At 45.2% G+C, this 60,948-nt stretch overlaps 2 protein-coding genes across 2 annotated transcripts in view; both read left to right on the top strand.

Annotated features, from left to right (window-relative positions):
* The first annotated feature begins 6,822 nt into the window (after positions 1-6,822).
* On the top strand, positions 6,823-35,665 carry pkd1b (polycystic kidney disease 1b). The gene is made up of 38 exons (XM_036955719.2): positions 6,823-6,941; positions 7,294-7,474; positions 8,865-9,079; positions 9,254-9,372; positions 9,603-9,750; positions 15,662-15,933; positions 16,057-16,836; positions 17,018-17,149; positions 17,281-17,456; positions 17,713-17,849; positions 19,530-23,236; positions 23,383-23,541; positions 24,746-24,883; positions 25,035-25,320; positions 25,420-25,654; positions 25,763-25,913; positions 26,009-26,146; positions 26,271-26,415; positions 26,526-27,426; positions 27,597-27,849; positions 28,003-28,198; positions 28,416-28,583; positions 28,751-28,900; positions 28,993-29,203; positions 29,398-29,521; positions 29,738-29,890; positions 30,015-30,339; positions 30,422-30,527; positions 30,766-30,977; positions 31,203-31,405; positions 31,623-31,820; positions 32,050-32,186; positions 32,302-32,502; positions 32,974-33,148; positions 33,298-33,585; positions 33,809-33,943; positions 34,059-34,373; positions 34,455-35,665. Exons 1-38 carry the CDS (start codon positions 6,872-6,874, stop codon positions 35,292-35,294), a joined length of 12,480 nt encoding a protein of 4,159 aa, XP_036811614.2. The 5' UTR covers positions 6,823-6,871; the 3' UTR covers positions 35,295-35,665.
* Positions 35,666-45,221: 9,556 nt separating this feature from the next.
* spata20 (spermatogenesis associated 20) overlaps positions 45,222-60,948 on the top strand; it is a 76,634-nt gene continuing 60,907 nt past the window's right edge. Inside the window, exons 1-8 of the mRNA XM_021575651.3 lie at positions 45,222-46,149; positions 46,921-47,064; positions 48,006-48,225; positions 48,327-48,470; positions 48,638-48,839; positions 48,988-49,118; positions 49,284-49,388; positions 60,621-60,695. Of these exons, the coding sequence (XP_021431326.2) occupies positions 45,947-46,149; positions 46,921-47,064; positions 48,006-48,225; positions 48,327-48,470; positions 48,638-48,839; positions 48,988-49,118; positions 49,284-49,388; positions 60,621-60,695 (1,224 nt within the window). The 5' untranslated portion in view covers positions 45,222-45,946. The remainder of the gene's footprint in view (positions 46,150-46,920; positions 47,065-48,005; positions 48,226-48,326; positions 48,471-48,637; positions 48,840-48,987; positions 49,119-49,283; positions 49,389-60,620; positions 60,696-60,948) is intronic.

The following is a 60,948-nucleotide window of genomic DNA, read 5'->3' as shown; positions in this document are numbered from 1 at the left end:
CCCAAGTCAAAGACGGTTCTCTCTGCTATCGCACAGGGAAGCGGTACCGGAGCGCCAAGTCTAGGTCCAAAGGGCTCCCTAAATCCCAGACGGCCAAACCCTCCCCTGTTACGGTCCCGCTCCCTCTCCCTGGCGCTTGAAGGAGCCAGGCTCCCCAGCATTGCGCACTCCTGACACCATCATTACGCACACCTGCCTTCCCCCCGACACGCGCTTCAGCGATTATTGGACTAACCTGGACTCAATCACCTCTGTCATTACCTCCCCTATATCTGTCTGGTTCCCCACTCTGTTCCCTGCCTCAGCATTGATTGTCATATGTCCTTGTATATCCATGTGCTGACGCTGTTCATGTCTTGTTTCATGCCTGTTCCTGATTAAATGTTTGACTCTCCATACCTGCTTCTCATCTCCAGCATCGGTCCTTACATCCCCTTGTTGAATTTGCGATTTACAACTTGTTGTGTAATGTTTATGTCCACCGCTACGTTTAATTTATAATTTCTCTTCATATGTCGAGGATTGACAAAGGATTTGCCAGTAGATTGTCAACTTGATTCATGGTCATGACTGCTTTTCTAGCTTGCTAGCTAAGATTTTGAAAGTATGATATTGACATGAATGGTAGATATAATGTGATTTGATGTCATTTCATCTGTGGCCAATGACCTTGAGTCTTCTTGGATGAGCACTTCTCGTGTAAGTCTATGGCAGAACACTGAGCCAATCACGGCACAACTAGAGAACATTACCAACCCCTATGCTCTGTATTTTCTGCTGGCTGCCCCACCACCACCACCACAGAAAGCACTGAGCTAGGCTGAAACACCTGCATTTTGGAGCTGCCTTACTCAAGAAACCAAAAAATATACCATGTTTGTATGCGGCCCTATTAACTTATATGTGACACGTATTAATGCCAAAACAACATGCAAAGCGTGCAAAAAATAAATAGATTTAAAAAAAATATTTAATAAAAATGTTAAGCTAAACAAGGTTGGGCTCTGCCACTGTAAACAGTCATCCTTGGCTGTCAGAGCTGGAGAGGTGACTGTAAACATTCCCCACTTTACCTCTTCCAGGTATTTCTGCAGCTCACATGGGGCACTTCATGCCCTGTGAGGTTGACCCTTCTGGCTGGACAGTGACCTCAGACACAGTCTTCGATGCGAGGACGCTATATTTATGTAGCACTGTGGTCAAGATGCTTGCTGAATTAATCACGCTGGCATCTTCCTGACATCCTGCTGCTCCACAGCTCTACTCTGATTTGCTGAAGTACAAATGACTCTACTTCCCTCATCAGTGGCTCCATCTCTGTTGAGTGAAGTGCCATAGACACACTTGGATCCATCAGGCAACCTGCTGCAGGGGTTGGATGGAAGTTTGGTTCCAGAGGATACAGTATGCATGCTAAGTGCTCTCGCAGTGAATTCAGGAGGACCTGTGCCAACTGTTTTGGAACAGTAGTTGACAGCAAGTGTGCCTCAAGGTTGAGACGGCATGGCAACACATCAGACAGCGACTGTTTGCTTGAGGTTCGTCATGCTGTCAGTTTAGGGCGGCAGGTAGCCTAGCGGTTAAGAGCATTGGGTAACCGAAAGGTCACTGGTTTAAATCCCCAAGCCAACTAGGTTAAAAAATCTGTTGATGTGCCTGTGAGCAAGGTACTTAACTCCAATTGCTCTTGTAAGTCACTCTGGCTAAAAGTGTCTGCTAAATGACAAAAATGTAATTCTAAGTTAGTTGGTGTGGATTGTGAATGGCTTCAGCAACTTCACAAGCTGTTCTAGCATGGCCCAATTACGCTCTGTGTTCGCCCATGGATTTCTTCCCTGGTAGCTAGTAATAGTGATGCACAAGCTAAGCCTATTTGAAAAATTGCCATTACTGTCAGTATTAAACTGCCAGATTCAGAAGCTTAAAAACTCAATTAAAAAAATAGCTTAACCCCGTTCGATTTTAGCCCAAAGTGATTTTTATTTTATTTGAGGTCGTTTTGTAGTTTTTCGTTTTTTTTAGTCTTTCTAAATTATTTTTCAAATTTTTGTTTTTATTTTAGTTTCAGTTTTGGTTTACTATTATAATCTCGATCACCACTTTATGTCCCTCAGTGTAGCCGTGTCAATTTAGATAGATTCAGATGATGACAGGATGAGGCTTTATCTTGATTATGCCAAACAGCCGCTGATGCACTTTGTTGACATGAGCAAGAGTGTCTATGGTGATACATTTGCAGTGTACAATATACATGGTCTCATTCACTCGGCAGATGATGTTGCATTTCACAGCTGCTCACTCAATGACCTTAATTGCTTTGAGTTTGAAAACCATTTTCAGTGGCTTAAATGTGCCATCAAAAGCCCACTGAGGCGGCTGTCCGTATCAAGCCAAGTGAAACACATTGTCAAGAACATCCAACCACACATCAAGTACAACATGTGAGATGGTTGCTTCCTCCTCCAGGACAAATACTGTCGATTTGTCCAAAGAAATAAGAAGCGATGGAAACCTTGTTCGTGTGATGTCATTCACCATCCTCAAACTGACAACGTCTTTCTTTCATGTGCCTCCAAAAGACTTCAAAATCACAGGTATTCATAAATATCCACAAATGCAGAAGATACATTATTTCTCCGGAGAACCTCATCAGCAAAGGCAAGTAAGATCAGATCTATTGGAATAGTTTGGTTTGCAATCATGGTTTATATGATGTTGTCTAATAATGTCTATTCCCCCAGGTTCTAATCTCAGAGGATGTGGGCCAGAGCAGTGTGGGTGGAAAATAAGAAGCCAAATGTGTTACTCCAGAGCACTGTGTGAAGGCCCCCAAATCAATATTACAAAGCAATAAAGGATTGGCCCTCACCTTCTCTGAAATTGAAGTCACTTCAGCTTCTCGGGATAAAACTGACATCAGGTAAATAGCAGATACATTATACCTGAAAATGCAATAAGAAACTGCTGGTTGTTAAAGATGACTTTTCGAACCCTCACCCTGCCATTCAGAATCAAAACGGTATTGTGAAGATATCAATATCCGAAGCCAGTGAAGTGGAGGAGAACTCCAAGAGAAAGCGAAGGAGAATTACATTCAAATCATGTAAAACTGGTATGTTTAAACACACATTGACAGTCTGTGTACATTCAATTTACTTGTCATGGTTTTATTCTGTATATTGTTGTGTGTTTAGAATCGCATGAGGAATGTGATCTCCCACCTCCAGCCACTACTGCCTCCAAGTCATTTAAACCCTAGCCACCGAACAACCACCTTGCCTTTTGATCGACTGGGAGGACCATTTACTGTATTACTTTAGCTGATCCTTTCAAATTGACGAGTGAGGCTAGTGGGAAGGTAGCCTCAACCCAGACGGAATCACTCCATGTTTCACCATTGTTAGTGTAGTGAAACAAATGTGAAACTGAACTGAGATCAGTCTGGATTTCGAAGCTAGGTGGTAGGGGCTTGAGAGGTTTTAGAATTTGAGTTTGAAGTTTGGTAATGTGTTGAGGTAAAGTTCTTCTTCCACTTCAATAAAACGCAAACAAATGACGTGTGTAGAAAAAGGCTGGATGTTATTTGACACTTTTATGTTTATTTTCAGGCAAAGGTCTACACAAGCCATCACCAAAATATACCCAGAAGCACCAGAAAACCTGTGCCACTGCTAGCAAGAAGCAAAAGGCTAAAATGCAGCATCCTTCACAATGTAACTCAACTCTTTATTCTTGACCGTTGTATCGAGACAGGTATTCTAATTGTCAAAACAATTGGCATGATGTTGTCCAATCTTTTATTGCAGAGAATCATCTCGGTTTCTCACATGGCTTAACCCTGGAGCACGAGGGTTCGAAGTCTCCTTCTGCCTTCTTAACGGAGGGATTGCCCTCACCAAATCGCTGTCAAGGATCAGACCCTTTTCCTGTGAGACGCAAGTATGAAACTCTCCATTTAGAATTTTGGCTTTAACGTTAGTTAGAAATGAGATTGTGTTTAGATTGCCTTTTAGGTTGGCTTACAAATGTGTTTAGAAGAAAAAAAATGCTGGATGTTATTTGTCTTATTTCTTTAGGCCTACCCAACTCCCACTAAATTCTGCTCCCAAGAGCCAGAACCCGTGCCAGTGCCACTAAGAAGCAAAAGGCAAAAAAAAAACGCAAGCCTCCAAGTATTGGTGGTGAGGGGAAATTCGACTTCAACCTGAATGAGACAGAGGAAGATTCATTAAAGATGAAAGAACAGCTAATGGGGAATGATTTTCATTGGTGTGAGTTGAATTACATATTGCCATGTAGTACGGGATGGAAATATCCTGTGCAAGTGTAATGTATTAGTGTCCTTTTGTAAAATGACAGATATCTCAGATCTCAAAGCTGAGGGGGAAAACATCCCATACCGGGTGAAGAGAACAATGCACCGGTAAACTATTACTACATTTGATTCACCTTTAAATGAGGTCATGGTGTGTTGCATGCAAAGTCAATATTTTGTGTTCTATACAGAACCCTGAGAAATGGCCTCATGTCAACGATGAATATGAATGGAAACCAAGGGAAGGGGGCTTTTGAGGACTCCAACCTTTGCAGCGTGATTATGTCTGCAGTGGTCCAAATCATGACATTTACAGTGACATTTGAATACCTTCTCTAGCTAATATCTTCTTTTCCTCCTTTACAGCAGGTGTGAGTCTTGGCGAATCAAAGGCTACAGGGGCAGAAATACTACAGGCGATGTCAACATGCCTTAAGAAATTAAAAGCATCAAAGCCTGTTCTGACCGTGCCTTTGTTTTGTTTAGTGTATATCTAATTTGTGTTTCCCGAAGCCTGTGCCAGAAACATTTTTTTTGCATTTATTTTTTCTTAAATCGGCTTGTACATCTATTTTGTGTTGCAATACATTTTCATTTCAACCATTCTTGACTTTGTTTGCTTCACAGTTTGACATGGACAAAAGTTTATACAATGCTGTTCCAAGTTACTGCTCCTAATTGTGTTACACAGAATGACAATAGCCAACAGTAGTATTAGACCCTAAGTCTGGAAGATACATTTTGCACCATGAGTAGAATTGTATTATACATATCAGGGTGCTTTTCAGGTGTGCAACAACAGAAAGTCCTGGTTGATGCAGTTTGTTTTCATATTCTTACCTCAGGCTCGTAAAGAAGCCTACATCACAAAATGGCAACTACTTCCAAACATCTAATCAACACACTTCATGATTGGCGATAATCCCTGTTGAATTCATGGTGTGTTTTGGTCAAATCAGGTCACAATGTGTTCTGAACTTCACTCCAACTTTTAAACGTAGTGGAGTATTAGTTGAGTATAGTTTCCAAACTCGATAGTATCGAAATAAAACAATAACTGTTGGCTGTCTTTTTGAGTGGGTGAATCAAAGGTTTAAATCTTATTGATCAAAGTCTCAACCAAATATTACCAACATTTCCACGTTGAAAAGACGTGTGCACAGTGGGCCGTGCTCACTCAAGATAAGTATAATGGGACAATTGGGAGGTTGAAGTCAATTGAACTTGTTTATTGTGTCTCTGCACTAACAGTGCACGTGCACATCAAAATAAAGACTCTTATGCAGTTGTTCACTTGATTTAGAGAAAAAAGTTGCAATTTAGAAGGTGCTCCAAACTGTAGCATTTGATATTGCTCTTAGCTGTCTGTTAACTAAAATGAGCTACATTTGATCTCATTCTATCCTCCCACCAAAGCTGTGTTTGGGTGTGAGAAAGAGAGATCATGTTGCCATGGAAATGTCTCCTGTCCAGAAGGTTAATGATGAGTCTCGGCCACGGCTCGATCTGTTGGGTTGCCAGGCAACGCCAATGGTGTCCCTCGTTGAAAAGCCTTTATTTTTGCAGGGCTGCATGTGCGTCACAACGTTTCAGCAAAGCTTTGTAAAGGACTAGATGATTGGACTAGACTTTTTTTGTGAGTGAAAGTGCCCTCTAAGAGTCTGCTGAAAAAAATGACTGTATTGTCAAATTTAACTTTTTAAGAATGCTCACAAAAACCTTTTAGAGAGGGCACTTTCGCTCACAAAAAAAGCCCTTTGTCTTGGCTGACTTCTTCACCCAAACTCTTTAAAGTTCAAAAGATAAGCCAGGGCTACCATAGTTCACACAACACTGACAAACCCAAATCCTTTGTGCTCTGATTTAAGACTGGGAGTAGGGAGCCCAGGGACTGGGGAGGCCCTTGTAGCGGTAACCTGCCTGAGTAGTTTTAACTGTCTCCGTCTCTATTGAGTGAGGAGGGGGTTTACAGCATGTAAATAGCTTCACAGGCCTCCTCTGTCCACTGCTCCTCTGCCTGTTGCTGAGAGACGAGCTAGAAGTCACCAGGCTCTCTGAGAGGATAACACAGGCCTTTAAAACAACATGTCCTCCCCCTCCTCTTTCTTCTCCGTCAACCCCCCTAGAGATAGGGAAAAGGGCAAAGGGAATGAAACAATTGTGTTAAATGTGGGGAGAGCTCCTGTTTCTGAGACAGAGAGAGAGAGAGAGAGAGAGAGTGAGTGAGTGAGTGAGATACGAAGTGAGAGACAAAGTGAGAGAATGAGGGACAAACCCCACTACACAACATTAAACTAGTGGAAAGGAGGGCGGAAGTGGAGTATGACAAAAGGGTCAGAGAGAAAAACAAGACATGATGAGAGGAGGAGGGCCATGTAGCCGATAGTAGAGGGAGCTACAGAGGTAGAGGAACATATAGAGAGGCATACTATATGTGGGGGCCAGGCCGTGAAATGGAACCCTTTGGAGCTGTGATCAGCTCCAGCATTCTGCTAGCCTAGCTTCCATTCCTCTCCATTCACCTGGGAGTATGACTCACTACAGAAGGTGACAGAGATGACAGCTATTGAAAAACTAGCCCTGATCTGGAGCCTGTGGGCGGCAGTGATCTTCGCAGCTGGAGTTGGTGAGGAACTTAATTTGATATCACCCTCAATTACAGGGGGGTGAGCCATAGACATCTTTATGTATTTCTATGGGGTAAACTTCACTTGCTTTTTAACTTCTCTTCTAATCAGATGTTTGATGTTGAACATTGATCTGGTTTGATACGGATTAGAATGTATGTATTTTTCCCCCCAATACTAAACATAAAGGGATATAGGATATCATATAAAACAATCATCTGTTCGTGTGCTTGACTAACAAATACCTCTTCCAAATTGTACAGAATTTATTAATGGGCAATTGTATGATTAATCATGTTCATATTAATTTAATTGGTAATCAAGTGGCAATGGTCAATGTTGTTCCCCCAGATGAGCACCTTTGCCCCAAAGGAGCCCAGGTCCATCTTGCCAGTCTGCAATGCTATTGGCTGTCAGAGTCAGCGACATCATGGCTGGAGGCGAAGGGTATCTGTCGTCAGGTGAAGGGTGGGGATCTAGCCACAGTCCGAAGCACTGAAACTCAGACATTCATCCACAACTCCTTCAAATCGTGAGTAAACAGTTTATGATCTTTCTAACAGATTTATACATTATTTTCTGTCACCTGACTATACTAATTCACTTAATTCCCCACCACCCTCTTTTAAATGTTTGGGTATACGGTACCAGTCAAAAGTTTGAACAGACCTACTCATTCAAGGGCTTTTTGTTATTTTTTACTATTGTCTACGTTGTAGAATAATAGTGAAGACATCAAAACTATGAAATAATACATTGAATCATGTAGTAACCAAAAAAGTCTTAAACAAATCCAAAAATATTTTATATCTTATATTCTTCAAAGTAGCAACCCTTTGCCTTGATGACAGCTTTGCACACACTTGGCATTCTCTCAACCAGCTTCATGAGGAATGCTTTTCCAACAGTCTTGAAGGAGTTCCCACATATGCTGAGCACATGTTGGCAGATTTTCCTTCACTCTGCGGTCCAACTCATCCCAAACTATCTCAATTGGGTTGAGGTCAGGTGATTGTGGAGGCCAGGTCATCTGATGCAGCACTCTGTTACTCTCCTTGGTCAAATAGCCCTTACACAGCCTGTTGAAAAACAAATGATAGTACCACTAAGCGCAAACCACGTGGGATGCCGTATCCCTGCAGAATGCTTTGGTAGACATGCTGGTTAAGTGTGCCTTGAATTCTAAGTAAATCACTGACAGTGTCACCATCAAAACACCCCCACACGGTCACACCCCCTCCTCCATTCTTCACAGTGGGAACCACACATGTGGAGATCATCTCACACAATGGTTGAAATGAAAAATCTTAAATTTACTCATCAGACTAAACTACAGATTTCCACCAGTCTGATGTCCATTGCTCGTGTTTCTTGGCCCAAGCAAGTATCTTCTTCTTATTAGTGTCCTTCAGTAGTGGTTTATTTGCATCAATTCGACCATGAAGGCCTGATTCACGTAGTCTCCTCTGAACAGTTGATGTTGAGATGTGTCTGTTACATGAACTCTGTGAAGCATTTATTTGGGCTGCAATCTGAGGTGCAGTTAATTCTAATGAACTTATCCTCTGCAGCAGAGGTAACTCTGGGTCTTCCTTTCCTGTGGCGGTCCTCATGAGAAACAGTTTCATCATGGCGCTTGATGGTTTTTGCGACTCCACTTGAAACTTTCAAAGTTCTTGAATTTTCCGGATTGACTGATCTTCATGTCTTAAAGTAATGGTGGCCTGTCGTTTATCTTTGCTTACTTGAGCTGTTCTTGCCATAATATGGACTTGGTCTTTTACGATAGGGCTATCTTCTGTATACCACCCCTACCATGTCATTACACAACTGATTGGCTCAAACTCATTAAGAAGAAAAACTTTTGAAAGAGTAGATGTGTCCGAACATTTGACTGGTACTGTATGCATCTTTTTGTATAGAAAATCCACTGAGTGGGTCTGGCTGAGGGATGGCAGGGGAGAAGGGCCGGATAGAAGCGAGGGTTTGGGAACAGGAAAACTCCCTGGGCGGGACAGGGACAGGGGCAGGGAGAGCCTGGGGGGCTGTACCCAGATGGACCTGGGTTCACCAGGACAGAGGAGGAACACAGTGTGTGATGGACAGTACCTCTTCCTCTGTGATAAGGTGGTTACAGGTGAGACTGCATGGAGAGTGTACTGCATTAATATGTCATCGCAAACTATAATTCAGAATGAAATGTGTTTGTTGTCTTCATAGGGAGACCTACGGGGTGTAACATTGTCACAAATTAACACATTATATTGCGGTGTGCTAATGGGTGTGTGTATGTTACCTCTGTCTCCTGTAGTTTCCCTGCCTTCGTTAGACAGCTACCTCACAGGTGTTCCTCTCATGTCGGGTGTGTACGCCAGGTCACAGCTACAAGTCCTCCCTACAGTCCCAGACCCTGACCAAAAGAGAGTGGAGGTGAGTGACATAATATTTCACACTGATGGAACCGATTATGATACTTGTTGTTGTTGTTGATTGACCTACGGGACTGCATTCATATTAGGAGGTCGTCAGATTTCAGGCAAAACTCTTGATATGGATGTCATTCTGATGGCATCACCTTGTGTCGGCTTTGACCACAGCCATGTTAAAATCCAATTTACCCCCCCCCCTTCTGTCTGATTACTTTATTATCCTCCCCTCAGATGCTGCTGTTTCCTGGGCTGTGGTTCAGCCATGCTGGCCAGGTGGCATCAGTGGAGCTGGTCAGCCAGCCCAGAGAAGTGTCCACCTGGGTCAGATTTCAGATCCTCCGGCCCTACTGCAGCCCCCACCATCACCTGGTGCCCCCAGGTAAAAAAAATAAATAAAAACAACAACACCTTACAGAGCAGGAAGTTTTTGAGGAAATTAAATATTTTCAGTCTGGAAAAACACCAGAGCTTGAGAGTATACCAGTAGAGGTATATCAGACCTTTGTTGATGTACTCATAGATACATTATTTGCATGTTTTAATTACTCCCATAAAAATGGTAGACTTTCAGGTACTCAATAAGATGACTTGATTTCATTACTGCTGAAACAGGATCCAGGTGGTAAATATAAAGATCCAGTCCATTTAAAAACGGGAGGCCTCTTACACTTCAGTGTTGTGTTGGGAAAATCCTGGTGAAATGCATAGCACATAGAACAAACAAGGTTTTACCAGATATTGTTCATCCTGATCATGCAAGTTTTTTACATGGACGATATATTGGAGACAGTATACGACAATTACTTGAAACAATTGAACATTGTGAAACAGGATCCCAGGCCTGGTCTTCATAGCAGATTTTGAAAAGGCTTTTGATAAAGTAGGACTAGAATATATACATATACTGTGCCTTTGGAAATGATTCAGACCCTGTTACTTTATCCACATTTTGTTACGTTACAGCCTTAACCTACATTTTTTTTTTTAAATCCTCAGAAAATCTACACACAATACCCCATAATGACAAAGCCAAAATAGGTTTCTAGAATCTTTTACAAATGTATTAAAAATAAAAAAAGATAAATACCTTATTTACATAAGTATTCAGACCCTTTGCTATGAGACTCAAAATTGAGCTCAGGTGCATCCTGTTTCCAATGAACATCCTTGAGTTGTTTCTACAAGTTGATTGGAGTCCACCTGTGGTAAATTCAGTTGATTGGACATGATTTGGAAAGGCACACACCTGCCTATATAAGGCCCCACAGTTGACAGTGCATGTCAGAGCAAACACCAAGCCATGAGATCGAAGAAATTGTCTGTACAGTCGTGGCCAAAACTTTTGAGAATGACACAAATATTAATTTTCACAAAGTCTGCTGCCTCAGTTTGTATGATGGCAATTTGCATATACTCCAGAATGTTATGACGAGTGATCAGATGAATTGCAACTAATTGCCATGCAAATTAACTGAATCCCCCCCAAAAAACATTTCTACTGCATTTCAGCCCTGCCACAAAAGGACCAGCTAACATCATGTCAGTGATTATCTCGTTAACACAGGTGTGAGTGTTGACGAGGACAAGGCTGGCGATCACTCTGTCATGCTGATTGAGTTTGAATAACAGACTGGAAGCTTCAAAAGGAGGGTGGTGCTTGGAATCATTGTTCTTCCTCTGTCAACCATGGTTACCTGAAAGGAAACACATGCCGTCATCATTGTTTTGTACAAAAAAGGGCTTCACAGGCAAGGATATTGCTGCCAGTAAGATTGCACCTAAATCAACCATTTATCGGATCATCAAGAACTTCAAGGAGAGCGGTTCAATTGTTGTGAAGAAGGCTTCAGGGCGCCCAAGAAAGTCCAGCAAGCGCAAGGACCATCTCCTAAAGTTGATTCAGCTGCGGGATCTCGGCACCACCAGTACAGAGCTTGCTCAGGAATGGCAGCAGGCAGGTGTGAGTGCATCTGCACGCACAGTGAGGCCAATACTTTTGGAGGATGGCCTGGTGTCAAGAAGGGCAGCCAAGAAGCCACTTCTCTCCAGGAAAAACATCAGGGACAGACTGATATTCTGCAAAAGGTACAAGGATTTGACTGCTGAGGACTGGGGTAAAGTCATTTTCTCTCATGAATCCCCTTTCCGATTGTTTGGGGCATCCAGAAAAAAGCTTGTCCGGAGAAGACAATGTGAGCGCTACCATCAGTCCTGTGTCATGCCAACAGTAAAGCATCCTGAGACCATGTGTGGGGTTGCTTCTCAGCCAAGGGAGTGGGCTCACTCACAATTTTTCCCAAGAACACAGCCATGAATAAAGAATGGTACCAACATATCCTCCGAGAGCAACTTCTCCCAACCATCCAGGAACAGTTTGGTGACGAACAATGCCTTTTCAAGCATGATGAGCACCTTGCCATAAGGCAAAAGTGATAACGAAGTGGCTCGGGGAACAAAACATCGATATTTTGGGTCCATGGCCAGGAAACTCCCCAGACCTTAATCCCATTGAGAACTTGTGGTCAATCCTCAAGAGGCGGGTGCACAAACAAAAACCCACAAATTCTGACAAACTCCAAGCATTGATTATGCAAGAATGGGCTGCCATCAGTCAGGATGTGCCCCAGTTAATTGACAGCATGCCAGGGCGGATTGCAGAGGTCTTGAAAAAGAAGGGTCAACACTGCATATATTGACTCTTTGCATCACCTTGATGTAATTGTCAATAAAAGCCTTTGACAATTATGAAATGCTTGTAATTATACTTCAGTATTCCATAGTAACATCTGACAAAAATAGAGAATGGCCTTGGCCAGGGAGGTGACCAAGAACCCTATGGTCACTCTGACAGAGCTCAAGAGTTCCTCTGTGGAGATGGGAGAACCTTCCAGAAGGACATCCATCTCTACAGCACTGCACCAATCAGGCCTTTATGTCAGAGTGGCCAGATGGAAGCCAACCCTCATTAAAAAGCACATGACAGCCCGTTTGGAGTTTGCCAAAAGGCACCGAAAGACTCTCAGACCATGAGAAACAAGATTATCTGGTCGGATGAAACCAAGATTGAACTCTTTGGCCTGAATGCCAAGCGTCATATCTGGAGGAAACCTTGCACCATCCGTACGGTGAAGCATGGTGGTGGCAGCATTATGCTGTGGGGATGTTTTTCAGCGGCAGGGACTGGGAGTCTAGTCAGGATTGAGGCAAAGATGAAGAGAGCAAAGTACAGAGAGAACCTGCTCCAGAGCGCTCAGGACCTCAGACTGTGGTGAAGGTTCACCTTCCACCAGGACAACGAAACTAAGCACACAGCCAAGACAAGGCAGGAGTGGCTTCGGGACAGGTCTCTGAATGTCCTTGAGTGGCCCAGCCAGAGCCCGGACTTGAACCTGATCAAACATCTCTGGAGAGACCTGAAAATAGCTGTGCAGCAATGCTCCCCATCCAACCTGACAGAGCTTGAGAGGATCTGCAGAGATGAATGAGAGCAACTCCCCAAATATAGGTGAGCCAAACTTGTAGCGTCATACCCAAGAAGACTGAAGGCTGTAATCACTGCCAAAGGTGATTCAACAAAGTACTGAGTAAAGGATCTGAATACTTATGTAAATGTGATAGTTCCGATTTTTTTTCTATTTTTATAAATTAGCAAACATTTCGTGACGCCATATTGTTGCGCAAAAAATCTTACACAGGGACACTCAAAGTCAATCTTAAATTAATAATTGTTTATTGTCAGCGCGCTTGTCATGATCGTCATAAGAAGCGGACCAAAGCGCAGCATGATTTAATGAAGACGGAAAAAACACGAAATACACTAAAACAAACTAACCAGACAAACGTGACCGCTATAGCAACAGAGTGCTAACATGCAACATCACATAGACAATAACCCACCAACCACAATACAAAACAGGCTACCTAAATATGGTTCCCAATCAGAGACAACGACAAACACCTGCCACTGATTGAGAACCCTATCAGGCCAAAACACATAGAAATAGACAAACTAGACATACAACATAGAATGCACACTTATATCACACCCTGACCAAACAAAACATAGAAACAAACAATGCAAATAATGGTCAGAGTGTGACAGTACTGGAGAGGTACCAAACCAACTCAAAGCACCATAGTACACATGTCAATCAGAAGCTCCCTTTGGACAGACCCAGCAGTTGTCTTATACTGCACACAGACAAGTTATATTTGCATGATTTTGCATAATTAATTAATCATTGCTGTTTTGCTTCATTCTTTTGACCGACGAATACTGTTTCATAACATGTGACAGGCCAACACCTCACGAGGCTTCTTCTCTCTAAGCTGAGACCTTGAAACTGAGATATCTTTCATTTCTTTCTCAAAACAAGGTCTGGGCGTACTGCCAAATTGCAGATCCTGATTAAGTGAAGATTTGTACAGTCAGCCACTTGCAAGAACACAGAAATAAAAACAAGGGATAAAAGCTTAAGTGTCAATGTATGCCGATGACTCAAGTTTTTTTCTTAAGAGCACAATCTGGATCCCTGCACAGTCTCATTGAGGATCTTGATCCCTTTTCTAGCCTCTCTGGACTCAAATGTAATTATGACAAGTGTACCATATTACGTATTGGATGGTTAAAAAAAACAGTGTTTTCACAACCTTGTAGTTTACCAATAAAATGGGCAGATGGTGAAGTAGACGTACTTGGTATTCACATCTCAAAAAATAAAAATGAATTGACCACAATCAATTTCAATTGAAAGTTAGCAAAAACAGATTATTTAACCATGGAGAGGTACATACTTGTTGTTTATGGAAAAATCACATTGATTAACACTGGTTTTATCACAGTTTACTTACTTACTAATGGCGCTGCCTACTCCAGACAACTCGTTTTTTTAAATCATAAGAGCAAAAAATATTTCATTTTATTTGGAAAGCTAAGCCCGACAACATTAAATGTGCCTATTTATATATGAGTTTAAAGCTTTAAATATGACAGCTTTAAACCTCTCACTGTACAATAAGTGATACACCAAAATGGTCCTGTAGATCATTAAGAAAGGCTCATCCCTTGTTCAACATTTTTATTTTTGCCTTTATGCAGATCACAACTTCTCATTTTCAACTAATTGAAAATGACATGTTGTTTAAAGTATCTCCCTTTCTTAAACAAGCCATACAAAGCCGGTTCCAATTTCAGTTTTATCCTCCAGAAAAGATAGAGCACGTATTACAACAAATATTATGTTTAAACTCAAATTTACTCATTAATTTAAAAAAAAACATTCTTTGTGGATTTTTTTAATAAAATTTTGATTTTATTTATTAATGATATTATGAATAGAAACGGTGGAGTTATGTCACATATGAAGCTATTGAAACTACATGGGAATGTCTGCTCAGTCCAAACTTATAACCAACTGATTGCAGCATTGCCACAAAAATGGAGGAGACAAGTGGAAGAGGGAGAAGGTAGGGAACTTGTTTGTCTGACATATATTAAAAATACAAATAGGCTGAAAAGAATTGGCATAAATAGAAATGTAAAGTTTTATTTGAGAACAAAAATATTTACAGCTGTGCCATACACATTCTGGTATATGTAAAATGTACATGTAAAATGTATGTATGTATGTATTGCAGAAAAGCTGTAAAAACTAAAAGGATTTGTGTCCTCCGAAGAGGGGATGGGCTAATAAGAAAAAAGGAAAAAAGAAACACCACCTCAGGTTATTAATAAAGATGTTGTTGTATTGGAAGACTTGCCCTGTGTGCGTTTGTGCTGATTCATTCCTGTTTGTTTTTGTGTTTCCCTGATGTATGATGATCGATCTTTCAGTATACATAACTGGTACTCACTCTCATTTCTCTCTCTCTCTTGTTCACTCTCATTTCTCTCTCTCTCTCTCTCTCTCTCTCTTGTTCACTCTAATTTCTCTCTCTCTCTCTCTCTCATTTCTCTCTCTCTCTTGTTCACTCTCATTTCTCTCTCTCTCTCTTGTTCTCTCTCTCTCTCTCTCATTGTCTTTCTTTCTCTCTCTCTCTTGTTCTCTCTCTATCTCTCATTGTCTTTCTTTCTCTCTCTCTCTTGTTCTCTCTCTCTCTCACTCTCTTGTTCTCTCTCTCATTGTCTTTCTTTCTCTCTCTCTCTTGTTCTCTTTCTTTCTCTCTCATTTCTCTCTCTCGTTGTCTTTCTTTCTCTCTCTCTCTCTCTTGTTATCTTTCTTTCTCTCTCTCTCTCTTGTTCTCTCTCTCTCTTCCATATCTTTCCCTTATCCATCTCTTTTTCTATGCAGGTTGTAGTTCTCTCCTGAACCCGTTCAGTTGTTGCTCTATCACCCCTCTGTGTAACACTACGGGAGGCTGTGCCCTGGGACAGTACTGGTGCCACCTGTTGGAGGCCTGTGTCCCTGTCACCAGCCCCTGCAGTCCCTACAACCAGTCCCCCTCTACAGGGGAGCGCAGCTACCCCCTGCCCCCCAGATACCTTGACATACCCCCCTTCTACCACCTGGTGGCAGACCTGCCCATGAGAGTGGCTCCTTGCTCAGAGCCTGCTCATATTAGTGTATGTGTGACGTTCTTATTTACAGAGGGTTTCTTATGTACAGTTCTTCTTTACATGCTTTATGCTTTGGATAAGTCGAATCAATGAAATTCAAATAATTATGCTTCATTCTCTCTCTGTCAGATCCTGCCAGAGAGGGAGATCAGTGTTTACCCCGATGACATTCTGTCCATCCAACACACCGGGAGACCTGGAACCTTCCTGAGTTGCCGTGACAACGCCTCCTCATCCTCCTCCCCCTGGAGACAAAGCTACCTCTCCCTGCAAGGGGCGGAGTGGGGGGGCTGGTGGGAGGGGGGGCTCTCGTCCCCGCCGGATGGAGGGCAGTGGGTGGACGGGGTGGTGTGCGACCTACGGGTGCTGTACGTCGACACACTGCATGGGCATGGCTATATTTCAAGTTCGGGCCAGAGTGAACTTAGTGGCTTCACTCACATTGGGAACATCAGTACGCCCATAAGTATGACCCCTGAAACCTCAGCTCCTGCCCCAGCAAAAAGTCAAATTTCTGGCCTTTGTATGATCCATCCTCTGCCTGATGGAGACAACCAGATCCATATATTGGTTGACACTCCTATACTCATTGTGGTTAAAATATTCTCTGGAAAAGGGGCCACCAGCTCCTGGTTGGCTCCGGTGCTCCAGACAGGGGTCCCCTTCCTCCCGTCCTGCCCAGGAGAGTTACCTGACTCCTGGCCTGGTTGTGAGAGAGACTCCCCTGACAGCTGGTTCTCCCACATGTCCCTGGTGCTACCCTCAGTGGGCATCCACACTCTAAACGTCAGTGCTGTGAATGGAGTGAGTGAACAGAGTACCTGTGTACAGGTGTGTGTTTATGAGCCGGTGGCTGGGCTCAGTGTAGAGCCACATGGACATCTGAGGATGCTGGTGGACTTGTCACAGGTGAGTTAGCACGACTAGTTGTATTGTTGTATTGTATTTTATAGTATTTATTTGAAAATCTGTGTTTTCTTTGTGCATCTTTGAAAATAATCTGATTTTCTTTCATTTATTTGTTCTGCTGATCACGTCCCTGCTACTGTACTGAAATTATACATTGTCACCGTTCCCTGTTTTTTCTAAGGCATTTACAGCCACGGCGGAGACTGGTTCCTCAGTAAAGTATACCTGGGTGATTGACAAGCTGGATAAGTTTTCCTATGAGGGAGACACCTATAGTGTGATGTTCAAGAAGCCAGCTGAGTACAAACTGAAGGTACTAAGCTCATACATTTCATATAATTCATATTAAGATAAAACAACCTTGTTTTTTTAAATATATAATACCGATATAACAGAGTAAAGTGCCCATAGAGCCTCACTAATAACTTGTCTCTGTTCCTCCAGGTGACTGCAGCCAACCCTGTGAGCTCCCAGACCCTAGAGGTCACTCTGACTGCTGACACCATGACACCTCTGGCCGACCCAGAATTCCTCTCTGTCAAGGAGGTTATCGCTGTGGCCGCACTGCATCTCTACACTTTCAGGGTCAAAGTTGATGTCTCCCTAGGCGTCACTTTCAGGTTAGGGTCATTTTCTGTTTCGCAGAAGTATTCGCTTGGAGTGATATTACATCAATGAGGGTAGCATATCTGTTTACTCCATATTTTCTCTCATTGCTGGAAGTGGTGTTGGAGGTCCAGTACGGGGCACTCGTCCCTCTGGTGTAAGGAGATCCCATTGCCCCAGGGCAGTGAAGGGGACATTGCCCTACATAGGGTGCCATCTTTCAGATGAGACTTTTAAAAACCCTAAGCTATTGAATATTATTTCCTGTAGGTGGTCTTTTGGGGATGGCAGTGTCCAGGAAAACCACACCTTTCCTGCCCAGTCTGAGTCCCAGGACAGGCCAGTGGAGCGAGGAGTGAGACAGGTGTATGTGCAAGACTCTGTGAGCCATGTCTACCTACAGCCAGGTAAACATAACTCTACCAATGTGTAAATTATTGGAATTCATTCTAATAGTATAGATGCTTGCATATCACTCCTCTTTCCATTCAATACAATAGGGTATGTCTCCATTAATCTACAGTGCCTCCTGAAATATTCAGAGCCCTTGACTTTTTCCACCTTTTGTTAGGTTACAGCCTTATTTTAAAATGGATTAAATGTAATTTTCCCCTCATCAATCTACACACAATAGCCCATAATGACAAAGCAAAAAAATTTTTTTAGTCTTTTATAATTTATATAAGAAAACAGAAATATCACATTTACATAAGTAGTTAGACCCCTTACTCAGTTCTTTGTTGAAGCACCTTTGGCAGTGATTACAGCCTTGAGTCTTCTTGGGTATGATGCTACAAGCTTGACACACCTGTATTTGGGGAGTTTCTCTCATTCTTCTCTGCAGATCCTCTCAAGCTCTGTCAGCTTGGATGGGGAGTGTTGCTGCACAGCTATTTGGGCCACTCAAGGACATTCCGAGACTTGTCACGAAGCCACTCCTGCGTTGTCTTGGCTGTGTGCTTAGGGTCATTGTCCTGTTGGAAGGTGAACCTTCGTCCCAGTCTGAGGTCCTGAGTGCTCTGGAGCAGCTTTTCATCAAGAATCTCTCTACTTTGCTCCGTTCATCGTTGCCTCGATCCTGACTAGTCTCCCAGTCCCTGCCATTGAAAAATATCCCCACAGCATGATGCTGCCACCACCATGCTTCACCGTACGGATGGTGCCAGATTTCCTCCAGACGTGACGTTTTGCACTCAGGCCAAAGAGTTCAGTCTTGGTTTCATTAGACCAGAGAATCTTGTTTCTCATTGTTTGAGAGTCTTTAGGTGCCTTTTGGTAAACTCCAAGCAGAGTTTGTGCTTTTTACTGAGGAGCGGCTTCGGTCTGGCCACTTTACCATAAAGGCCTAACTGGTGCTGCAGAGATTTTTGTCCTTCTGGAAGGTTCTGCCATCTCCACAGAGGAAATCTTGAGCTCTGTCAGAGTGACCATGGGGTTCTTGGTCATCTTCCTGACCAAGGCCCTTTTCCCCCTGATTGATCAGTTTGGCTTGGCGGCTAGCTCAAGGAAGAGTCTTGGTGGTTCCAAACTTCTTCCATTTAAGAATGATGGAGGCCACTGTGTTCTTGGGGACCTTCAATGCTGCAGTAATGTTTTGGTACCCTTCCCCAGATCTGTGCCTCAACAAAGTCCTGTCTCGGAGCTCTACGGACAATTCCTCCGATCTCATTGCTTGGTTTTTGCTCTGACATGCACTGTCAACTGTGGGACCTTATATAGACAGGTGTGTGCCTTTCCAAATCATGTCCAATCAATTGAATTTACCACAGGTGGACTCCAATCAAGTTGTAGAAACATCTCAAGGATGATCAATGGAAACAGGATGCACCTGAGCTCAATTTTGAGTCTCATAGCAAAGGGTCTGAATACTTATGTAAATCCTTTTTTAAAAATGTTTATGTAACATTTGCAAACATTTCTACAAACCTGTTTTTGCTTTGTCATCATGGGGTATTGTGTGTAGATTTTCTGAGAAAATTGTTTAATCAAATCAATTTTCGAATAAGGCTGTGACGCATCAAAACGTGGAAAAAAGAAAGCGGCCTAAATACTGTATATCACTCTCACTCTGTCTCTCACTCATACAGATGACTACACACTGACTGTACAGGTCTACAACCAATACGACAACATCAAGGGGGCCACATCACTGAAGGTACGGCCTCCATTGACTCGTATACTCATCTCCCCATCTCCTCCGGTTCCCCTGGTCAACCAGACCTTTCTTCTTGAAGCCTCTTCATACCCATCTCACTACGGAATCCTGTACACTTGGAACTTTGGGGACGGTTCAAAGGAAATCCAAGGATTCCACGGCAAAGTTAGCCATGTTGCTCGGACCACTGGGGTTTATAACATGACTGTGTGCGCTAACAACACCTTGACTGCACTGACAGCCTGGGTGGCCGTGGCAGTGGTGGAGAAGGTATCTGGACTCCAGTTGAGCTGTAGTGGACCCAGTGAACTGAAGTCTGTAACTGAAATCAAGGGCAAAGTGGCTTCAGGTTCCAGTCTTCACTGGGACTGGGACTTTGGTGATGGGTCTGGACATAAAAACATCACAGACAACTCTGTATCCCATGTCTATGAGTCCCCAGGGAGTTACACAGTCAAAGTGACCGTGTCTAACGCAGTCAGCCAGGCTAGCCAGTCCATCCGTCTGGAAGTCTACAGGTTGGCCATCAGTGGAATTCTGCCATCGGAGTGTTCCGAGACAGAGAAAGAGATACCGCTCCAAGCACTGGTGGACGGGAATGTTTCCATGCTGACTTTCCATTGGAATTTCGGGGATGGATCACCTTTGTCAGTACAGAAGGGGAAGTCTGTTGTTACTCACACTTATTCAAACTCTGGGGTTTATAACGTTAACGTAACTGTTCTCAGTATAGTAGGATATGTATTTTATGATGCCAACGTTTGCATTGAGGCCCCCATTACCGGGATAACCATCCACCCATCACATGATGCTGTGGCAGTAGGAAAAGAGGTGTGTTTTAATGCAGTTGCTGCCCCCAAAAGACAGCCCACTGGATATCAGTTTCTGTGGCTCAATCATTCATCCAACAGCTCTCCTATAAGAGGACTGGCTCATCATTGCTTTGTGTATAATGAGGAAGGGATCCATGATGTTTCAGTGATGGCAAGTAACAAAGTCAGCCAGAGCATAGCCAAAGCCACGGTTGCTGTGCAGAAGCCTGTGAGTAAACCATCCATAGCACATAGCAGTCAAAGCAACACACTGACTGTCAATGAGAAGATGACACTTTGGGTCAAGAGTTGCCCTGGGACCAATGTTTCTGTGCAGTGGGACTTTGGTGACGGCTCACCACTGGCAAAGAGTCTAAATGTTTCCCATGTCTTTACTTCTGCTGGCAGGTTTACAGTCAAGGCCACAGCTTCTAATGCAGTTAGCCTGGATTCTGTTAACCTGGAAGTGAACGTACTGCTTCCCGTGTCAGACCTGAAGCTGAAAATCAGCCAGCCATTTGCAGTAGTAGGAGAAAAGACTGTCATAACAGCAGTTGGCAATGTTTCAGGTCATGTCAATTTCTACTGGTCAGTGGATGGCCCTGATACCACCACTGAGCTTGGGATGTCTCACTTTCAGTATGTGTTTCTTAAAGCAGGTGTGTATCAGGTCAAAGTCACAGCCCAGAACCTGGTGAGCCAACAGGAGGCAGCCATTTTGATTATAGTTTTAGAGAGAATACAAGGGCTTCAATTCTCAAGTCTGACATCCATGAGCTACATACCAACCAGAGAGAGTGTCTTGCTCACTGCGTCAGTAACACATGGCTCCAATGTCACTTACCATTGGCTAGCCAACCAGAGAGGTGTGACCCAAACTGGCAGTGTTGGTGAGCACTTTGTGTGGTTCACTGAAACTCCAGGTAATATATCTGTTGAGTTGACAGCTTCCAACGGACTTGGTAAGACGACCAGCCGTATTTCTCTAAAGGCAGTAGAGCGAGTTTCAGGGGCTAGAATGTCAACAGCTAGAGACACCATACCATTAGAGAAGTATACCAACATCTCTGTAACTGTGGAGACTGGATCTGACCTTCAGTATCTCTGGAATGTGAACTCAGACCTTTCAGCCTTACAGACTGATGTTCCTTTTCTTCTTTACATGTTTGAGACTCTGGGTTCTTGTTCTGTCAGTGTGTCGGTGCAGAATGTTCTCAGTTCAAGCAACGCCACCAAACATTTCACAGTTCAGGAGGAGGTTAGAGAGGCAGACTTTCAGGTAGGTGGCAAGACACATCCATTCTTTATAACGTCCAATACTCAAGTTGCACTCTATGGATATGTCAATAAAGGGAATGATCGGCACTGGGAGTGGAAAGTTGTTGGGTGTACTGGAGGTGCTCTGGTTTTGGACAACAATCAGTCAGTTATCTATACCTTTACAGATGTAGGGGTCTATAATGTCTCTCTGAACGTTTCTAATGGTATTAGCTGGCAGGCAGTCTCACACAGAGTCACCATCCAGGATGCTATTCAGGGCTTGACTCTAAACCTTAGCAGGTCTACGGTCTGCGCTGAAGATCATATTGCTTTTACACCATTAGTTTCCAAAGGAACCAATGTCAGCTTCTCTTTAGCCTTTGATGAAGTTGAGCCATCATATGACCTTGTTGAGGTAAGCTTCACCACCTCCACCCTCCCAGTTGGGTCTCACTCTGTCACAGCCCGAGCCTGGAACAAGGTGAGCAACTCCCAGGTGTCATTGACCGTCCAGGTGGTTGAGAGGATCGGGGGCCTACGACTGGTCAACTGCTGTTCCACTGCTCTAGAAGCTCTAAAGGAGGTCCCTTTCCAAGCAATTGTCATGAGTGGTTCTCCAACCGATTACACCTGGACGATCCAATTAGAAGGGTTCCAGCCCTTACAGGTCATTGGACAGGAAGTGATGTATACCTCACCCGGAAGTGGTTCGTTGTCTGTGGGTGTGATGGCCAGCAATGTCTTCTGCTCTGAAACCCTGAATGAGACAGCTATTGTTCAGTTGCCTGTGAGGGAGGTCACGATTGTTTGTGATTCTACAGAAAACTTTAGAGGCTATAGTGTCAGATTCTCAGTCACAGTAGATGGTGGCAGCAATTTGAGGTTTCAATGGGGCTTTGGAGATTCAAGTGAAGGAGTTGTCGTCACAAAATCCAATAGAGTGGACCACACATATCTCACTGCTGGAAAATATATTGTTCAAGTCACAGCCTTCAATAACGTCAGCCAGGTCTCCACACAACTGCTCACTGAGGTGAGAGCACTCCAGTGCTCACTCCCTCAGGTCACTTTAGTCCAGGGCCAATCCACAATCGTCAAGTCTAGATCCAGCTACTTTGAAGCAAGCGTAGACATCAAAGGCTGCACTGCATACAAGACCATGTACCTATGGGAAGTGTTTAGGGGGAGTGGCTGTGGAGCTGACAAGACTGACGGCACTCTGGTAACACAAAGCAGTGGGCACCCAGCAATCCAGAACAGCAGTGGACATCCAGTAACCCTGATTAACCTGGTGGGTGTGACTACACCACTGTTGTCCCTCCCTAAGCAGGCCCTGGAGGTGGGCCAGTACTGCCTGGGGTTCACTGTCTCTCTCCAGGGAACCCCTCTACGCCTGTACAGGACGTCCAGGCTCTCTGTGGTTCACAGTTCCCTGGTAACCATCATCAGGGGGGGATCGCATAGACTGGTGTCGAGCCACAGTGACCTGATCCTGGATGGGTCAGAGTCCCATGATCCTGACGAAGAGGAAGGGGAGCTGAACTACCACTGGGAATTCATCACTGAGGTCATTTAAATCAGAATTAGGAACCCTTCATTGCCTTTCTACTATTTAGGTCGAGATTGTTCACTTACATTTATGTTAACTTATATTGCTGTCTCACCTGGATGTTTTCTCATAATTGTACCAATGGTGTCCATTTCTGCCTGTAGAACTCTACTGGGTGGTCGTCCCAGGACCAGGATCAGCTTGTAGGGTATGACAGCAGCAGGTTGACTGTCCCCAGCAGGAAGCTACAGCCAGACAAGCTCTACCTCTTCACCCTCACTGTCCAAAAGGAAGGGAGGAGACCTATCTCTACTACACAGTCAGTGAGTCCCACATTATCTCTACACACCACAATATCTTGATGCAAAAAAGGGGGTTCAGCGAACCATGCTCTGTAAATGGGTTGCTGTGAATTTGACAGTAACTTACAGGCAGCTAGTGGTAGGTAAGTTACTGTTTTTCATATTGCAGTACAACTACTTTAATCTAAATACAGTATCAAAGCAAGTACTGTGTAATGACGCACAGTAAAATACCGTATAATTGACGTACTCTACTGTAAAAAGCAAATGCTACTGTCATCGTAATGAATGAATGAACGGATGGATGAATTAATTAAATTAATTGAAGGGAGATGATGTTTGTATTTTACAGGATTTTACTGTAATTACATGAGATAGGTGCAAGCAGGTTGGCTGCTAGGTAATGTTTTACACATTACAGCATATCAATTAATATTTGGTGTTTTATATAACTTGCACTTGTAGAGGCCTTAATGGTATTTTTCTATCTCAATATCAAATCATTTCTGGGTAACAATGAAGTACCCAACTGGGATTGTTTTCAAATAAAATGGTGAAAAGACACAAAAATAGAAAAATGGCTTCTTAGCAAAGAGCAATTTCTCAAGCAAGAATTTTGCTAGGACTGTCTAGGAGTGGTCTGACTGGGGAGGGGAAAACTAGCTTTTATTGGCAGAGAGGTTTGAAACGCTCTTTCTTATTGGCCTATTAACTAATTTACCAACTGGTGATATCATCCCACAAAAACAGGCTGAAATTTCAGCCGGTCCTTTCAAACAGCTCTTAAACTACAAGGGCTTTTTCACAGCATTATTCCAACCTCAGTGTGGAAATATACATAAAACAGAAGAAAAACTAAATGTTTGACTGCACTGGGCCTTTAAGTAAGGTTTCCAAACTGGAAGTGACTGCAGGGCAAAACAGACAAATGCTCAACCATTAAAAGTTTAAGACTAGCTGCCTCTCCAATCTGTCCCCTATACATTTATAATTGATGGGGCACTACTACCACATACCAGTTAAACTGGTACAGCATTCTCACTAATGGGTACAACAAATATAGCCTCTTACAAGGCGGGCCTCAAAATATGTTAATGAGCCAGAAATAACAATACCATGCACTCGCTAGTGGTCAAAATTACCATATAAAGTTTTCAGTTTCAGTGTGGTTGTGTTATGTTTATTTGAGAGGATACACATGTCAAATACTCCTCCATTCCTCTAGGTGGCGGTATCTAAAGTTGCAGTGCTTCCTGTAAGTGTGGAGTGTGTTTCCTGCAGTAGTCTCTCTTCTTTCCGTGTCAGCCAGAGTCGCCCCATTGTGCTCTCTGGTCGTTGTGACAAGTGTGGCAGCCATGTTCAGGTAAGTTCCCCTCTACGTAGCTAATTGGCTGACCTAAACAACATTTACCGTTTGTGACAAATTAAATAAAGTCAGGCACCATCAGCTGTCATGGCTGCTTTCTGTAGGACTTATGGCGGAAAGTTGATGTATGGTCTTTCTCTTTTCACAGTACAAATGGAGCGAAAAGGATCAGAACGGCGTGACCCTTGACCTGAACCAGGTGACCACTACGGGCAGTCTCTCTCCTGAACTGGTGGTCCGACCGGGGGTGCTGCAGGAGGGGTGTAACTATACCTTCACCTTAAATGTTACCCACCCTGCTGGGGGAAGATGGGGTTTTGCTAGCCTGACCCTCCTGCCCAACCCTCCACCCCATGGAGGGGTGTGTACTCTTACTCCAGGCCCTGGGGAGAACATACGCCTGCTGGAGACTGTGGTAACATACAACTGCTCAGGTAATGGAAACAAAGACTCAAAGATACAATCACATCTTCTTTTGGTGTCTTTGCCATGTTTTACCATGGTGTACCAGATGTTCTGTTTCTACTCTATAGGTTGGCTGGATGAGGATAGTGAGTCCCCCCAGATTATCTATATTCTCCAGGTGGCATTGTCATGCCCAGGCTGGGGCCAAGCCTGTCCCCTTCTCACTCTCTACAGGGGTACGCAGCGTACATTTGGCAGCCTGGTTCCTCTGGGGGAGGCGGGGCCAGAGAAGGACCGGTCAATCATCTCTGTGATCCTACAGGTAGAGGACCACCTGGGTTCAAAGGTCACAGCACTTAACAGGTGAACTGGAGATGAGTTTAAAACTGAGAATGCAGGGAAGAGGTTCCGACCTCAAGAGACCCATGGAGGTTGTAAAAAGACAATTTATGGATGCTTTTGTTTTTTCAGAACTATAACAGTGCTGAGACCTGTGGATGGAGATGGGATCACAGAGTGGCTGAGGAACAAGAGCCAAACCGAACTATCGGGTTTACTTCAACAGGGTAACCCACAGCAGCTCATTCCCTATTCCATCGCCCTCACCAGCCAGCTCAATCAGGTATGAACATTACCTTTGTCTTTACCTGGCTGTGTCTCTCTTCTCCTTAACGTCATCTTTCCATTACCTGTCTATCTCTCTCCTCTCGGTCACAGGTGGATCTGACTTTGAGTGAGCAGGATCTCAGGGACAGGAGGGAGATCAGGGGGAATGTGACACAGGCGCTGGCCTCTCTGTCTGTGTGCTCTCTACAGGATGCAGCCCAGATCAGCTTAGCCCTGGCCCAGTCCACTGTAGGTAACCTGGCCAAAGTCTACTCAGACAGAGTTTGTGCCAATAAAAGCCTGGCAAAAAGACCCACAAATGATACAGATTTGTCCTCGACGCCTGAATGACCCTGTGTGTTGTCTCTTGCAGGCAGTCCCAAGTGAGGTGGCGTGTGAGGGCTGTCAGGAGAATGTTCTAGATTCTGTGGGGAGAATGATCAGGGTTATGGAAGAGCAGACGGGACTAGGAGATGACACAGCCATAGAGACGGGCAGAAATATCCTCCATGTGATAGGTACGGTACCAACTTCTGAGTGGGATCGACGGATACATGCTCACAGAGCAACGACAGGAATTAGCCCAAGATGTTTGACCAAAAACGGTTATTTCTCTCTCTGTCTCCAGGCAATTCGTTGGCTGCTGTGTCCGAGTCCAAGCTCGTCTCCTCTGGTCCTCACACTCACTCTAATGTATCTGAAACTGCAGTGTCAGCCCTGGACCATGCCAGGGCTCTCATGCGTATTCTGATGCGCTCGCGGCCACGCGACGAGGAACCCCTCTCTCTCTCTGCTCCACAGATCAGTGCCGTTGGTTACCATGGAAACCCCTCGGAACTCCTCTGCACCACTGACCCCTTGGTCAACACCCGCCAATCAAACCAGTCCAACAAATCACAATTAAACCCTGACAAGCCAGAGTCATACCCAGCACATCCACCCTGCCAGTTCCTCATTCCCTCCTCTCTCAGTGCCCAGCTCCAGCGTCAGGTCCAGGGATCTGAGGTGGTACAGATTCTCCTGGGTTTGGAAGGGGGGTCTGAGTTCTTCTCAGCAGCCAACCCACCTATTTCTACTTCTCTGGCTGCCATGGAGTTCACCACGCCCCAGGGACAGCCCATACCCATTGCTAACCTGGACACTGACAGATCTATCAGGGTCACTTTGCCCTTAATATATACTGTAGGAAGGATCGGCGCTGGGCATCGGGCTAGTGGAAGTGGGTCTGGATCTGGTGGAATTGACAGAGACGAGGGACGAGCCCCAATGGTTAACTTTACACTCCGAGCCAAAGGGTGGCTGGATTTTACAGTAAGGGCAATGAAGAATATGGATCCCAATGCTGGACTGTACATCTCCTTAAACTTCAGCCTGCTTCCAGGAGCTTCTCTGGTGGGCTCAGGACATGTGAGAATCACAGTGGCCACCCAGCCAGGTCATCCTGCCTCCCATGATTCCCTAGTCAGAGAGCTGACCCTCTCTCTCTCCAGCCAGTCATCCGTGGAGGACACCATCTTCCTCTCTCCTCTGTGAGTGTTCTGTATCTAGACAGTTATGTTTTCCAAAACCTTTTACAAGTTGTTCACGTTTACACCGACAGAATGTTGTGAGGCCTGATTTTCTTCCACACATGGCCTATGATGACATGCCAGTCATTTACTAATGCAGCTTGTTGCCTATTATTTATCTTCGTCCCTAGACTTAACAGCACAGTACAATCTCTCTTTGTGAACCTGACATCCAGTCTGAGTGGAGCTCCAGTCCAGGCCTCAGTGTGTGTGTTCAGCTCTCTTTGCCAGTACTACAGCCCGAGGAAGAGGCGCTGGAGCACTGAGGGCCTCCGGCCACTGGAGGGCAGCACCCTCCACTCAGCACACTGCCTCACCCAGCACCTCACCATGTTCGGGGCCAGTCTGTTTGTCCATCCAGACGCTGTGGTGCTACTGCCACCGGTATGTTTGGGACACTCCTCAGGTTAACACAAGAATTGGTATAGCTCATTAGTACATACAGGGAAAATACATGTTAGCAGCCTTAGATAGATGCTACCTCCTACTTATTCTACTCATTTGTATTACATGTCCCCCTCCATCTCACCACCCCAGTCCAGTGGTCCAATGCGTAATGTGGTAGTGGGGATGGTGTGTGCTGTCCTGGTTCTGATCCACTTCCTCCTGGGTCTGATCGCCCACAAACTGGACCACCTGGAGAGCCTGAGACTATGCCATGTACCACTGTGTGGCCAACCTGGACGCTACAGCTACAGAGTCCTGGTCAAAACAGGCTGGCGACGAGGAGCAGGTAAAGGGACTCGCAGATCTTAGACGACTGGGTAGGTGTAAGCAATAGATCCACTTCTTTTCTGTCGTATTGCTGACAGTTCTCACCGAGCCAGTCCTAACAGTCCTAACGTCTGGGAGGGAACGAGGGTAGGAGAGAGAGAGAACATCTGGCTGAGAAAGCATCGCGTCAAAGTGAAACGCAAACCAGGTTCACGTTCATTTGTACTTCCCATCAGGCACGACGGCCCACGTGGGCATCGGTCTGTACGGGGTGACTAAAAGCGGTTCACGCCACCTGCAGCGGGAGGGGGCGTTCCAACGAAGTGGTCTGGACCTGTTCCACCTGGAGACGGACAGCAACCTGGGAGAGGTGTGGAAGATACGCCTCTGGCATGACAACACAGGTAACCATGACAACACAGGTAACCACTGTAGTCTCGCATTGCAAGACTTCGTAGTCTTGTATTCACTCGCCTACTGGAACACAAGGAAAGCAGGAGATCAAGGCTCCAGGTAGTAAGATTCCAAACAGGTTGACACAACAATACCTGTTTGTGTGTATGTCTCCCAGGTCTGGACCCATCGTGGTACGTGCAGCATGTGGTGGTGTGGGACCCTCAAACAGACCACCTGTTCTACTTCCTGGTAGAAGACTGGCTGTCTGTGGAGAACGACAGGAACGAGGGAGGAGGGACAGTGGAGAAGGAGATGTTGGCCTCCTGTAAGTGCTACAACTCTCTGTATCTGTCTTTACACTCAGGGAGAGCATGACCACCTCCAAGACAGATTTCTCTCTCTCCATCTATCTCTCAGGTCCTGAGGAGCTGTCTCAGTTCCAACGTGTTCTCTCCTCCCAGCTGGCGTTTGGAATGCTGGAGCGCCACCTGTGGCTCTCTCTGTGGGAACGCCCCGCCCACAGCCGCTTCATGCGGGGGCAGAGGGTGACGGTGTGTGCCCTCCTGCTACACCTCTACCTTGCACTAGGGGCATTGTGGTACGGGGCTGTGGGCACAGAGGGGCATAGGTGAGATGGCAGTCTAACCAGAACATTCCAGGTGACAATAGTGTACACAATAGAAGGTTCTTGTGAAAGTGCTCAGGTGGGACTCAATCAATCTCGCACTGTGGACAACTCACTGCGCTGAACAACAACATTGATGTTTTGCCTGAGACTAATTAAGTGAAAGAATCAGCCATTTTAAGGGTGTTGTGTTTTAGTGTACCGGTTTCGGCCCGGTTGCTTGTAACCTGGGAAACGGTTGCAGTGGGGATGACTATTGCCATCCTGGTGTTTCCTCTCCAGTGTCTCCTCTGCTTCCTGTTGCGAAAGACTCACAGCCAGGTACCTCTCCTACATCTCTCTCTCCTTCTCCATCCATTTCTCCTGTTGCCCCGTCAACAAAAAAAAATCCTATGACTGCCTATTAAACCACACATTGTTATCATTTCTGTCAATAAAAAACTTGTGCTTCCAAATGTGGAAAGTCCTTGACGGAGAATATGCTTGGTTCAGCTACAAATGTTGGCTTGGGTTTCCCTTTCCCTGTGTGTGTTTCAGGTAGTGGTGGATATGTCAGTGCCTCCATCCCCTGTGTGTCAGTCAGTGGAGATGGGCGTCCATCTCGGCCAATCAGATCTCTCCTGCTCCTCCTTCCTGTCTTTGCCTGGAGGACCTGATCCGTCAGGCCTGGGTGGAGACACACCCTCTTCTGTAAGAGTGCAAACGCTCACACGTGTCAATGCATGCACGTACACAGATTCACAAGAGAGCCAGAAAGAGCTGTGTAAGTTGTAAACTGAAAAGGCTGAAAAGCTATCTTTTTCTTCTCTCGTAGCTGATGGGAAGCAAGGCATTCAACGCTGAGTTCTGGAATGCCACTAACCTGGGAGTGGAGAAGGAAGGAGATGGAATGACCCTGTGGCCCTCCTGGGAAATAACCTCTGACCCCTTGGGATCATACCTGGGTCATGCCCGTCTGCTGAAGAGGAAGAAAGCCCTGACCAAGCTATGCCTAGCCTCACCCTCCTCACCCCGATTTCTCATCTCCAACCCCCCACCCTCCTCTACTGCACCTGTGGGTCCATCCCAATCCCTGTCTGGCCTGCATCCAGACCACAGCCATGGACACAACCTGCAACCCAATGTCCTTACTCTGTCTGGTGTGTGTGTGTGGGTCCCATATGTGTTACTATGACTCCTGTGTGAATACGTCTAAAATTATTGTCTCTCATGGTGTTTCAGATGAGGACCTGTTGAGGTCTATAGCAGCAGACACAGGAGTGTCCGACAGTCCCTCAACATCAGACAGTGGCCGCTACTCCCCCAGGACCACCTCTCTGTCCCACAGGTAAGACCTGCCTGACCAGTACACTCCAGACCCAAACCCCAGAAAATACCGTATCTGGTCCTGTCTACAGTATATGCTCTGAATATACAGTCCTCCTCCTCTCCTCTTTCAGTGGAAATCAGAGTTGATCTGACTGGACTAGATTGCAGGGAACAACCAGTCCTAGTAATTTGTATAGCACTGTTGCCTGTTGGCAAGGAATACTTCTGAGTTTTACTTATCTCTCTGTGGGTTTTAGCCAGAGCCGGGGCAGCTCCTGCAGTGGCTGGTCTGAGCTGAGTGTGGACAAACCACTCTATGGGACAGAGATCCACAACCCCCCCTGCTCTCCCATCTCTCTGCATGGGACAGGGCTGTTTAGGCCTTCCTCATCTCTCTCTGTCTACTCCATCGCCAGTACCTTCCTCCCTAGCCCCTCCCCTGACTCCACAGACTCTACCACACGCATAGGTGAGTCACTACACAGACTTATCCAAACTTTGTTACGATTCCCTCTTCTTTATGACAAATGTATTACTATGTGGATGCGAGAGTTCACCCTTTAAAACCTTCTATGAATGATGTCTATTTTGCACGAAAATCCTCTGAACTATCTGAATATTCATATCAAACAACTTGATCATATTTTCAGACATCATAGAGCATAGTTTCCTCCATGTTTTTCACCCCACCCAGGTGTGGCCCGTGGCAAGCCCAGCTGGCTGCTACCTCCCTGGGCACTGCAAGTCATTTACCCCCTGGTTGTGTTGTTGCTGGGGGCCTGCCTGGCTGTAGTAGGCCTCTATGGGAGTCACTTCTCTAGCTCAGTGGTCCTGATGTGGCTCATCTCAGCCCTGTCTGCCTTCCTCACCTCCGCTCTGCTGCTGGAGCCTCTCAAGGTAGGCAGATAGAGACATACACACGGGGAGGCTTTTCACCGTACCAGAGAGAGAGAGAGATACGCAACCATATGGCTTCTCTATTTCCTGTAGACCCATGTGATTGTAAAACGTAAGTTGCTGGCTTTGAATCTATTGAAATCTGTTCAGTCTAAGCGGGACTAGACAGGTATGCACCTTATAACCTTATTAACTAATGGTACTGTCCTCTCCTCAGGTGTGTGTGCAGGCCTTGTTCTATGCTGTGGTGTTAAGGCCTGTAGACCCCGAGGTGAATGATCGGCTGGGGCAGGAGACCGTCATTAAGAGGGAGGGGGCCAAGCAGGGGGGCAAGGTGCACCCCCCTTGTGGGTTCGGCCTACTGCAAGCCAAGGAGGAGGCCAGGAAAGTGAGAGCGCTACGATCCCTCATGAAGGTGAAACAGGAAACAAAAAAAACAGCTCCCATACATCCTTATGGTAACCTCTGGAATGAACATATGTGGTGCACTGTTTATGTTCCTAACAACCTAGTACCATTTGGTATTGTACTGGAATTAAAATAACATGCATCTTAATTATTTATCTTCCCTTCTCCTCTCTTGTTCATTCCCTCTGTATACTCACTCTCTCTTTCATTTTCTCTCCTCTCTCCCCCCTCCCCAGCACTGTGTGTGCCACATGTTGTTCCTGTTGGTGGTGTTGATGGTGAACTACCAGGACAGTGTTCAGGAGACCCAGGGAAGACTGCTACACTCTGCCGTCAAACACTCACTGACCACCAACCTCAACACCATCACTGGGTAAGGGCTGCGTGTGTGGTGTGTGTGTGTGCATGTACCCTGTACTGATTTGTGTATTGGTGTGTGTGTGTGTGCGGGGGCTGTGTCCACATGTATCTCTCTGTGTTGGTTTCAGGTGGGAGGGGGCGTGGCAGTGGATGGACAACATCCTGGTGCCACACCTCCATCAGAACCCCACCCTCCACCTGGTGGGGTTACCACGGATACGCTGTATACACACTCCAGACCATAATAATAGAGTCTTTCTGGGGAACAGTAGTTTTACCACACGCCAGCTTCTCTCTGTTCTACACAGCACACACTGGACCACAGCACAGTGAGTTACACACATACGCACACAGACACACGCCAGCTTCTCTCTGTTCTACACAGCACACACTGGACCACAGCACAGTGAGTTACACACATACGCACACAGACACACGCCAGCTTCTCTCTGTTCTACACAGCACACACTGGACCACAGCACAGAGAGTTACACACATACGCACACAGACACACGCCAGCTTCTCTCTGTTCTACACAGCACACACTGGACCACAGCACAGTGAGTTACGCACATACGCACACAGACACACGCCAGCTTCTCTCTGTTCTACACAGCACACACTGGACCACAGCACAGAGAGTTACACACATACGCACACAGACACACGCCAGCTTCTCTCTGTTCTACACAGCACACACTGGACCACAGCACAGAGAGTTACACACATACGCACACAGACACACACCAGTTCCACACAAATGATCCTACATGACTCTTTGTACTCTTTTCTTCTCTCAGGTTAAAGGCTGTGTCCATTGACTTCACCCAGTACCACAGAGAGACGAGTCTGTTTGTGTGTGTGTCTGTTCTAATAGAGAAGACCCAGATACACACACTCATCTCCTCCCTCTCCATCCATCCTCTACTCATCCCCCCATCCTCCTCAGGACCAGACCTGGAGATTGCACTCATGGTAACATTTGATAAACAATTTGTTTGTATAAAACAACACTATTAATCCCATTCATTAGGGATTGAAAAAATGTAAGATCGTCAATAGGCTCCGTTCTGAGACACTCAGTTGGCCACTCGGTTTTGAAACCTTTCTCTCTCCCCCCCAAGGTGCTTCTGCTCCTCTCTGCCCTCCTCTTTCTGGGGGTGGAGCTATGGGTCATGGCTACTGACCGTGCCCAGTACGTGCGTCAGGGCTGGCGCTGGCTACAGTTCCTCCTCGCCTCTTTGTCCCTGGCGATGGCCGCGCTGCGATTCTGCTTCATGTCCCAGGCTGCTTCTTGTCTGTCTCAGCACCGCTCCAGACCAGACTCCTTCACTGAGTTCCACAGCGCCGTCCTGCTGGCCAGGAGGTCCACACAGATATCGGCCATACTGCTCACTTTGCTGGTACTCAAGGTACTGGACAACTTAAAGATAGTTCCTAAAGAATGACATTATTTGAATAGTTCCTAAAGAATGACATTATTTGAATAGTTCCTAAAGAATGACATTATTTGAATAGTTCCTAACTCCATGGGTTAGGAATCAACATCTTGTGCCAGACCATAATAATGGAGTCTTTCTGGGGAACAGCAGTTTTACCACACGCAATGCAAAAATGCAACAATGTGTGTTTCAGATGGTGGGGACTCTCAGGTACGTGCGGAGGTGGGTGGTGTTTGGTCGAGTGCTTCAGCGGGCATGGAGAGAGATGGCTGCTGTGGCTCTACTATTGATCTTACTGCTGCTGCTCTTCGCTCACACTGGACACATGGTAGGAAATGGAAGGTTATGTAATGTAACCAAGGTTCTCTGCAGGAATATGCGAGACACAGCTCACTCTATGGGAATATGCATTTCCTATTCATGCATATATGTTTGTGTCTCAGCTCTTCTCCAGGTCTGTGGATGGGTTCCTGTCTGTGTACCAGGCCGGTGTGTCTGTGCTGTCTGTGCTGCGTGGTCGCCTGGTCCTGCAGAGGCTCAGCAGGGCTCACCCTGTCCTTGGACCCCTCTACGCCCTCTCTCTGCTGGCGCTGGGAGGTTGGCTGCTGGCCCGCCTCTCTGGAGCTGTTCTGCTCCGCACATACAGGGTTGTGCAGGCTGAGATGTACAGGCCAGCCATGGAGTCCCAGGACTACGAGATGGTGGAGTTCTTCATCAAAAGACTAAAGCTCTGGATGGGACTCATTAAGGCCAAGGAGGTATGGAGGAAACTCATTACTTAATTTGATTAAACACAAATTGAAACTTCTGAAATCTCCATCCCTCCCTTCTCTCCACAGTTCAGACACAGGGTGAAGTTTGAGGGCATGGTGGTGCCTCCCTCCAGATCATCCCAAGGATCCTGTCTCTCCACCCTCTCCTCCCCCCATCCCCTGTCCTCCGCCCTCTCCCTGGGTTCCGAAGACTCGGGTATGTCCGACGCTCCGGGTTTAGACGTTCAGCTCAACCTGGACCGCCTGCTGTCTTGCGTCAACGGTCTGCTTTCACGTTTCGACCGCGTCAACCAGCTGACTGCAGACGTTCAGGGTCTGGAGACCCAGCTAGAGGAGGTGCAGAGCAGGAGGAGGAAGAGGAGGCCGCAGAGATTTGGAAGAGGAGAAGAGACAAGTGAAGAAAGAGGAGTAGGTGGAGGGGCGATGGGCAGGAGGACAGCTCTGCTACCCCCTCATTCTCACATCTCCCTCACTTCCTTATCTCCTTCTTCAAACCCAATTACCCTTCTCTCCTGCCCTCCCTCCACCAATCCTTCCCTCCCTCGTGTTCACAGCTCCTACTCTGAGTCTGTCGTTCTCCAGCTTCACCCACACCCACCCAGGGACACTCACCTCTCCGAGGCAACCAAACCCACACAAAGGAGCCCTGGCCTGGGCTTGGGCACCGGGCCTTCCTGGTGTCCTGGAGCCAGGCAGTTTCCTAGACGTCGAGCCTGGCACTCAGGGAGTTCTCACTCTGCTGATGCAGCTCAGAGGCCCCCCCAGGCCCCTGGTGGAGGTGGTAGTGGGGTCAACACGAAGGCCAGGCCCTGTAGTGAGGAGGGGGACAGGAGACGCGCCAGTGAGGGAGTGCCTGTGAAGAGACGGGCCTGGATCTCAGAGGGGCCTGAGACAGACATAGACTGAAACTGAGAGAGGGACTGAGACAGAGATTAAAGTGCCTATTACTGTGGGTATACAGTATCTAGTGTATTAACCTCTAAGTTTCCAGCTATGAATTGCGCTGTATTACTTCAAGAGACAAGTTTTCCCACTGTTGTCTACCTCTTTACTAGAGCTTCTGCATTAGGTATTCTACATGCTGAGGTTGTATACCTTGTACTTCTTGTGTATCTACTGTATAATAAACATTTAAATAGAGCATTATTTTGTAATCTCCAAGAACTGTGGAATATATTTTTCCTGCTGATCAATACCAGAAGTAAGATCGGGTTTGGTGTTTTAATATCCTCTATCTGTAACAAGTAGTGACACACCGCATTAAATAATCACCAAGTTATTTGTTTACGTTGTGAATTTCCTCAAATGTCAAAACAAATCACATTTCGTTTGTCACATGCTTTGTAAACAACAGGTGTAGACTAACCGTGAAATGCTTACTTACACGGAACCTTTTTTCAACAAAAACATATGACACAAGGAATAAATACAGTAAATAACGAATAACAATGACGAGTACAAATAATATGGCTATATAAAGGGAGTACCAGTACCGAGTCCATATACAGGGGTATGAAGTAATTGAGCTAGCTACAGTATGTACATATAGGAAGGGTTAAAGTAACTACAAAACAGGATAGATAAGACAGTAACAGCAGCGGGTTGCCATTTAATTAGCTATTGAGCAGTTTTGTTTAGCAGTCTTATGGCTTGGGAGTAGAAGCTTTTCATGGTCCCGTTGGTACCAGACTTGGTGAACTGGGTGTGGCATATCAAGAAGCTGATTAAAACGGCATGATCATTACACAGGGGCACCTTGTGCTGGGGACAATAAAAGGCCACTCTATAATGTGCCGTTTTGTCATGCAACACAATGCCTGTCACGTTCGTCATACGGATCGGACCAAGGTGCAGCGGGGTATGCGTACATTCTCTTTTTAATGAATGAACAAAAACAACAAACAATTGAACCGTGAAGCTATACAAACTAGTGCTGACAGGCAACTAAACATAGACAAGATCCCACAACTAACAATGGGGAAAATGGTTACCTAAATATGATCCCCAATCAGAGACAACGATAAACAGCTGTCTCTGATTGGGAACCATATCAGCCCAACATAGACATACAAAAACCCTAGACATACAACAACTAGAGGAGGTCCACACAGATATCAGCCATACTGCTCACTCTGCTGGTACTCAAGGTACTGGACAACTTAAAGATAGTTCCTAAAGAATTACATTATTTGAATAGTTCCTAAAGAATTACATTATTTGAATAGTTCCTAACTCCATGGGTTAGGAATCCACATTTTGTGCCAGACCATAATAATAGAGTATTTTTGGGGAACAGCAGTTTTACCACACGCAATGCAAAAATGCAACAATGCAAAAATGTGTGTTTCAGATGGTGGGTACTCTCAGGTACGTGCGGAGGTGGGTGGTGTTTGGTCGAGTGCTTCAGCGGGCATGGAGAGAGATGGCTGCTGTGGCTCTACTACTGATCTTACTGCTGCTGCATCTCTGCCCAGTCATGTGAAATCCATATATTAGGGACTAATTAATTTATTTCAATAAATTCTCTTATATGAACTGTAACTCACCAAAACATTTGAAATAGTTTAATGTGTATTACTTTCTAGCACGTCAAGCTAGCTTACAGAGTAATAAGTACAGCCCCATCGATGTGGATGGGTGAGTGCTTGTCCCTCCATCTCCTATAATTCACAATCAGCTCATTTGTCTTGCTGACGTTGAGGGAGAGGTTGTTGTCCTTGCACCACACTGCCAGGTCTCTGACCTCCTATAGGCTGCTTCATGGTCGTCGGTGATCAGTCCTAACACCGTTGTGTCGTCAGCAAACTTGATGAGGGTGTTGGTGAACAGGGAGTACAGGAGGGGACTAAGCACACACCCTTGAGGGGCCCCAGTGTTGATGGTCAGCATGGCAATGTGTTGTTGCCTACCTCCACCGCCTGGGGGCGGCCTGTCAGGAAGTCCAGGATCCAGTTTTAGAGGGAGGTGTTCAGTCCCAGGGTCCTGAGCTTGGTGATGAGCTTGGAGGGGACTATAGTGTTGCATGCTGAGCTGTAGTCAATGAACAGCATTCCTCATCCCTTTTGTCCAGGTGGGTGAGGGCAGTGTGGAGTGATCTGGAACAGCTGGTGCTCTCATGCATGGCTCAGTGTTGCTTGCCTCGAAGCAAGCATAGAAGGTATTTAGCTCGTCTGGTAGGCTTGCATAATGTGGGCTATCACTCTGTGTTCAATGGGGGCACTCCAAGTGCATCATCCCGTATGTTATTCCTACTATTCTCCTATATTTCAATCACATAACAGTTTAGAAGACAGTGAAAGATTTGAATACTCTCACACTGTTGTATAGTGTAGCCCCCTCAAACTCAACTCTGGACTTCGAAGCCAGTTCCACTGCGCTTTTTAATTGTTCCCTTCGAAATCAGCGACTGACTTAGACCTGTGACACCAGGTGGGTGCAATTAATTATCAGGTAGAACAGAAAAACAGCAGGCTGTGGACTTTGTAGGGTAAGAGTTGAAACCCCTGGTATAGCCTATGCTCCCATGTAGTTTATTGCAACAGTGTGACCAGAAGGTCTTGGAACTTTTACCAGAAACCTTCTGGAACTGACCTGCTTGCCTAACCAGACATTGTTCTCCCCACAGCGTGCCGGTGATCAAGGCACCCTGTGGGGAGGACAACGAGAAATCTTACCTGCGAATTCAAGTGGGCGGCTGTGCTGACGATGAACTGGGGCTGTGGAGCTGAGGACAGGGAGCTGTGGGAATCTGGATATCACTGGACAGTTTATTATTTTATTTTTCTGAGGATATGGTTCTGGTCGGGCCCTAGAAATCGAGAACCTATGCCCACCCTCTCTACATATTGTCTTGTCTGTCTTTTCCCCTCCCTATTTTGTCCCATAGCGGTAGAATCCTTTAGAGGAGTTGGCAGAGTAGAGCAAGAGTAGAGCAAGGCCAAGGGTGGGTCTGTAAGGCTTGCGTAACTGTCCACTCAAGAGGAAGCATCTCACTGTAACCAGTGCCTGTAATCTGGTTCAGGTTATTAATCAACCTATCAGGGTGTTTACAAACACTACAGGAACTAGATCATCCACATGTTTTGATCAAATTTTTACTAACACTGTAGAACTTTGTTCTAAATATGTATATACCCAATGGATGTAGTTGTTATATCCAGGAAAGCCAAGGTTCCAGAAGCGGGGCCTAAAATAGTGGATAAGAGATCATACAAAATATTTTGATGTGACTTATGTGAATGACATTAAAAATGTGTTTGTCTGATGTGATTAATAAGGAACATCCAGACACTGCACTTAATGTATTTCTTGATAAACATGCAGCTGTTCATAAAACTGACTGTTAGAACTGTTAAGGCTCCATGGATTGATGAGGAATTGAAAAACTGTCTGGTTGAAAGAGATGCGGAAAAAGGAGTGGCTAATAAGTCTGGCTGCACATCTGACTGACTGACACTGCAAATTGAGAAATTGTGTGACTAAACTGAACAAAAAGAAGAAACTGTATTATGAAGCCACGGTCAATGGTATAAAGAATGATGGAAGAAAACTTGAGTTCTTTAAATCTAATTATGGGCAGAAAGACAAATTCAACTCCATCTTTCTGGAAATGCCATCGTATTCATGCATCAAAAAATGACTAATGAAATAAAAGCGTTGTAAGTTTGAGTTTTGGAAAGTTAGTGTGGAGAGCTGGATTTTTGTTTTGTTATTGATCAATAATGACAAACCTCCTGGCATTGACAATTTAGATTTCATCTGAGCCTAGAGGAAAGTATTTGTCCTCAGGCCTGGAGGGAAGCCAAAGTCCTTCCGCTACCTAAGAATTATAAAGTGGTCTTTACGGGTTCTAAATGCGGACCTATCAGCTTGCTGCCAGCTCTTAGCAAAAAGTTGAACAAAACTGTCTGACCAAATACAATGCTATTTCTCTCTAAAAAAAAAATGACTACAGACTTTTAGCATGCTTATAGAGAAGGGCACTCAACATGTACTGCACTGACACAAAGACTGATGATTAGTTGAAAGAAATTGATAAGATTGTGGGAGCTGTACTGTTAGATTTCAGTGCAGTCTATGATATTATTGACCATTCAACCTCTGCCATATTGTGGATTCAGAGCTACAGCATCTAATACAACACAGATGGTTTTCTTTAATGGAAGCTTCTCTCATGTTAAACATGTAAAGTGTGGTGTACCGGAGGGCAGTTCACTTGGCCATCTACTCTTTTCTATTTTTACCAAATACCTACCATTGGCATTAAACAAAGCTTGTGTGTCCATGTATGCTGATGATTCAACCCTATACGTGTCAGCAACCATAGCTAGTGAAATCACAGTAACCCTAAATTTAGAGTTGCGGTCTGTTTTGGAATGGATGGTCAGTAATAAACTGGTCCTGAACACCTCTAAATCTAAGAGCATTGTATTTTGTACTAATCATTCCCTAATTTATAGACCTCAGCTGAATCTGGTAATGAATGGTGTGGTTGTTGAGCAAGATATATTGATTCAATGGTTGTAAAGATGGGGAAAGATCTGTCTGTGACAAAGAGATGCTCTGCTTTTTTTTGGTACACCACACTCCACAAAGCAAGTCCTGCAGGCTCTAGTTTTATCTTATCTTGATTATTGTCCAGTCATATGTTCAAGTGATGCAAAGAAGGACCTAGTTAAGCTGCAGCTGGCCCAGAACAGAGCAGCATGTTTTGCTCTTCATTGTAATCAGAGGGCTAATATCGATACTATACATGCCAGTCTCTCTTGGCTAAGAGTTGAGGAAAGACTGACTGCATCACTTTTTTTTAATTAAGAAGCATGAATGTCTTGGAATTTACTAATTGTTTGCATTAGTCAACAGCACTGATACACACTTATGTACTGACATGCATGTGATAGACACATGTACATACAGACAATGTATTTCAATCGTAAAGTATTTTGTCTAATGTCCTTTTTTTGCTGCGTCAGACCCGAGTAAGACTAGTTGTCACCACTGGCGTCTGCTAACCGGGATCCTAATAAAAATCAAATAAAAAAAACTCACACAGCAAAAAGCTGTTTAAGTCATGGTCTCTTCTCACTTAATTCCTCTCTCTCTCCTCCCTCTATTTCTCCCTCTTTTCAGAATGGGGTGAACTTGCCTATGCCGTTGTCACGGTCTTCCTCCTCTTCATCTGAAGAGGAGAGGCGAGAAGGATCAGGGGACCAATATGCGGCGTGGTATGTGTTCATAGTGAATTTTTAATAAAGAGAACACTGAACACTATACAAAAGAGTAACAAAAAACAATAAACCAAATATGACCGTGAAGCTACAAATGAGACCTGTGCTGACACAAGCCACTAACATAGACAATCACCCACAAAACAAACAGTGCAACCCAGGCTACCTAAGTATGATTCTCAATCAGAGACAACTAATGACACCTGCCTCTGATTGAGAACCATACTAGGCCGAAACATAGAAATCCCCAAATCATAGAAAATCAAACAGACTGCCCACCCAACTCACGCCCTGACCATACTAACTAAATACAAAAACAAAGGAAATAAGTCAGAACGTGACAGCCGTTCTGTACCATCCCTCATTCATATATCGTTATGTACATATTCTTTATCCCTTCACACTTGTGTGTATGAGGTAGTTGTTGTGGAATCGTTAGGTTAGATTACTCGTTGGTTATTACTACACTGTCGGAACTAGAAGCACAAGCATTTAGCTACACTCGCATTAACATATGTGACAAATACAATTTGATTTGATTTGTAACATTATCAAGCCAGTAATGGTCTTCCACATCCACGGGCAGCCTGTCTCCCAGTAGAGTTGAAATAGCCCTGAAGTGACCATAATATTGTTTTGACTAGTTCTCTCTCTCTGCCACCCATGCAGTCCCCCTACTATGGCTGACGCACTGGTCTCCATCTGGTCACTCCAACCTGCGAATCGTGGGTGGTATCAGACAGTACTATTCCATCTTCAACAGAGCCCAGAACATGGGGAGCCTTGGCTAGATAAATCAAAGACTTATCAGCGATGGATATCCCGTAAATCCATAGGAGCAACATTGTGTCTCTCAAGTGCAATATCTATTCTAAAGCAAGTTTGGGATTGGAAGTGAGGCATAGGGCTTTATGTGTATCATTGTTTATTAGTTCACCAAAAATGACAAACTAAGGCGTAGCATTATGAGTAGTTTGATAGTATTCTGTTTGGTTCCTACATACTTTGATTATGAATAAAGCATGCACTGCATGATCAAACCAAAAATAATGTGCACCCATTCCCTTTCCTATAGTGCCACCATGTGGCCAATCATGTAACTACTCAAAGGCCCTAAAGTCAGTGTTGCCAATTTAGCGACTTTATCTCTGAACCCTCCAGCAACTTTTATCAGTAAAAAAAAAAAGAGGCTAGCAACAAATTCAGCTTCTTTCAGGCTGCCTTAGGGGTGTTTTGCCACCGAGAGTTTCTACATTTACATTTTAGCCATTTAGCAGACGCTCTTATCCAGAGCAACATTTTAGTTAGTTATTCATCTTAAGATAGCTTGGTGGGACAACCACATATCACAGGCATTGTAAGTACACTTTTCCTCAATAAAGTAGCTATCAACAAAGTCAGAGCTAGAAGTGCTGTATATATTTTTTTGTGGGGGGCTATTTAAAATACTCTTTGAAGAGGTAGGAGGGTTTCAGGTGTTTTCGGAAGATGGGCAGGGACTCTGCCGTCCTAGCTTCAGAGGGAAGCTGGTTCCACCAATGGGGTACCAGGACAGAGAAGTGCTTGGACTGGGCTGAGCAGGAGCTGCCCTCCTGTAGGGGTTGCTCAGGTTGGGGTGGTGGGTTTGAGCATAGGCTGAAGGTAGGGAGGGGCAGTTCCTCTTGCTGATCCATGGACGAGCAGCATGGTCTTGTAGTGGATGCGAGCTTCAACTGGAAGCCAATGAAGTATGTGGAGGAGCGGGGTGTCATGAAAGAACTTGGGAAGGTTGAAAACCAAGCAGGCTGCAGCGTTCTGGATAAGTTGCAGGGGTTTGATGGCACAAACAGGGAGGCCAACCATCAGAGATTTGCACTAGTCCAGACGGGAGATGACAAGTGCCTGGATTAAGACCTGCACCGCTTTCTGTGTGAGCTAGGGTTGTACTCTACGGATGTTGTGCATGAACCTGCAGGAGCGAGTCACTGCTTTGATGTTTGCAGAGAACGACAGGGTGTTGTCCAGGGTCACGCCAAGGTTCTTTGCACTCTGGGAGAGCGACACTGTGGCATTGTCAACAGTGATGAAGAGGTCTTTGAGCGGTCAAGCCTTCCCCGGGAAGAAGAGCAGCTCCGTCTTGTCGAATATGTGTTTTTGAGGTGGTGGGCAGAGATGCGTGTCGCCACCTGGGTGTCAGAAGGGGAAAAAGGAGAAAAGTAGTTGAGTGAGAATGATAGGTCCTCTGGAAATATAATTTCCCCCCCATTTTCACTCAGCTGCCCGCAGCCCTGATCTGTAAGCTCGTAATGAGTCACTCAGCCATGGAGCAGGAGAGGAGTGCCGAGCCGTCCGGGAGGAAAGGGGACAGTGCGAGTCATAGGATGCGGAAAGGGAGGAGAGTAGGGTCAAAGAGGCAGAATCAGGAGACAGGAGGGAGAAGGATTTAACAGGAGGGAGAAGGATTCAGCAGAAGGAAGAGATAATAGGACAGAAGAGTGGGAGAGAGAGAGCGAAGATTGTGACCGCGCATTACCATCTGGGTAGGGGCTGAGTGGCTAGGGTTGAAGGAAAGGGAGACAAATGGAAATGTGGGGGGGGGGGGGGGGGGGTTGCAGTGAGTCTGTTAGTAGGTGTATTGCCTGTCTTCTGAGTCGGAGGGGATTAGGAAGGGGTGAGGTCAAAAGAGGCAAAGAGAGGAAAGAGAGAGTTGGAAAGAAATGAATCGAAGGCAGAAGACAGGAGGTTGAAGGTTGAATTAGCTTAATAAGGTGTCAAGCTAATTGAGGAACTCTCCAAGGGCACCTGGTGAGCAATAGATGACAACAATGTTAAGCTTGAGTGGACAAGTGAAAGTAATGGACAGGTGAGGGGTAGAAAATATAAAATCTCCAGTTATGAGTGGCTTTGTGCCATCCCCGCGACAACCATTTCCTCTTGGACTATGAGAGAAAACATAGTCAGATGAAGAGAGATCAGCTTGAGTAGCAGTGTTCTCTGGAGTGATCAGGGCCAAAAATTAAAGACTGAAGGGCAGCATAGGCTGAACTCTGCGTTCTTGACCACAGATCGGCAGTTCCAAACGTTGCAAGAGACCCAGAATTCCACATGGGTTATGCGCACAGGTACACTAAATTAGAAGGGCTGCAGCTCAGGGTCGGGAGCGTCTATAAAGCTAACAGGGAGAGGAGCGAACAGGTATAGAAAACACAGTTGCCAAAGCTACAAAAGAGCAGAGAATAACTAAGATACTCAAGTGAGAGTGGTGTGGAGCCTTCCTCGAACAACTACGCAGAACAACTCAGAGGAACCGTCTTTGATCGGCGACGGTCTTAGTTGTATCTCTGTGCATTCAAATTGCCATCTATAAAATGCAATTGTGTTTGTTGTCTCTAGCGTATGTCTGCCTGCCCATACCATAACCTCACCGCCACCATGGGGCACTCTGTTTACAATGTTGACATCAGCAAACTGCTCGCCCACACAATGCCATACAGATGTCTTCCATCTGCCCGGTACAGTTGAAACTGGGATTCGTGAGGAGCACCCTTATTTGATGCCAGTGGCCATCAAAGGTGAGCATTTGCCCACTGAAGTTGGTTACCGAACTGCAGTCAGGTCAAGACCCTCGTGAGGACACTGATCCTACAGATGAATCTCCCTGGGATGGTTTCTGGCAGTTTGTGCAGAAATTATTCAGTGCAAATTCAGTTTCATCAGCTGTCCATGTAGCTGCTCTCAAATGATCCCTCAGGTGAATAAACAGGATGTGGAGGTCCTAGGCTGGCATGGTTACACGTGGTCTGTGGCTGTGAGACCGGCAGGACGTACTGCCAAATTCTCCAAAACAATGTTGGAGGCGGCTTATGGTAGAGAAATTAACATTACATTATCTGGCAACAGCTCTGGTGTACATTCCTGCAGTCAGCATGCCAATTGCACGCTCCCTAAACTCGAGACATCTGTGGCACTATGTTGTGTGACAAAAGTGCACTTTTTAAGAGTGGGTTTTTATTGTCCCCAGCACAAGGTGCACCTGTGTAATGAGCATGGAGTTTAATCAGCTTCTTGATATGCCACACCTGTCACATGGATGGATTATCTTGGCAAATGATAAATGTTTTCTAACAGGAATGTAAACACATTTCTGCACAGAATTGGTGTGAAATAAGCTTTTAAATGAAACATTTATGGGATCTTTTATTTCAGCTCATGAAACCAACACTTTACATGTTGCATTTATATTTTTGTTCAGTGTACATTCACAAATCCTTGTTGATCATTCTGCACGTTATGAGCAGTCAGCAGTTCACACACCAAGCTGGCTACTACGAAGAGAGGCAGCACTTGACGATGATGGCCCTAGCTTGTAAAAAGACAGTGCTAGACAACAACAAATAAAGACAAATTATACTTATCACTCCATGAGTGATATCAGCAGTCCTCTATCTATAAAACGAAGCACACAGAGATGGAGCCTGAGAAACTGGTTATGTACACTCAGAAGAGGTGAAACAACTCCCCCTCCAATACAGCCACTGACTACCAAAACATGGTCACAAATTGCCCTGCCCCTTAATCCTGGTTGATGTGTCAACAATCAACTGCATGTTATGAGCAGTCAGCAGTTCACACGCAAAGTAGGCTACTGGGAAGACAGGCAGTACCTAAAGTACATGGCCCTAGCAAGATAAAAATATTCAGTAATAGACAGCGGAGGCTGGTGCCTGGACAGGCTCATTGTAATGGCTGGAATGGAATTAATGTAACTGAGTCAAACATGTGGTTTCCATATGTTCGATATGCCCCTTTTACATTCCAGCCATTACAATTTCCCCGTCCTCCTACAGCTCCTCCTATGGTATTAGACAACGACAAATAAAGACAAAAAGTATACTCAGCACTCCTGGAGATATCAGGAGTCCTCTAGCTATAGAATGAAGCTATAAAATGAAGCATTTGGAGACTTTTCCCACCGAATTCTGACGCAAACGAGAGCGGGAGAACCTGTCTGTGCAACAGAAGTCACACACACAGGCAAGGATGCACAAGTGGAGGACTTGTGCGGCGGGAGAGGGTGCGAAAACGCTACGTCGGGGACCGCATCTGCACCAAGGCAAATAGGTGCTGTGACGTTGTCGCGGCAACGGCCAAGCATAGTCTAGCGACTTCTAGCGTCAAAACAAGGAGCCAATAGCGATTCTCACAAACAAAACAATAGTTGGCAACTCTTCCCAAAGTCAGTGACAAAACTGTCATAGTTGGTTGGTCGGAGAGTTGCACTTGCCGTGTTAAGCAAAGTAGGCAAACCTCCACTGAGCCAGCCAGCCCGTTGACAAGGCACATTGGATTAAGATGTTAAGACTCGCATGGGCACGGTCGTCGTCAAAAAATAGCCGCGTTGACCCAGCTCGCCTGCTAAGTATCGTTCTCCTGGGAGGTGACAACAAGTCGCACAGCCCAGAACAGAGTCGGGACATCAGCGGGCTCACACCACCCCCTGCCAGCGACAAGTCCCCCTCGCTGCTGAGTCCCAGGACGTCCCAATACTGCTTCAGGTAAAGTAGCTAATGAAAAGACACATAACATGACAATCGCCTAGGACGTGACATCTTGCGACTGACTTGTCAAATTAAATGATTAATCGCTAACTAGCTAACGTCAGCTAGCTACAATAATGCAACGATTGATTAGCTGTGGATTACATCATTGTCTCGCCTGGGGAGTTAGCGGGTCGCCAAGTGGTCTTGTACGAGCTGTTGTTAGCTAGCTAGCAGGCTAGATGCCATTCGTCCTTGGTCTAGCCAGCTAGCTATTTACCCACTTGTAAATACACCTGATGATACTCTTTGCAGTGTTGACACGATTACCAGTGAACACTGGACATAACACGGTGATGCGTTACGGTGTGTTCTGCAGTTTGGAGAACTAAAAACCATGCTAGCTCAAAGGCTAGTGTTTTTAGCATGCTTGACAGCCAGCACTGTGGTTTTGACAGCTGTCACTTGAAAGGGCTCGTACATGCAGGAAGTAGCTACTGTAGCTAGCTAACTAGCTACAGTAGCTAACGATTATAGTAAGCTGCTACTGTCTAGCCAACATTGATATCATGCAGCACTCATACCGTACATGCCAAGTATGCACGCAGTTCACCCAGCAATAACCTTTCTATAAACATAACATGTGACTTAGCTAACATGGCCAGGTTTGATGGCATTGATGGCACACTCCACAGAATGTTATTTTCAGTCAGTCATTTTGTTGTAGTTTACAAACAGTTTGCCAACGATGATCAAAGTGCTACATCTGTGTTTCACTTGAACCACCAGTATGACAAGCAGAGCAAGTCTGAGTATAGCGTCTGGGAGCGAGGGGCAGGGTAGCCCCCCGTCCACTCCCCAGAGGCCCCCCAACCGCCTGGGACAGGAGAGGTCCCCTTACCTGCTGCAACACGCACACAACCCGGTGGACTGGTGGGTTAGACACACACACACACACGCACACACACACACAATCCGTGGACTGGAGGGTTAGTCCACTTATTATTCTCTTTCACCAGTAGGACTAATCTAAACCTAATGAACTACACTGATCAGAAATATAAATACAACATGTAAAGCGTTGGTCCCAATTATTATTATTTTTCTCCCATACGCACAAAATGTGTGCATACTTTTTTATATCCCTGTTAGTGAGCAGTTTTCCTTTTCCAAGATCATTCATCCACTTGACAGGTGTGGAATATCAAGAAGCTGATTAAACAGCATGATCATTACACAGGTGCCCCTTGTGCTGGGGACAATAAAAGGCCACTTTAAAATGTGCACTTTTGTCACACAACACAATGCCACAAATGTCTCAAGTTTTGAGGGAGTGTACAATTGGCAGGCTGACTGCAGGAATGTCCACCAGAGCTGTTGCCAGATAATCTAATGTTAATTTCTCTAGCATCAACTGTCTCCAACGTCGTTTTAGAGAATTTGGCAGTATGTCCAACTGACCTCACAACCGCAGACCACGTGTAACCACTCCAGCCCAGGACCTCCACATCTGGCTTCTTCACCTGTGGGATCCACTGAGGGGAGGTTGGGGGTGGTGCTGAGGAGTATTTGTGTCTGTAATAAAGCCATTTTGTGGGGGGAAAACACATTCTGATTGGCTGGACCTGGCTCCCCAGTGGGTGGGTGGCCCTGTGCCCTTCCAGGCTCACCAATCGCTGCACCCCTGCCCAGTCATGTGAAATCCATAGATTAGGGTCTGATGCTTTTATTTCAGTTGACTAATTTCCTGATGAACTGTAATTCACCAAAGTCTTTGAAATTGTTGCATGTTGCGTTTTTATATTTTTGTTCAGTATATGTAAACGAATATAAGATAGTGCCAGTTAAATACATGAATCTATCCCACCTCCCAGGTATCCATGGGGACAAGAGGCGTTTGACAAAGCCAGGAGTGAAGACAAGCCTATCTTCCTGTCAGTGGGCTACTCTACGTGTCACTGGTGCCATGTGATGGAGAGAGAGTCCTTCGAGGACGAGGAGATTGGAAAGACCCTCAGTGACAACTTTGTCTGTATTAAAGTTGACCGTGAAGAGAGACCTGATGTGGACAAAGTCTACATGACCTTCGTGCAGGTGTGTGTGGCTGCGTGAATGTTTGTGTGCCTGTGCATGTAGTAATCAAATCCCCATATCTGCTGTGTTTGTTAATCTGTGTTGCTATCCCTGGTCTCTAGGCAACCAGCGGAGGTGGTGGTTGGCCGATGAGTGTGTGGCTGACCCCTGATCTACGACCTTTCATTGGGGGCACCTACTTCCCCCCAAAGGACAGTGGCCGGAGACCTGGACTCAAAACTGTCTTGACCAGAATTATGGAGCAGGTCATAACAATGTCCAAGCTGTATTTGAACTCTACAAATACAGCACTTTACAAAGTTCAAATGTGTGTATACAGTAGCCTACATGGAAATGCCAAGTGGCTTGTTGGGTGTGTGAGTGGCAAAGATATTAGTGCTGTAGCAACCGTGTGTGTTCCGCTCCCTCTCAGTGGCAGGATAACCGTGAAGCGTTGGAGTCAAGTGGTGAGAGAGTTATAGAAGCTCTGAAGAAGGGAACCTCTATCGCAGCTAACCCAGGGGAAACCCCACCCCCAGCCCATGATGTAGCCAATCGCTGCTTCGTACAACTCGCACACTCCTATGAGGAGGAATATGGAGGATTCAGGGATGCACCCAAGTTCCCCTCACCAGGTACATACGCACGCAGGAGTTCTCCAGTTCTTTCTTTTTGTCTTTGCGTCTGTGTCTGTCTGTCTGACCGTTGCTCTCTCTCCTCTTTCTATCTCACGGTCTCTTTCTCTCTCTCTCCCACTTTCTTTCTGCCTCTCTCTTTCTGTAGTGAATCTTATGTTCCTTATGTCATTTTGGTCTGTGAACCGTTCGTCCACTGAGGGGTCCGAGGCGCTCCAGATGACCCTACACACACTCCGCATGATGGCCCTGGGGGGCATCCACGACCATGTGGCACAGGTACATACTCTCATTCACACTAACGCCACTTTGCCATCGTTCCTAGGACATGCTACTCCACTACACACAGCACACCACAACACAGCTGGCATGAGCAAGAGGAGAACGTTTATGTTGTATTTCTCATTCGTTTCTTTCTTTCTCTCCTATCTTCCTCTCTTGCAGGGCTTCCATCGTTACTCTACAGACTCATCCTGGCACGTTCCCCACTTTGAGAAGATGCTTTATGACCAGGCTCAGCTGGCTGTGGCCTACATCAGCGCCTACCAGGTGTGTGCATGCGTGTGTTTGTGTGGCAGCCACATCGTTTAACCCCTGTCTCTACCATAATCGTTTTCCTGCCAAAAAAGTCTTAGTCAGCAGAATTCACACATATTGTGAGTCTGTATGCACAGCAATTATAAGGATACATATTTCGGTACATTTTGCTGCCGACTAACTTACGCTCATTAACCGGTCAACAAACGGTAAAACAATGTCAAACAGTAAAATGATGCGACTAACAGAAAATACTATGGATGCACACAAGAAATTGACACTTTTCAATAAGAGCTTAATGAAAACATACCACAATAGCAAGCCTATCGTCTTACAGTCAAAATGCTCTAGCCAGTTATTGAACATGCAACTTATGTAATGAAGCTAATAAAAGCAAGATGGCGCCGACAGAGAGGGTGACCTCGTTTCTAGTCCTTAGGAAACTATGCAGTATTTAGTTTTTGTATGTATTATTTCTTAAGTGTTATTACATACAGCCGGGAAGAACTATTGGATATCAGAGCGACATCAACTTACCAACATGATGACCAGGAATACGACTTTCACAAAGCGCATCCTTTGTTCGCAACACCACCCAGGGCATTGGATATCATTCCAGAGGCCGACCTAAAAAAACGTAGCCGCAGAAGTGGTAGATGGAGCAGGCTCCTTGTCAGACTTCGGAGGCGTGCACACCACCCACCTCTTCCGATTATATTACTCTCCAATCTCCACATAACAAGGTAGACTAAATTAGGGCAAGGGTTGCTTTCCAGAGACATACTCTGTTTCAAGGAAACATGGCTCTTTCGGGATATGTTGTCGGAGTCGGTACAGCCACTGGGATTCTTTATGAGTCGCGCCGACAGAAATTAACATCTCTGGGAAGAAGGGCGGGGGTGTATGCCTCATGATGTAATCGTAACAACATTTAAAAATATATATATATTTTGCCAGGTAAATTGACTGAGAACACATTCTCATTTACAGCAACGGCCTGGGGAAATTGTAAACTGTGGATTAATAGGTGACTGCGATGGTTTGAGGGCCAGATTGGAAATTTTGCCAGGACATCAGGGTTAACACCCCTACTCTTACGATAAGTGCCATGGGATCTTTTAATGACCTCAGAGAGTCAGGACACTCGTTTAACGTCCCCCGACACAGGGCAGTGTCCCCAATCACTGCCCTGGGGCATTGGGATATTTTTTAGACCAGAGGAAAGAGTGCCTCCTACTGGCCCCCAACACCACTTCCAGCAGCACCTGGTCTCCCATCCAGGGACTGACCGGGACCAACCCTGCTTAGCTTCAGAAGCAAGCCAGCAGTGGTATGCAGGGTGGTATGCTGCTGGCATACAGGAACTCAGTCCTTTTGTTCACTTGACCTAGAATTCCTCACAAGCAAATGCCGACCATATTTTCCCACAAGATAATTCTCGTTGGTTATTGTCACAGCCGTGTATATCCCCCCTCAAGCCGAGACCACGACGGCCCTCAAGGAACTTCACTGGACTCTATGCAAACTGGAAACCATATATCCTGAGGCTGCATTTATTGTAGCTGGGGATTTTAACAAGCACATTTGAGAACAAGGCTACCTAAATTCTAGCAGCATATTGATTGTAGAACTTGTGTGGGCAATACACTGGATCACTGCTACTCTAACATCTACGATGCATACAAGGCCCTCTCCCGTCCTCCCTTTCAGTAAATCTGACCACGACTCCATTTTGATCCTCCCATCCTATAGGCAGAAACTCAAACAGGAAGTACCCGTGACAAGAACTATTCAACACTGGTCTGACCAATCGGAATCCATGCTTCAAGATTGTTTTGATCACGCAGACTGGGAAATGTTCCGGGCAGCCTCAGAGAATAATATCGATCTATACGCTGATTCAGTGAGTGAGTTTATAAGGAAGTGCATAGGAGATGTTGTACCCACTGTGACTATTAAAACATAACCCAACCAGAAACCGTGGATAAGTGGCGGAATTTGTGCACAGCTGAAAGCGCGAACATCCGCATTTAACTATGGAAAGATGACTGGGAATATGGCTGAATACAAACAGTGTAGTTATTCCCTTCGCAATGCAATCAAACAAGACGCGGCCTGCTACCAAGGACTGCGGGCCCCCCCTCTCCTTCTCCGTGGCTGACATGAGTAAGACATTTAAACATGTCTAGCCGCGTCCTCAGAGCATGTGTTTACGGACGTATTCAATCTCCCCCTATCCCAGTCTGCTGTCCCCACATGCTTCAAAATGGCCACCATTGTTCTTGTACCCAAGAAGGCAAAGGAAACTGAACTAAATGACTATCGCCCCATAGCACTCACTTCTGTCATCATGAAGAGCTTTGAGAGACTAGTCAAGGATCATATCACCTCCACCTTACCTGCCACCCTAGACCCACTTCAATTTGCATATCACCCCAATAGGTCCACAGACCATGCAATCGCTATCACACTGCACACTGTCCTATCCCATCTGGACGAGAGGAATACCTATGTAAGAATGCTGTTCATTGACTGCAGCTCAGCGTTCAACCCCCATCTCGCCCTGTGCAATTGGGTCCTGGACATCCTGACGGGCCGCCCCTAGATGGTGAAAATAGGAAACAACATCTCCACTTCGCTGATCCTCAACACTGGGGCTCCACAAGTGTGCGTGCTCAGCCCCCTCCCTGTTCATCCGTGACTGCGTGGCCATGCACACCTCCAACTCAATCATCAAGTTTTCAGACGACACAACCGTAGTAGGCTTAACTTCTTATGGCTGGGGGGCAGTATTTAGTAGCTTGGATGAATAAGTTGCCCAAAGTAAACGGCCTGCTCCTCAGTCTGTTTCTAATATACAGTGGGGCAAAAAAGTATTTAGTCAGCCACCAATTGTGCAAGTTCTCGCACTTAAAAAGATGAGAGGCCTGTAATTTTCATCATAGATACACTTCAACTATGACAGACAAAATGAGAAAAAATAATACAGAACATCACATTGTAGGATTTTTAATGAATTTATTTGCAAATTATGGTGGAAAATAAGTATTTGGTCAATAACAAAAGTTTATCTCAATACTTTGTTATATACCCTTTGTTTGCAATGACAGAGGGCAAACGTTTTCTGTAAGTCTTCACAAGGTTTTCACACTGTTGCTTGTATTTCAAATCAAATCAAATTTTATTTGTCACATACACATGGTTAGCAGATGTTAATGCGAGTGTAGCGAAATGCTTGTGCTTCTAGTTCCGACAATGCAGTAATAACCAACAAGTAATCTAACTAACAATTCCAAAACTACTGTCTTGTACACAGTTTAAGGGGATAAAGAATATGTACATAAGGATATATGAATGAGTGATGGTACAGAGCAGCATAGGCAAGATACAGTAGATGGTATCGAGTACAGTATATACATATGAGATGAGTATGTAAACAAAGTGGCATAGTTAAAGTGGCTAGTGATCCATGTATTACATAAGGATACAGTCGATGATATAGAGTACAGTATATACGTATGCATATGAGATGAATAATGTAGGGTAAGTAACATATAAGGTAGCATTGTTTAAAGTGGCTAGTGATATATTTACATCATTTCCCATCAATTCCCATTATTAAAGTGGCTGGAGTTGAGTCAGTGTCAGTGTGTTGGCAGCAGCCACTCAATGTTAGTGGTGGCTGTTTAACAGTCTGATGGCCTTGAGATAGAAGCTGTTTTTCAGTCTCTCGGTCCCAGCTTTGATGCACCTGTACTGACCTCGCCTTCTGGATGATAGCGGGGTGAACAGGCAGTGGCTCGGGTGGTTGATGTCCTTGATGATCTTTATGGCCTTCCTGTGACATCGGGTGGTGTAGGTGTCCTGGAGGGCAGGTAGTTTGCCCACGGTGATGCGTTGTGCAGACCTCACCACCCTCTGGAGAGCCTTACGGTTGAGGGCGGAGCAGTTGCCGTACCAGGCGGTGATACAGCCCGCCAGGATGCTCTCGATTGTGCATCTGTAGAAGTTTGTGAGTGCTTTTGGTGACAAGCCGAATTTCTTCAGCCTCCTGAGGTTGAAGAGGCGCTGCTGCGCCTTCTTCACGATGCTGTCTGTGTGAGTGGACCAATTCAGTTTGTCTGTGATGTGTATGCCGAGGAACTTAAAACTTGCTACCCTCTCCACTACTGTTCCATCGATGTGGATAGGGGGGTGTTCCCTCTGCTGTTTCCTGAAGTCCACAATCATCTCCTTAGTTTTGTTGACGTTGAGTGTGAGGTTATTTTCCTGACACCACACTCTGAGGGCCCTCACCTCCTCCCTGTAGGCCGTCTCGTCGTTGTTGGTAATCAAGCCTACCACTGTTGTGTCGTCCGCAAACTTGATTGAGTTGGAGGCGTGCGTGGCCACGCAGTCGTGGGTGAACAGGGAGTACAGGAGAGGGCTCAGAACGCACCCTTGTGGGGCCCCAGTGTTGAGGATCAGCGGGGAGGAGATGTTGTTGCCTACCCTCACCACCTGGGGGCGGCCCGTCAGGAAGTCCAGTACCCAGTTGCACAGGGCGGGGTCGAGACCCAGGGTCTCGAGCTTGATGACGAGCTTGGAGGGTACTATGGTGTTGAATGCCGAGCTGTAGTCAATGAACAGCATTCTCACATAGGTATTCCTCTTGTCCAGATGGGTTAGGGCGGTGTGCAGTGTGGTTGAGATTGCATCGTCTGTGGACCTATTTGGGCGGTAAGCAAATTGGAGTGGGTCTAGGGTGTCAGGTAGGGTGGAGGTGATATGGTCCTTGACTAGTCTCTCAAAGCACTTCATGATGACGGAAGTGAGTGCTACGGGGCGGTAGTCGTTTAGCTCAGTTACCTTAGCTTTCTTGGGAACAGGAACAATGGTGGCCCTCTTGAAGCATGTGGGAACAGCAGACTGGTATAGGGATTGATTGAATATGTCCGTAAACACACCGGCCAGCTGGTCTGCGCATGCTCTGAGGGCGCGGCTGGGGATGCCGTCTGGGACTGCAGCCTTGCGAGGGTTAACACGTTTAAATGTCTTACTCACCTCGGCTGCAGTGAAGGAGAGACCGCATGTTTTCGTTGCAGGCCGTGTCAGTGGCACTGTATTGTCCTCAAAGCGGGCAAAAAAGTTATTTAGTCTGCCTGGGAGCAGGACATCCTGGTCCGTGACTGGGCTGGATTTCTTCCTGTAGTCCGTGATTGACTGTAGACCCTGCCACATGCCTCTTGTGTCTGAGCCGTTGAATTGAGATTCTACTTTGTCTCTGTACTGACGCTTAGCTTGTTTGATAGCCTTGCGGAGGGAATAGCTGCACTGTTTGTATTCGGTCATGTTACCAGACACCTTGCCCTGATTAAAAGCAGTGGTTCGCGCTTTCAGTTTCACGCGAATGCTGCCATCAATCCACGGTTTCTGGTTAGGGAATGTTTTAATCGTTGCTATGGGAACGACATCTTCAACGCACGTTCTAATGAACTCACACACCGAATCAGCGTATTCGTCAATGTTGTTGTCTGACGCAATACGAAACATGTCCCAGTCCACGTGGTGGAAGCAGTCTTGGAGTGTGGAGTCAGCTTGGTCGGACCAGCGTTGGACAGACCTCAGCGTGGGAGCCTCTTGTTTTAGTTTCTGTCTGTAGGCAGGGATCAACAAAATGGAGTCGTGGTCAGCTTTTCCGAAAGGGGGGCGGGCCCATTCCTCCATGCAGATCTCCTCTAGAGCAGTGATGTTTTGGGGCTGTTGTGAGTATAACAGAACTGATATTGCAGGCGAAACCCTGAGAAAAATCAAACCAGGAAGTGGCTTCTATTTTGAAAACTCCATGTTCCATAGCCTGCCTTTGCTCCATTTAAAGGGATATCAACCTTCCTTTTCCTATCGCTTCCTCAAGGTGTCAACAGTCTTTAGACATAGTTTCAGGCTTTTATTTTGGAAAATGAGCGAGATTGTATGGCCGGGAGCCAGCATCGTTTTGTATGCGCAATTATATATTTATTGATTATATATTTTAAAAACAACCTGAGGGCTGATTATAAAAAATGTTTGACATGTTTCTGTGGACATTACGGATACTATTCAAGTTCCTCGGCGTACACATCATGGACAAACTGAAATGAGGCTGGAGAAATTTGCCTGGTCGCCGAAAACCCTCAAACTTTTACAGATGCACAATCGATAGCATCCTGTCGGGCTGTATCACTGCCTGCTACGGCAACTGCACCGCCTACAACCGCAAGGCTCTCCATAGGGTTGTGCAGTCTCCACAACGCATCACCGTGGGCAAACTACCTGCTCTCCAGGACACCTATAGCACCCAATGTCACAGGAAGGCCAAAAAGATCATCAAGGACAACAACCACCCGAGCCACTGCCAGTTCACCCTGCTACCATCCTGAAGGCAAGCTCAGTACAAGTGCATCAAAGCTGGGACCGAGAGACTGAAAAACAGCTTCTATCTCAAGGCCATCAGACTGTTAAACAGCCATCACGAACACAGATGCTGCTGCCTCCATACAGACTTGAAATCATTGGCCACTTTAATAAATGTATCACTCGTCACTTTAATAATGCCACTTTAATAATGTTTACATATCTTGCATGATATTGCATCTCATATGTACATACTGTATTTTATACCATCTATTGCATCTTGCCTATTCCGCTCGGTCATCGCTCATCCATATATTTCTATGTATATATTCTTATTTCCTCCCTTTACCTTTACCTTTCATCCCTTGTGTGTATTCGGTAGTTGTTGTGGAATTGTTAGATTACTTGTGTTAGCAGTTGATGTTACTCTTCAATAACACAGACTCCAAAGCAAATCAGGGGGAGAAAAATAGGTGTATTCAAAGAGAACAAATCATGCAGGGAGGTAGATGTTTATGTTCCCCTGTCCTCAGTTATTCTCCTCTGTGATTCTCTCCACAGAACAAAGGGACTGGATCTAGTTTAATAACCCAGCCCTAGCCTGTCGTTGAACAATTAGAATTCCTTGCAATAAAACTGGGCCAATGGCCAAATAACAAGTATCCTATTTCAGGTTCAATGTATAAATAATTTGTACCATTGAGAACTTGCCATGTAGCTATGAGTCCCAGACTGAAATTCCTCCCATGTCTCTGATCCTTTGATATTACAGAAAAAAAACTATTTCCTTTTATCGTTAGTCCTCTATTGACCTCTTGTCCTCTGCGTTGTATATTTATCTTCTAAATATTCTTACACCGTAGACCATTTTAAAAAGATATATACTTCAAAACGTATTTTTAGAAAACATAACAAATCCTGTTAAAATCCACATCCTGTATTAGGAGGAAACTGTCTACAAGACAATAATATTCAATCATCCCATTGGCAAGGTAATCATTCACCAAGTCCTTTAAAAGTGACCAGCTCTTCCACACTGGTATCAGTCCCACATAGATAACTTTTAGATATTATGTTCTGGCAGTCTGCTTGTAGTGAGGAATTCTTCTTATGTTCTACTGGTTGATAAAGACTTCTCTAATGAACACTTCACCGTTGATCTTGTATCATTTCAGGTACAGCCCCTGGGTCAAGGGATATTGCTGCAGCTTCATACGGTAGATTCTCATAACCTGTAACGAAGGAAACAAAAAAGTGAAAGTAACATGTCCTGGTTTCGAGATTGATATTTCACATAGATTTCCCTAAGTAAGTATGTCCTGGTTTCGAGATTGATATTTCACATAGATTTCCCTAAGTAAGTATGTCCTGATTTTCAGGAAAACGTTGGACATTTCACCTAGATATCCCTAACATGATGACTACGGTGAACAACATAGAAGCTTATCAGGTTCTGATCATCTTACTATGCTTCTTCACCCGAGATTGATTAGCAATTGGGGGCCAATCAGTTCTTTATTCTCCAGGCTCCGCTTTGTCATCAAAATGGACAACCTTGCAAAGAGTGACATGTATCCATTGTGATTTTCCCTGGACTTTCACTGCTGACCTCTTTATAAACAAAACTTGATAAAGGACCTTCCCATTTTGTCCCTAATGTGTCTGTTACATATTGTTTTACCATCACCCACTGTCCTGGTTCTACGTCATGTCCCCCTCGGGAGTTATTCCCTACGCCTCTTTTACTTATCTGTCTGCTTCCCCTACTGCATTAGAGAGTTGTATGCAATAGTTAACCATTGTGCCACTCAATGTGAACAAATGCTCAAATGCTTTTCTCAAATCTAACGTGCCTGGTAGTGACATGGGTCGACCTGTGACGACCTCAAACGACCTCAACCCTGTGGGTTTGTTATGTGTTTTCCCGTAAACTACACAATACCGTAGGCAATGCATCCGGCCATGCCATTCTTTGATGCATCTTTGAAAGTCTCTTTCAAAACTCGATTTGTGCGTTCTACCTGTCCACTTGATTGAGGGTGATAAGGGCAGTGTAGTTGCCAGTTTGTTCAGAGGACGAACCACCTCCTGACACACCTTTCCTGTGAAATGAGTGCCTTGGTCTAATTGTTCCGGAAATCCCCATCTGGGAATGATTTCTCAAATCAGAATTTTAGGTGTGTGTTGTGTTGTGTGTTCCTTTCTTACTAGGGAAGGCTTCAACCTTCAAGGCTTTTACTGTGAGAAACGATCAACAACGACCAGCACATCTTCGGGCCCTTTACATTTGGACAGCGTGATGTATTCACGCTGTAGATGTCTGAAGGGTCCTGGTGGGGCAGGCGCTCGTTGTGTCTGTACTTTCACTTGTCCTTTGGTGTTGTTTTACATACAAATGTTGCAATTCGCTACAACAGCCTCAGCCTCTTTCCGCACACCAGGTTTCCACCATTTTCCCACACAACGATAAACTATCTTGTCCACAACAATGTGTCCCAAAGGGTGGAGCTGTGTCATCAAGCAGGGTAGGAGTGCATTTGGCACTACACATCTCAGGTTGTATTTCCACACACCTTCTTGATTGAGTTTGCATCCTACAGCCATCCATTCCCACACTTCATCTTTTGGTGCACTGCTTTGCATATCTCTAATGTGTTGCAATGTATCCAATGTGTATCTCCAAATCAGTTTAGGTGAGAGGTGTTCTCTTGGCAGCTGCCCTGGCAGCTTTGTCAGCCAACTCATTACCTTTACTCTGGTCTGTAAAGATTTTTCCATGTGCTTTCATTTTCAAAATTGCAACTTGTCCCGGTAACTGGAGAGAATTCAGTAGGTCACCTCTGGTCCATTCTTCACAGGAGCTCCCAGTGATGTCATGAATCCTCTGTTTTCCAAAATCATGGGTAACACCAAAAGCATACCTTGAGTCTGTGTAGACATTAGTTGTTTTTCCACCAATTCCGCCAGCTGTGCTGATGTTACTGCAGGTAACGTGCCTGTCACTATCGCATTGTCCATTGTAGGAACTGCCCAGCCTGCCTTCCTCACCCCCCCCCCCCTCCCACAATGCTTGAACCGTCTGTGTATGAGATAAACTCAGGGTTTTCCAACAGATGCCACTTAGTAAACCCATCAGAGCTGATCCAAAACCAACTCACAACAGTTGTGTACAAGTAATGTGGTATCTGTAGGATACATCAGAGTAGCTGGATTACATGGTGTGCCACGTTGTATTATGATGTTAGCAGCCAACACAGTTGGAGGCTCCATTTGTTCCAACGAGCAGCTGTGACCTGTGCAGCTTGATTCATTGTCAAAAAAGAGAATGAACAGCATGTCGGCAGAATGTGTCTTTTCAACTATACCCATGTCCAATAGATCTTTTAATCACTACTTTAGTAGCATCCATAGCTTCCTTGCTAATGGGATATTGTTTTGTGCAAGGTAGGGCAACACCTGTCAAGCACACTGGTTCCTTATCCAAAGTTCCAACCTCATTTTTCTTTTCGTAGTCCAAATAGGATGGTTCTGAACTGTAGATCCCTGCAGTTGTCTAATTTGCCACGTCACCTTCCCTTCAGAAATGTTCAGTGCAGAGTCAAGTTGCATAATAACATCAGGACCTAAAATAGGTTGTTCAACTGAGCCTATCCACACCCCTTATTTTCTAAATGTTCTTACACTTGTTAAATATTACTGCACTGCCGAAACTAGAAGCACAAGCATTTCGCTACACTCGCAATAACATCTGCTAGTCATGTGTATGTGACCAATAACATTTGATTTGAGTACATTATTTTCAAACATTTGCCAAAATGCAATTAGTGGAAAACACCCTTCTATACAGCGCACCGAATGCGAGCGGTTCCATGTGACAAAGATTAAAATCTTTGTTAGAAACTAATTGCAACAACTAGGATGGGTTGCTAATATGACTAGGATTGTGCCTTTTGGCTTCTGGACAACAAAATAAAGTTTATATGAAAACCAATAGAACAGGAGAGAAATGCTGGTTAATGGCTAGAGGAAGTCTTGATAAAATAATTGCCTCCACATTTCTATGATTGGATTTTGGCCAGGCTACTTTAAAGAAAGGTAAGACATGCCTCATTATCTGAAGTAAAGTAAACCGTTCAGGTTTCAAACAATTATACTGCCTCAAGCTCACATTGTAAAGTTGTGGGTGATGCGCTGATAACCTGCCAACCATTGACTATAGCCTACAGTATGCACAAGAATAGTGATTAGGATTCACACTTTTATTAGTTGAGATTGAGAAATAAAAATAGTAGCTCTTTTTAATCGTGGCCATCAAAACAGTTTTTAACCTATAGACCAATAAGCACAACCGGTCAAATGTATTTTCAGCGGCTAACCGTTATACCTAATAGCAATCTATAGGCCCATAGACGTGTCCCTTACCTTGTTGGTGGTACAGTAGAATAAATCAACACTGTAGTATAGTAGAAAACGCCAACAAGGCTTCTTCACTGATGTATTTTTCATCTTGAAAAGGTAAGGATTCACTGTAAAGCCAGCCTCGATGCATAGTACAGGGATATATAGGTGCTGTATTTGGGAGGTGTGCGATCAAGTGCAAGAAGTTGTTTTTTATAGAAGGTGTTGTACAGTGGTTGGCTCAGAATGCAGTTGCGTTATCGTTGCTATATGTTGTTGTGAGTGCAGGTCTCAGGAGACTGGTGCAATATTGTTAATTACAGTAGCGTATGGTTGGTTGGGTTCCGGTTGTTTAACAGTTGCAGTGTGATATGTTGTCTTCTCTGAGTGCAGGCCTGGTTGTGGAATGGTGTTGGTCTGCTTGTGTCATGGTTGCAGTGTGGTTTTGTGATATGTTGTCTTGTGTGGGTGCAGGTGTCGGGGGAGCAAGTCTTTGCTGACGTGGCCCGGGACATTCTTCTCTATGTCTCCAGAGACCTCAGTGACAAGGTGAGCCATCTCCCTCCTACCTCATTAACACCTCTGCGTGTGTGCGTGCGTGCGAGGGCCAGGTATCGCACTCTTTTAAAAAATGCCCCTGGATTACTATCAAGGTCCACCTGTTTCTTCCTCTCCCTGCTCTCTGCTCTGGCAAGGCGGCGGCCATCTTAGTTTGATTAATGTCTCGACAGCCCAGAACAGAGCACACAATTAAAACCACACTCATTGAGATCATTCTATTCACCAAGATTTATTATGTAAT

This window comes from Oncorhynchus mykiss, chromosome 20 (genome assembly GCF_057628025.1).
Source record: "Oncorhynchus mykiss isolate SJ-2025 chromosome 20, ASM5762802v1, whole genome shotgun sequence".
In the NCBI taxonomy this organism is placed as follows: Eukaryota; Metazoa; Chordata; class Actinopteri; order Salmoniformes; family Salmonidae; genus Oncorhynchus; species Oncorhynchus mykiss.
This window is presented reverse-complemented; position numbering and strand designations above follow the sequence as displayed.

Coding starts and splice junctions, on each gene's coding strand:
- pkd1b (XM_036955719.2), top strand. CDS start 6,872: ATGACAGCTATTGAAAAACTAGCCCTGATCTGGAGCCTGTGGGCGGCA. Junction 23,237..23,382: donor ACTGGGAATTCATCACTGAG/GTCATTTAAATC, acceptor TTCTGCCTGTAG/AACTCTACTGGGTGGTCGTC. Junction 33,586..33,808: donor TCACTTTGCTGGTACTCAAG/GTACTGGACAAC, acceptor TGTGTGTTTCAG/ATGGTGGGGACTCTCAGGTA.